The 66,408-nt window shown below is 39.5% G+C and overlaps 1 protein-coding gene across 1 annotated transcript; it reads right to left on the bottom strand.

Annotated features, from left to right (window-relative positions):
- Positions 1-12,495: 12,495 nt before the first annotated feature.
- TACR3 (tachykinin receptor 3) lies at positions 12,496-46,604 on the bottom strand. The gene is given in 6 exon segments (XM_069459179.1): positions 12,496-12,765; positions 12,768-12,948; positions 14,473-14,669; positions 24,905-25,055; positions 26,840-27,028; positions 45,439-46,604. Coding segments are annotated over 6 exon segments (2,154 nt in total).
- Positions 46,605-66,408: the final 19,804 nt, after the last annotated feature.

Here is a 66,408-nt window from a genome sequence, read left to right as displayed (position 1 = left end):
ATCTGCACGTATCTTTGTGACGCATGTGTTCTCAGATATGAGTAGTCATTAAAATCAGATATCGAAATACACCACTACCAGGAAAGGAGGTGCACACAATACTTATCCTCTAGAATTTCGTCATTGCTATGGACCTGACCCGTGCCTTCTGCATGCTTGTCCTTCTTCCCTTTGCTGATTGAGTTTGTAATTATGTTTATGAGTCTTTTCTCCACCATTATATATTAACTAGGAGGCGGGACAGATGCCTTGCCATTTTAGACTGTAGATTGCAAAACCATGAGTAGCCCCAGTAAGGTCTGATGGAGAGGACTGCAGCCACCTGGGTATCCTCAACTTTGAGCTGGGTGAAGTAACTGGATGCCCTCTGGGAATGCCAACAATGGAGTGTACCTGGGTGTGTTCTGTGTCGGGCACAAATGGTGCTTGTAGATATTTGGTGGCCACGTGGGTAATTTGTGGCAGAAAGCTAGATTTCCACCAGAGAGTTACGCTGACCTCCCATAGCGCAAAGTTGTTGCTGAGAAGTAGCTGCCTAGCCAGGGTCTTTATTTCTCTGGATGGATCCCTTGCATTTAGGTGATACCATGTGTGCAGTTCTTGTTAGTAGAACACAATTAGGAATCAGGTGTACCTTTCCTAAGCCTTTTTTTTTTTTTTTTTTTTTTATTCTCATGCCTTGATTTAAAAAAACACACTCGTCTCGGAAGCTGGGTTTTGGAGAGACTAAATCCACAAGAGGGAAAGAGCTCAGTTTGTTGACTCAGAATTTGGAGGAGAACCACATCCTCCAAAAGCAGGAATTCTATTTTTGGACCTTGTATGAAAATAGTTTAAGATGTCATGCATTTTGGCATCATACCTATAACTGATCATTATTTTAACTAATGCAAATATGTGTTTGGCATTTGAAAGTCAATTTCTTTCGAGAAATAAATGAACTTTTATTTTTTGGTGACTTTGAATTGACTATATGTTTAAGAGGACCATTTTTAGTTGCTGTCTTTAAATGGAGGGCCCATTTAATTTTTAAAACTACTTTTCATTTCTTATTGTGGAAGTTAAGCTGTCAACTTCAGTAATTTCATCACAGACTTATGTTTTTCATACTATCACTTCATCCTTTAAATTGTAGAGGGCTAAGAAATCATTTGTCCCTTTTGTTCTTCCTGAAGCTTTCCGTGGTTGCAGACAACTATGTCTTTTTTTTTTTTTTTTTGTTGAGACAGAGTCTCACTCTGTTGCCCAGGCTAGAGTGAGTGCCGTGGCGTCAGCCTAGCTCACAGCAACCTCAGACTCCTCGGCTCAAGTGATCCTCCTGCCTCAGCCTCCCGAGTAGCTGGGACTACAGGCATGCGCCACTATGGCCGGCTAATTTTTTCTATATAGATTTTTGGTTGTCCATATAATGTCTTTCTATTTTTAGTAGAGATGGGGTCTCGCTCTTGCTCAGGCTGGTCTCGAACTCCTGACCTCGAGCGATCCTCCCGCCTCAGCCTCCCAGAGTGCTAGGATGACAGGCGTGAGCCACCGCGCCCGGCCGACAGCTATGTCTTTGTATTCCCACTATTCGTTTCACAGACCCCACTCTGGCATAGTGTGAAGGCAGGGAACGGGCACCACTCACTTGATAAGGGGTGGCATGGGACGGATGGATCGGGATGGATGACATGCAGCACAAAGTGACGGTGTAGAGTGAGATGAAATTTCTATGTAGTAGCAGGGTCTACTTTGGTGAGTAGGGAACAAAATACCACAAGTGTTTGGACCACATTAGCTGAGGTGACTATTCCTAAGTAAGGAAACAATGTTAGTCTGGCTTGTACTTGCAAAGTTTGGGGATATAAGGATAAAGTGTTGGCTAGGGAATTTATGCTCTGTTTTTGCCCTTGCCTTTATTGTGTAGGCAGAGAAAGTTTAATTTTAGCCAAGTCCTTTTATTCCTTAGTATTTAGCTATATTTGTCAAGATTTGCATTTTAGCATCAATTCTTTGAATATATAAAGATATTTTTAAGTATGCAAAATTTTCTTTGGGGTTCCTGTCTTCTGGTTCTAGTACCCAACATTTTTAAGTCAGTTTCTCTTGCCTGAAGTCCTCACACTGCTCTTCATTGATCTAGAGTCCCATGGGACCCCCCCTGGGCTGTTGTACTTAGTTTCTCCTTCCCAAGTTCAGATTCTCAGTCATTTTGGGTGCTCAGAATTTGTTGTCACCAGGACCGCATATTCTGGAATCAATTAATTCAATCATGCATCCTGCCAACTGTCTCCACTCACGACACTTGAATATCCAGGAAGTCATGGTGCTTTGCTAAATAAAGGGTCATGTACTTTTGGGCTTTATTGCCTTTTGGGAGCACAAAGCTAAAGCTTAATGTGTTTTAGTACTTTCCCTTAGCCTGGCGTATAAACACATGCTCAGGGGTTGAATTCATTAAAAGATTGTCCATGCAGATCCACTCTCAGGCTGTTTGGAGATTGGTGGAAGAGAGAACTCAGTAACTGATATCTCTGGCACAGGGGAGAACTGTGATTTAGAACATAGGAAATATTCTGATAGCTTTTCATTCATGCACTAGGATACTTTTCTCTAGCCTTTCCAATACATTTTTAGAATAAACTGTGGGGATCTTGTTATAAATTGAGAAGAACAAATCAATGATAACAAAATGTATAGTTAATTAAAAGAGATCTTTACCTCGTCCTCTTTAAGTATCAAGACCAGGCAGAGGTTCAAGCTGTCTAGGGGGAGACTGGACTGGTCATCATTGCCTGTGTGACTTGTCAGACTCCTAGGAGTTCCGTCATGCTATATGCAGTGCCTTCGTGAATGTAACATTGTATCTAGGCGGCAGTTATGTTAAATTCCCTAACTGTGATGTCATCTGCCTGTCACTAGGCAGCTATTCTAACGTGTAAAACCCATAGCAATTGTTTTGCACGCTTACAACTCAGGGATAACAATAATCTTGGGGGAAAAAAATGAAGGTATTTCCAGTGAGTTCAGTTAAAACAGAATACTCACTCTTTTCCTCAGAATAATGCCTTTACAATTTTTATTACTTATGCAGAACGTGCTTATGAGGGGAAATATGGTTAACACGGAAAAATAAATGGAAAATTGTAACCTGTAATTCTAATAACCAAAGACATCTATATAACATTAAGTATTTTTTTTTTCTCAAGGCATCTATAACAGACATTTGTCATTCTTACTGAACAGCTAGCATCTGTCTGTGTCTGAGGTATTTCCACCTTATGAGGCAGATCCTTCCTCTTATTTTATAAGCAGAAAACCCAAAGCTCTTTTTCAGCTGGCCTTAGAGCTACGAGTGAGTGCATTAGCTTAGGCTACACCAGTTTGCTACAGCCACCCTGGGCTTTGGATTGGAATCTCCTGAAGCAAAGCAGCCCAGACACAGGAGAATCTATTCTAGCACCCACAGCCAATCTCCGGAAGCAGAAGAAACAGCAGCAATTCTAGCAGCGACATCAGGTTGCTGAAAGTCTTGCAGGTAACAGCGAGTGTGCCCATCGGTTCTGGTGGCAATGTAGCTCCGTTAATGGTTGTGGAGTGTCGTTTGTGTACTGGCAATGACTGTGTGGCCCTAGGCCTGTCCTAGCTCTCAGAAGCTAGTTACCTATTTTATAAAATTAATTTTGACTAAGAGTACCTGAATTAGTTTATATTGCTTGCAACTAAAAACACTGAATTATTGTTTATTATCTAGTTAGAATCCTATTTCAACTTGCTTCTGAGTCTGGGGTAAATTCTACCAATGGACTAGGATTTTCTGAAGGAAATACTCATGTCAAATTTCAAGATCGTGTCCATAAGAGAAAACATTAATAAGAAAAATTTCAGTTGCATTTGTAAAGAAAGGAACTGATTATTCCCCTTTTTGTAAGTTCCTCGTTAAGGTCTGTCCAACCAACTGTCGTGCTTGCTGGTTTGATGATTTTTTTTTCCCCTTAGGGCTACTTTAACAATATAGGTTGTTGATACACTAATGAGACTTTTGCTCCATAAAAATCCCCATTTTTAAAAATTGAGTTTATTGGTATGTAATTTATACACGTTTAAAGTGTTGGATCAGTGGTTTTTAGTAGATTTACAGAGTTGTGCAGCCAACACAATAATCTAATTTTATTTTTTTTTATTTTATTTTATTTTTTTTCTTGTGAAAAATTCTTTTTTTTTTTTTTTTTTTGGACAACAAAACTTATTATTTTATTTATTTATTTTTTTCTAACAGTATATCTTGTTAGATACAGTATGTCCTCATAATGTATACATTATTTCTTGTACAATGATATGAAATAATATGGGAAATATTCATGATAAATTATTAAGTGAACAGTGCAAGTTAAAAACAATAGTTTCATATTTTTTTCCCCACCCCCCAATAATCTAATTTTAGATCATTATCATCATCCGAAAAAGAAGCCGAGGACCTGTTAACAGTCCCTACCCTTTCACTCCTTCCCCTCCCCTCCAGCACAGACAGCCAGGCAGCCACAAATCTATTTTCTTTCTCTGTCGATTTACCTATTCTGTTCATTTCTTGTCATTGGAATTATACAATATGTGGTCTTTCATGGCCGGCTTCTTTGACTTAGCCTAAGGGTTTTGAGATTCATCTATGTTGTGGCACAAATCAGTATTTAATTTCTTATTATAGATTGCCAGATAATATTTGACTTTATTGAAATTCTATGAATTGTATGTTTTCTATGCCTATCAACAACCCAGTTGATAGGCATCTGGGTTGTTTCCACTTTTTTGTCTATTATGAATAACGCGGCTGTGAACATCTGTGTACAAGTTGTGTGTATACGTATGTGTTTATTTCTCTTGGGTAGACACCTAGGAGTAGAAAATCTGGGGTCCTGTGGTAACATATTGTGTTTAACACACTGAGGAATTGCTGAACTGTTTGCCACTGTGGGTGACTGTACCATTTTATGCTCAATTGAATTCCAATTTATCCACATTCAATTAATTCAGTGTATCCACGTTCTTGCCAAACTGTGTTATTGTCTTTCCTTTGGATTGTAGCTGTCCTAGGGGAGGTGAAGTGGTATCTCCTTGTGGTTTTGATTTGCATTTCCCTAATTGCTCCAATGATTATGGAGGCTGGAAAGTTCCATGACCTGCTGTTTGCAGGCTGGAGACGCAGGAGAGAAAGTTGTGTACAGCAGTCCCCACTTTATTCATGGTTTTGATTTCCATGGTTTCTATATATGTATGTTAGGTCCAGTTGGTTCATAGTGCTGTTTATGTTCTCTATTTCCTTATTGATTACCTCTGTAGATGTTCTGTGCATTATTGAAGGGAGGGGGTATTGAAGTCTTCAACTATTACTGTAGAAAGCTATTTCTCTCTTCATTTCTGTCAATTTTGGTTTTATATATTTTGGGGTTCTGTTGTTAAGTGCTTATATAGTTACAATTTTATATCTTCCTGAGGAATTGGGTCTTTAATAGATATATTAAAATATGATGTCCTTTGTCTCTTATAATAGTTTTTTACTTAAAGTCAATTTTGTCTGTCAGAATAGCTTCCTCAGTTCTCTTTGTGTTACTGTATTAAATGAACTATATTCTATCCTATTTGTTTCTCTGGATCTAAAGTGAGTCTTTTGTAGAAAGCATATAATTGGATCACTGTTTTTCCTATTCGTTATGCCAGTCTCTGTGTTTTTGGTTGGAGAGTTTAAATGTAAATAAGTAAGAAAGGGTTTACTTCTGCCATTTTGCAATTGTTTGCTATATATTTTATACCATTTTGGGTCAACAGATGTTAAAAGCGTGAAAGAAAAAAGAAGGGTATTTAGACAACCCAGAGATGGATACCTCCAGGAAGCGGCAGCATTATGTCGTTCTGAGATAATAAAAAGGAAGAGGAGATACTGCTAGACTCTGGGGACTGAAAGGAGGGCCCCCAGTGGGCTGGTGTTTGGGCATCTGAGAGGGCACCACAGGCCTTCAGGCGAGGACATGTGGTGTGGTTGGTAATTTTGTTGCCAAAGGGCACAGCGAAGTTGGCACTGTTACGTGGGAGGGCACGTAAAGCTAGTACTTGGGGTGTAGAGAGAAGACGGTGGTGGGCGCCGATGTTTGATGCTGCTGGAACGTTACTGACCAGAGCTGCTCTCCCCCTTTTTGATTTCCCTTTAGTGCCTCCCTCTGGTTACTTTATTGAGAATCAACTCTAGAGAGGGCATGGGGTTGAGACCATTGTAACAATCCAGGCAGCAGATGACTGTAACTTGGACCAGGTTTGTAGCAGTTGGTACAATGTGAAGCAGTAGAACATTGGATGTATTTTAAGAACTTGGAGGATTTCATGATGCTTGGATGTGTGGTGGGCTAGTTCTCTTTTCTTACTTTTCTTTCTTTCTTTCCCTTCTTTCTTTCCTTTCTTCTTTTTCCTTTTATGGTGAGTTGGTAGGGGATGCTTGGCTTGCATCTGAGTGGCGTTGAGACATTGGATCAGGGAACATGTCCTTGCAACTGGTACAAGTGTATGGGCAGTGGCCGGGCGCGGTGGCTCACGCCTGTAATCCTAGCACTCTAGGAAGCCAAGGCGGGCGGATGGTTTGAGCTCAGGAGTTCGAGACCAGCCTGAGCAAGAGTGAGACCCCGTCTCTACTAAAAATAGAAAGAAATTATCTGGATAACTAAAAATATATAGAAAAAATTAGCCGGGCATGGTGGCACATGTCTGTAGTCCCAGCTACTCGGGAGGCTGAGGCAGGAGGATCGCTTCAGCCCAGGAGTTTGAGGTTGCTGTGAGCTAGGCTGACGCCACAGCACTCTAGCCCGGGCAACAGAGTGAGACTCTGTCTCCAAAAAAATAAAAATAAAATAAAGAAGTATATGGGCACTGTGGGTCATTGCTCCCACCTGACATTGAAATGTCCCTGGTGACCCTTCCTCAGAGCAACTAGGGAGGAGGTACCAGAATAGTAAGTGGAACTGCCAAGGAAACCTCAAAAAATTTCCTCCTTTCCTTCCCTCATCTATTATCCTCTGAAATTTGACATTCTTATTCCTCAACCTAAAAATGACTGCATTTAACTACATCTTCTGGCCGGGCATGGTGGCTCACGCCTGTCATCCTAACACTCTGGGAGGCCGAGGTGGGCGGATTGTTTGAGCTCAGGAGTTCGAGACCAGCCTGAGCAAGAGCAAGACCCCGTCTCTACTAAAAATTAGAAGGAAATTATATGGACAGCTAAAATATATATAGAAAAATTAGCCGGGCATGGTGGCACATGCCTGTAGTCCCAGCTACTCTGGAGGCTGAGGCAGGAGGATCGCTTGAGCTCAGGAGTTGGAGGTTGCTGTGAGTGAGGCTGACGCCACGGCACTCTAGCCCGGGCAACAGAGCAAGACTCTGTCTCAAAAAACAAACAAGAACAAAAAAAAAAAAAACACCAAAGAACAAAAAAAAAAACAAAAAAAACCTACATCTTTCCCAAGAAGTGAGTTTAGTTTCACATGACCAAAGCCACTCCTTCTGCTGACTGGCCATTTCTAACCCTTCACTTATACTGTTTCCCCCCCACTCAGGGCTCAGAGCCAGACAGCAAATTCCCGGCATACTCACACACAATACAGGAGATTTCATGGGAACTCCAGAAACAGCCCAGGGCTAAGCACTAGGAAGCTATAAACTTGTGCCCCCCACAGAGGGCTTTGGATGGGGGCAGAATGGCAGGCAAGAAAGAGTTTCTCTGATATTCTTCCTTATGCACACAATAACATTAATGATGACGGTTTTGAACATTTATTCTTTGTTTGGCTCTGCCCCTTCTCATGCATTAGCTCATTTCATGCTCACATCCGCACTCTGAAACAATTATTACTTTCCCTTTTTTACTGATGAGTTAAATGAAGCTCGGAGCAAGCAACGCTGGCCTGAAGTTCCCAACAAGGTCGGTGGAGCTCGGATTTCAACTCCAGTTTGTCAGTCGGAATAGCCCAGACACCGCAGCTCCGAAGGGCTGTGCTCTGCCTCAGCTCCACGCCCTGCCCTGCACCCCAGTTCTCACGCTCTCCACGCACAAGAGTTTTCTACCGTGGTTTGATGACTTTGCTCCCCACACATGCTTTTTCTGAATCAAGGTGACTTAGGGGCCAGGCGCGGTGGCTCACGCCTGTAATCCTAGCACTCTGGGAGGCCGAGGCGGGTGGATCGCTCGAGGTCAGGAGTTCGAGACCAGCCTGAGCAAGAGTGAGACCCCGTCTCTATTAAAAATAGAAAGAAATTATATGGACAGCTAAAAATATATATATACAAAAAATTAGCCGGGCATGGTGGCGCATGCCTGTAGTCCCAGCTACTCGGGAGGCTGAGGCAGGAGGATCGCTTGAGCTCAGGAGTTTGAGGTTGCTGTGAGCTAGGCTGACGCCACGGCACTCACTCTAGCCTGGGCAACAGAGTGAGACTCTGTCTCAAAAAAAAAAAAAAAAAAAAAGGTGACTTAGGAAAACTAGACATTTTTATGAGGAAAACTAAGAAAGGCAGCACAACATAGTTTTTGAGGAATGGTCGGGTGAGTGTGTTTAGAAAAGATAGCCAGTAGGAAAGTGCTAAGACTTCTTTTATTTTTAATATTATTTTTAATGTTTTTAAAGAGAAAAATAGAAATTACATCTGCCACGTGTTGCCACATATGCATATTCAGTATAATTACCACAACTTGAAAATATTTTATTCACTAGCTACAAACTTTATATATATACACTTACTTCTTATGTATACAGATTTTCCACAAATATATGTTACACCACACAATTAATGACCTTTTATGACCCTACTGGATTTTTTTTTTTTTTTTTTTGAGACAGAGTCTCACTCTGTTGCCCAGGCTAGAGTGAGTGCCGTGGCGTCAGCCTAGCTCACAGCAACCTCAAACTCCTGGGCTCAAGCGATCCTCCTGCCTCAGCCTCCCGAGTAGCTGGGACTACAGGCATGCACCACCATGCCCGGCTAATTTTTTCTATATATATTTTAGCTGTCCATATAATTTCTTTCTATTTTTAGTAGAGATGGGGTCTCGCTCTTGCTCAGGCTGGTCTCGAACTCCTGAGCTCAAAGGATCCACCCACCTCGGCCTCCCAGAGTGCTAGGATTACAGGCGTGAGCCACCGCGCCCGGCCCCTACTGGATTTTATTCTCCATTCTTGCTTGGCCTTAAGGGCAATTATTTAAACCTTATTTTCCTACATGGTCAGTGTCATGCTTGATTTTCTTAACTTTTGGCACAATATCAATGACAATTGGGAACTCAAATTATTACTGTTAGGAGTGTAAGAATTGTAATTCTCCTGACTTTGCATTTGATGGAATAGTTTACCAGGTGCTAACCAAAAATTTTCAGAGGAAATTTTGCATCAACAAAAATCAAATTAAAAATTTGAGCTGACCACCATTCTTTCTTACGTTTATTTCATGTTTCATAGGTTTGTAGTAAGCTTCCTGGTGCTTTGTAACGGTGGGGGTCACTTTGAAGTTTGTTTGGATCTCTGTTTCTAAGAGATTGGCAGGATCTGGAAAAGAATATGAATTCAGCTGCTGGGTCAGAAATGTCAACCTCACGAAGGTGGAGGATGACACAACACAGCAGTGTACTGAACTTGCCAAAAAATAAAATACATTAGGTTGGATTCTGTAAGAGTCACGTTTGCTTTAATTTTTTCCCACATAGGTAATTTCAATATCTTGCACTTTGCCCAGATGCAAAATAATGTAAATACGATGTTTATTTTTATTTACTTTTTTCTTTTCAAAAAGAGTATGCTTAAAAAGATGTAAGACTTTTTGATTCTTTCAGATTTCTCTCAAAATATTTTGGATTTTTCTGGTCCTAATCTAAATTCACAATAAGTAGGATGCCTTAACCATGTGTCTAGTATTCTGAGTCAGTGTTTGCACTCAACGGAAAGATCCACATTGAACTTTAACACCAGAGGGTAGAGTGAATTTTGAAGGCAAATTCTTCCAAACCGTAGCAAATATGAAAACACTGGCATAACTTTATTTACAATGAGTCCCACTGAAGCTGATTTCCATGTGCAGTATTCTATAATTCTCACTGTCAAAAGGGCTAAAATCCTTCCTCTTTCATATTTTACTCTTATTTCGTTATTAAATTTTCAGACTTAAAAAATCTGCCGATAAGTCTTGGTTTAAGAGCTATGATTATTGAGTGAATGATGTCAGTGTTTCTTAAACAGCATTAAAAATATACTGTCTGGATCTCAGGTATTTCTTTCATACTAGAAGGGATGATGTTCAGTAAGCAAATCAACAATAAATAAACAAAAAATAAATGAACGACAAGTAAAAAAATCCCTAAACTAAATGAACAAAACAACTGATTAGCGTGGTATTTTTCCTTTAAATGTCTTAGCAAATTCTACAGAATTTCCTTAACATGTATGAAGGCCAGGAGCTTTGTTTTTCAAATGGGCTTTAGGTGTGGCTGAGGCCCAACTTCACATTCATATTCTGCGGCTAAATAAGGTCCCATAATGTCTAGGACGTTAATTAATGCTAGTATCACATCATTCATAAATTTAAGAGGAAAATAATACCAGTTTTTACATATTAGGATTTTTCTTGATACTTTTACATTATGTGATAAGCATTTACATTTTTAAGAATGAACATTCAAAAACATTATATTCAAACAATGAGATATTACATAATAATGAATTTGCTCAACTAAAACATGCACACAGGCTTCATAACTGCATTAAACTATGGCAACCTTGTAACAATCACTTACTATTTCAATATTTAATTTTGAATTCAGTTCTTTGAAGTCGTCACATTCATTTTGTATGTGTCTTCACTCTTGTATGTGTTTGGGGCTATTTATTGGTGTCATCAGAAGAAATTCAGTTCAAACACATCTGGTTAGGTTGTTTGGACTTTTAACACTTTGTAACAACTGTATAATTCTGGTTTTGGCTCCAAAAAAGGAAGGCGGATTAGGAAATTAATGTAGTAATAGAACGTAATTTGCCATTAAATAATTGCGTTTAGACTGCTTTTCAAAAAAATATTTGATTCTAAGATTGATGGAGGCATAACAATCCAGTAATGTGTTAGAGGAAATCATTTTAGACAGATGGCTTTAAAATTCCAACTGAATAGTTTAAAGAAGTTTGTACTACACATCAGCATTCTCAGAAGGTTTCTGCTTTCTTGAGCAGGATGATAGTATCTCTAATTCAAGGAAAGATGATTTATAAGCACTGAGGTCTGGAAAATAAATTTTACACTTAAAGTGTTCTTTGTTCTGTTACGGATCTCAGAAATGTGCCAGGACCTATTTTCTTCTAGTAAAATGAGTGCTTTTTATGACTGTTACCACATTTCTTCCTGGTGACACTTCTGCATTATCTAAGCGGACAAAAGAAAAGGTCTCTCTGTATAAGGCTGTGTGTCAGACGCAGCCTCTTGTTCACCTGCTTTTAGTTCACATGTATCCAAACTACTGCGCGAGTTTCTTTTCTAACAGTTGACACGCGTTCCTATACCTTGCCTGATTTACGGTATGCAAATATATGGTATATGTGTAAATACCGTATGTAAATATACAGTATACATGTACCATATATTGGCATTTTTCGACCACATTTTTTTGGTCACATTTACAACTTTGGTCTCTATGGATTTGCATGTGAATATATTTTCCGATACTGTCTCTTAGTGCTTATTCCTTTTTCAATGTAAGAAGAGGAGGCTATACAGCTGATGAGGTGGATGTGTACCTTAAACTTTTTGCTTGCGTTACAAGAAAAAAAAAAAAAATCTTCCTTTGGAGCTGGGAGCTTCCCCTGTCTGCCTGAAAATTATGAATTACTATCTTTACTTCTTGCCTAAAGACTGGTAGCCAGTTTCAGAGACAAATGGGATTCTTCCCTTCTTTATTGGAATGCATCTTCAGTGTTTTATAATCTACCTATTTTTTTAAAAAATCTGTGATAAATAAGATAAAGAGGATCATAGGAATTTTCTTTGTCTTTTTAAGGTTCTGACTTTGACTATTTTTTAGCTTGGCATTTAAAAATAAGTAACGGTCAAAAAGTATATGAATTTTTTTTTCCTTTGAAATCACTTTCTCAGAAAAAATCATCAAGAGAATGACATTGCCCATCTGTGTAATGATTTAACTAGATTTCCTTTTCAGTTAAATTCTGCCTTGGAAGAATTCTTTAAATCCTACAATGTTTTCATTTTACAAAATGAGTTTTCTCGAGAAAAAGTTTGTATGAATTCCTATCTTTTGGGGTCACTGTTCATCACTGGTAGGGAAATGGGTCTTTTAACTTTTTTCTGTTTGATAGCTGGCGATGAAACAGTCCCTCGCCTGTAGATTTTATTTCTCTTCACTGACAGTATTAGATTTCACAGCTTTTGGACCTTTTGGAAAATACGCAATTTGCAATATGCAATTTTAAGTACAGCTGCCTAAAAATTGCCCGCCGTTCCCCGAGAGCGCGGACGGGGCTCCCACACGGGGACCCTGGGCTGGCATCGTGGCGGCCTCGCGCTCATTTTCCACCTCAGGAAATGGACTGAAGAGTAAGAATGTCGGGCCACGGAGGAAGAGGGGGAGTTTACGAAGCTCGAAGCGGCCGAGGCTGGTTCCGAGTTCCCGCGGGCGCAGCCGGGCAAGCCTCGGTCTCCCGGCTCCGCTCTCCGCCGGCGGCCGGACGGGCGTCGCGTGCGTCGCGTGCGTCGCGTGCGTCGCGTGCGCCGCCGGGGCCGCGCGCCGCCGTCACGGACTCCATCCGGGTCACCGCGTACAGGCTGCTCTGCCGCGCGGGGTGAAAGCGGGTGGTCCTGAGCTCCAGCTCGTCGCAGCTGGAAACTCTGACGAAGGGACACCAGCGAAACGCCCTCTTGAAGCCGGCTCGGAATCTGCGGGGAAGAGGCCACGGGAGGACGCGTCACGTTTCCGAGCGGCCGTTTCCCTCAGCCGCCGCCGGAAGCCGCGCTGAGGGCAGAGGCGCCGGCTCAGCTATGAGTTTGATTTATTTATATATATATATATTTTTTTGAGACAGAGTCTCACTCTGTTGCCCGGGCTAGAGTGCCGTGGCGTCAGCCTCGCTCACAGCAACCTCAGACTCCTGGGCTCAAGCGATCCTCCTGCCTCAGCCTCCCGAGTAGCTGGGACTACAGGCATGTGCCACCATGCCCGGCTAATTTTTTCTATATATTTTTAGTTGTCCAGATAATTTCTATTTTTAGTAGAGACGGGGTCTCGCTCTTGCTCAGGCTGGTCTCGAACTCCTGACCTTGAGCGATCCTCCCGCCTCGGCCTCCCAGAGTGCTGGGATGACAGGCGTGAGCCACCGCGCCCGGCCTTAATTGCCAATCTTGATTATTTTTATGTAATCTATATAAAAGTACAAAATCTTTATCTTTGGGAACCATCAAATGAAGTTGATGAACAGCAGACGTGCTGCTCGCGGCCTGGCTCGGATTGAGACGTGGTTTAGGCCATGAGTGAAAACGGTGGGAGTCAGTTATTTAGCAGACGGAAGGCCCAGGGTGACAAAGTGAGAGCTTAGGACCTGGCTCCTGCAGTGACTTGCAAGTCCCGGTTCTGCTCATGCACGAAATCCCTTGGCCTATTAAGGGATCGATCAGCCCTGTGAAATGGAACTGTTCCCCTCGATGTGCTGACCCAACAACAAAAGTGCTTTCAACTGGAAGCCACATTTTATCTTTTTTCTAGTTTTAAATTAGACTGTAAATACTCCTAGTTTTACTTTTTAAACTTCATAAACATCTTTCCCTTTGATGACTCCCATTTCTTCCCAAGCCATCCCCACGGAGGCTGCCCTCTCTCTCTCACCCTACCTCATAATGCATTAAGGACTGGAATTCTCCTTGTCCTTATTTATCTTTATAAAATCTCCTACTTTGAAGTCTGTTTCCAATATATCCGTTTTAATAGAGTCCACTCATATTTTCCATCGTCTCTCCATCCCGTAGAAATTATCTGTGACTTTCTGGGAAGTGCCTTCATTACTTGGAGGATTTGGGCACATTTTCAACTCACCTCCTTCAATCACTAGGGCATTTCTTTTTCTTTGTTAGGTAAAACTCTGAAGGATTTGGAGGAAGACGCTGGCACATACTAAAATTGCCCAGTTAGAACCTCTAAAAACGTTGTTTTGGGCATGTAATGGTTAAGATGGGACATTTTATTTTATTTTATTTTTTTTTTTTTTTTCTTTTTTCTTTAAATCCCGCCCCCCCAAGATGGGACATTTTAGAAAGTAGGGGAGTATTAAAAATATCAAGCTTTGTGTTCCTTTCAGTGAGTTTTTATATCTTCCCTTCATTCTATATTTTAAACGCTGGGACAACACTGTGTGTTTCTAGATAAGGCAGGAAGGACAAGCGATTTGCATTTGGTGGTTTTGTGTTTACCTCTTGTTCAGACAGCAGTAGATGATGGGGTTGTACATGGTCGAGCTCATGGCCAGCCAAAAGCTGGCCAGGTAGACCTGCTGGATGTATTTCCACCTGTTTAGCTGTTGGTAGATCGCGGTGAGGATAAAGTAAATGTGATAGGGCAGCCAGCAGATGGCAAATGTCATCACAACAATAATCATCATTTTTACAACCTAGAAAGAAAAAAAAGAAGACATTTTTGGCAAATATACACAAGTCATTAAACATAATAGTTCCAATAGCTTATTGCAAATCATGCTTTTCTGCCAATACAGTTAAATACGTATTGGCAGTTAAATGCTTAAGAAACAGTCAGCATATTAACGGTGAAGCAGTGTAGGGACAGTTGCCTAAGGTAGGTCTCAAGAAGGTAGGTTTGTGTCACCATTTATCTCTCCCTACCTGAGAGAATGGGTAGCACTGACGAGAACACAGACAACTATATTTTAATTGGCCTGAAGCAAATATGCTTACACAGACTCGGAAAGCCTGGGGGAGAAAGAGGCAGGAGCTAGGAAGTGGCCGTGCTAGGCTGCGCTGTGCAGTAATGGAGACATTATGCCCAGGAATCTGCCTGCTAAGTCGCCCTGGAGGGACACTGGGCTCAGCGGCAGGGCTGCTTCCTAAGCATTTGTTATAGCCTAACTACAGCTGAAGACTGCTCAGATTCTTTTAATACTAGGCAACCTTACACAATGAGTGCATTGCGCGCCGTTTGGGGAGTGGTAACACTTGAAGGTGCTGACTCGGGAAAGGGGGGGTGGGGAAGGGAGGGATATCTACCTCATGATGGGTGCAATGCGCACGACCTGGGGAACAGACACGCCTGGAGCTCTGACTTGGGGGGAAAGGCGGTACAGGAGCAACATATGTAACCTGCAATTCTGTATCCCCCATAACAAGATGAAATAAAAAAAAAGAAAAAAGAAAAAAAAAATACTAGGCAACCTTATGGGTATTAATTTGGTCTCCCTTGTAATCTGATATGAGGGAAGGTTTTCCCAAAGGGTGATTATAAATATTCACATTAATCTGAGAAAAATTACCAAGTTTAAATTTGCAAATAGGCAACTGGCTTATGCAACTGTTTCATATATCAGATCTTATGAGCTTGGTAAGCTTAGGTCATTTCCTTTGATTCTACTTTGGAACCATAATAACCTAGCCCAAGTAGAATGTCAACTTCTGTTTCTCCTCCACTGGGCCTTAAATTCCTGAAAGACAGAAAGAATGTCTTAATTATCTTAATATTCCTAGGATCTAGCACAGTCCCTGGTATATAGCTGGAGATAAGGAAATACAGAATGAATGAATAATTGAATGGGGGATGTTTTTTGTGTCTCAGAATAAAACAAAATCTACCATTGTCTGTGTCTATAAGAAAGGTAAAATCGAAGGAAATGAACGCTGAGCAGCTTGGTTTTGTGTATAATGGAAATTAACGTAATATTCTCTGATGACCTCATTGAATATATCTCATTATTCTGTCTGCTAAATTTGTTTACGCTTCTTTTGGGAATCTGGAAACAGTAAAAATTGTTTAGAATAAGATATAGTAAATAAAGTAATTTTAAGGCTTACCTACAGCCAGATTAATTAACACAAATCAGAGAAAGTCCTGATGTAAATGGCCTATGAGGGATCTTAGAATTAGGAAAATACAATATTTATGAAATACTTATCATTTGACTGCAAGTTTGGGATTCAGATGAAAGTTGACAAGGTTAGGAGTCATGATACTAGAAACAGACAAAGCATGAACTGGATCAATGTGGAAGGCAAAGCTCCCCCCAGGGCCTAATCACTGCACCATCCAGGTGACCAGCATTGAGCCGTTAGAAAATAGGCCATCAGAGTTGAAAATCCAGGTCAACAGTTCACAGAATGTCATCATTGGCTACACTATGGAAAGTATTTTGATTTTCTCAGTGTTTTTCAAATTGTATTGTTTTCTTCTGAAGAGCTGCATTCATATTTGTGCATTTTGATTCTGATGTCTTACTGATATATTTGTGAAATACACCTAAAAGCCATTTTTCATTTACATTTATGCATATTTGACATATTTAACAACTTGTTGTCTGTCAGCTGCAAATTAGAAAACTGAGGCAAAGACCAAAAGATTTGACCATTGTGATTCATTTAGAACTAAGGAAGGTCTTTAACCTCAGACTTTTAAGTCCTTTTTATTTCCTCAATACAGTTAAAAAAACATTTATTGCATTTATTCCCTTCTTTCCTAAGTCCCTGCTCTACTCTTTTTTTTTTTTTTTCAGTACTATATAATTCTTTGTCTGGATTAATATACATGTCTACTAAAAAGCCTCCTCCTTCCATTATATCCCAGTCAAATGAAGTCCATTCTAAACTGCCTTCAAAGTGCTCTCTCAGAAGGAAATATACTTGAGTGCTTTTAGAGTTAATTTGAGGGACCTTGTCATTGATTGGATGTTGATTAAGGAAAGGAAGAAGTTAAAGATTATTTCCAGATGTTTTGTCCGGACCACTCTATGGATATTAGTAACATTCTATAAATGGGAAGAAGAATTTCAGAGACCAAGATTATTATTTAGTTTTGATTAGCTTAATTTGAAGTGTGTACTGCATATAGGTTTGGCGTGAGAGATGATTAGCAGAATTGTGATCTAAATCTCAGGGCCTAGACCTCAGAAGAGAAATCTAGATATGGGCATGATACAAATATAGATTTGGAAATAATTTTCCAGGGAGTGGATGAGATGATACAAATAGGACTCTACATGAAAGCTACATACACATAAAGAATGGGACTCTGGGGTGAAGGGTAGCATTTAAATGGTAGTTAGAGGGAAAAAAGTCAGAAAAGGCTACTGAAAAGGAAAGGCCTGAGGAGAGAAAAAAGCAAATACCAAGGAGGGGACACCTTACAAGTGGGGAGTGATCTAACGGGGTGTCTGTTGATTCAATCTAGCCAAGGACTGAAAGTGTCCAACCAATTTAGCCACAAACACGTCAAACATAACTTTGGTATAAGGGTAGTTTCAGTGCAATGGAGTGTTGGAAGCCACAGAGAATTGACCAGAGGAGTAAAAGATTAGTAAGTCATAGGAGAAGGCAAATGTAAACAGTACGAGATGGAAGAGCCGTGAGCATGCTCCGTTATGAACAAGAACACGGGTCAGTGGAACAGGTCGTGGCTCTGAAGATAGATGGTTTAATTGATGAGGGAAAACTCCAGAGAAGGAAATGGTAAGGACCGACGCAGAACACAGGTGATGTGTGGGTGAAGAATATGAAGAGCCAGAGACCAGAGGAAGATGGCAGAAGCTTACTGAGATGTTCAAACAGTGAGACTCGTCAACAATTTGTGGCCAATTGAACCCCCAGGTTCCACGTCAGAGAATTCAAACACAATTCTAGGAATTATTCAGATGCTGCAGAAAAGCTGCATTGCCATGGATTGTGGAGCTCAGTAGCAAGGAGCTACCAAACCCGGAAGAGACAATGTCAAGGTGGTTAGAGAAAGACATTCACCAGTTTTAGGGAACCACACTTGCAAAAATAAATGCATGTTAAAGTCCTAATCAAAATGGATTGGAAGGCAAAATTAGAGAATGAAACGTCATGAGGACATTTGCCAGATGTGTCTGTCCTCAAATGCAAGTATACCTGCCACTCCCTTGGGAAAAGGATTCCAAATAAATACAATAGTCCCTTCTCCTTACACTTAAAATTTATTTACACAAATAAAATCATTTTCCACTCAACTAGTATAATCTGGGACTGTAGTTGGATGCAAAAATATGTGCAGAACTACACATTTCTGAGAGATGAGAATCTTATCTGTGCTGCTAAATCATGCAAAGACAGAGACCCTGTGACTTTCCTCTAAAATTAAAAAAAAAAAAAAAAGCTAACTACTTCATGTGCTAGAAAATAGTTTGCTTATTTTACAGCAAAATTTCTTTTGGTTTGTAATCACAGATTAAAACAAAACAACAACTTTTGTGCCTTATGTATATGAAAAATTTGATAACGTTACTGTAGCAAAATGTTTCTGGACTATGCTGTACATCTTAGGCTATGGCACTTAAGGAAGATGTGTTAAATCCTTCTTTTTTAAATCATTTGCTCAAAGTTGCTTACATCCTAAGAAGTTTTATAGGAAGACCAGAGAGCAATTAAAACTGAATTATAAGATATAGGGTCTTCCATTCAATGTATTACAGGTGATCCCTAAATAAATGTAAGTTTATTTATTTATTGTCTCACAGCACTGGATTTAGAGGTTTCTCTGCAGAGTCCTTCTTAGTAAAAATCCTAGTTTGGCAATGAAATGTTCCAGGAGATGCCCCGTGAAATCTTACGGCCAGAAGGTCGACTGGTATTAGGATAATGGGGACTTGGCTTATATTCTCAGTGAAGTAAATAAAACTGTGACTTTGAATTCTCCAGGAAATCTTGTTTAAAAATAAAACACACTGTCTGTTCAATTTGAATTAACTGTGGCATATAAACTACCCATCAATTTTCAGTTTCTGGTGAGATACTGTTCATATGAAGGGAATTATTCCATACTTGATCTTCTGCCTTTTAAACCGCATGGACAGCATTTGAAGGATCTGTTATTTATTCTAATTAATATTCAAGTTCCTATTCCTTTTAGATATGCAACGAGTATTCTGTGTGTTGATTTCAATTCTTTTAGGATGCTCTCTTCCTTTGCAGATTTAATATGTGAAGCATGTATGTTCCTTTAGGGTGTCTGTGAAAATCATTTTCCTCATCTGGGCTTAGATGGCTGTAGCAAAAGGCTTTAGAAATTCCTATTTCAGAGATTTATATAAGCTGCCACATCTTGTTGGAGACTAAAGAAATAATGAGGCAGAAAATAATCTGAGGATAATACCCGAGAATCAAATGGTACAAAGTAATTACAATGTATTATTTCCACTAGTTCTAAATATTTCCAAATCAAAACAGATTAAAGACAATTTTGAGAGGCATACAAAGGATTTGACAAAGTCAAAAATTTGGAAATATACTGAATACAGCATACTGATACACAGAGAATCAAAACACTTCCAGGATCTACTACCTGGGGCAAAGTAGAAGAGGAATGTCTCCTTGAAATCTTGGTTAAAGTGAAATGAGAATGAATAATTTTAGAAAGATATCTGGAAAGACTTAGAGCACATAATTGGAATAATATAAATAAAGCATTTGTGCAACACGGTTTGAAAGAAAAAAAACCCCACTATTTTTCTGTTTATAATCCCCTTCTGACTTGAAAAAGAATGTTTGCCGTGTAGGGTACTGAAGTATGTAGGGATTGGAAAGTTTAGAATAATTTGAATTATAGGAACAGTGCTGCAGTTTGAATTGCAAGAACAGATTCAAATTTGTATTTAAAAACTGGATGAGGCCAGGCGCAGTGGCTCATGCCTATAATCCTTGGACTTTGGGAGGCCAAGGTGTAAGGATTGCTTGAGGCCAGGAGTTTGAGACCAGCCTGAGCAACATAGCAAGAACGCAAGACCCGATCTCTACAAAAAATTAGAAAAGGTAGCTTAGTGTGATGGCTTGCACCTGTTTCAGCTACTTGGGAGGCTGAGGCAGGAGGATCACTTGAGTCCAGGAGATTGGCATTGCAGTGAGCCATGATGATGCCACTGTACTCTAGCCCGGGATACAGAGTGAGACCCTGTCTCAAAAAAAAAAAAAAAAAAAAAAGTCTTTCTGAAGCAAAGAAATGGATCAAGGAAGGGCAGTAAGAAGAAAGGGTAGTGAGGGAAAAGAAAAGAGTGAAAGAGAGAAAAAAAAAGAGAGAGAGAGAGAAGCAGACACAAATTTCCCTGTGCCTGGGAGCTGACTTAAGAGGAAATGTTGAAAGGAATTTTATGCCATGAGAGGCAAATTCTCCTTTTGGACTAATCTACAAAATCCTCAGTAAAATTTAAATGTTTCATTAAGGATACATGAAAAATTTTAAAAACCGATATACAAAGAGTCAGTCAAAACCTGGGATACCTAGATAATGGTGAATGAAAACAGTAGATTACTGGAAACTGGATAGTATAAAAAGAGGAAGGGGTCAGAGTCATTTACAGAGAGATCTCTTACGGGGAGGCAGGTGTCATGCTAGTCACATTAGAAGATTGTGATTTGTCCCTTGCTACAAATATTACGTAGAGATGGAAAGGTGAAATAATTTGGAAAGGAACCGTTTCCTCCGAGGCAGGGATGGAGAGAGAAGAGCAGAAGTACAAGGGGAAGTTGAAAGCAAACTGTGCCAACCAGGGGCGAGAAAAAGGGGTGGAATGTTCAAGTCCAATAAACAGGAAAATCGTTACCTCAATTTTCCTGCCGCTAACGGATTCACCTGTTAGAGCGAGATGGGAGGAATTCTATCCACACCATGTGCTCCTGTTAGTAGCACCCTCGCCTGCCCAGGAACTTACGTCTTCATCATAGAGCAGAATTCTGGCAAGGTAATTGATACGTGATGTTGACGAAAACATAGTATTGATAAAAACACTGAAGTGGTTTTCTCCACTAGAAAAGGGAACAGGCATGTGCTTTCTCATTGCTGTTTTCAACATAGTTCAATATTTAGAGAATTTGTAATTTTATATGTGCGTGGTGTAATTCCTTTTTTACTGAGTTGGAGGTTACAGTGAAGTAGGATGGTGTCACCGCACTCCAGCCCAGGTGACAGAGTCAGACCCTGTCTCGAAAAACAGACAAAAAATACGATAATATAATTATATAATTCAATGGTACTGGTCATTAAACAAACATAAAAATAAGTAAGGAATTACTTCATCTTATTTATTTTTTGCTCCTTGAGCAAAGTGCCTAAATGGTCAGTACAACACAGAGATGGACACATTCTCTAGGATAAGACTTTCTGGGTTCATATTCCGACTTTATTATTACATAAAATAAGCAAGTTACTTAACCTTACCAATTAGTATTTCTTAATCTGTGAAAAGAAAATAGCAATAGAGTCTTCCTCTTGTGGTTCTCAGGATTAAATTGACTAATCTGTCTAAACACCTGAATCAAGTGTCTGGCACATAATGGCACCAGTCAATGCCGGTTGCATTCATAGAATTATCACAGCATTATTCTTTTTATTAATGATCATAATTAGGTTTATTTTTGTTTCACGAATAGGCTAAGTGCAGGTTGGATTTGCATATTTATTGGCATTAGGTACCAGACACTTTGACACATCCATTATCTTGATTAACTCTCATCAAAAATGCAATGAAAGAAATGCTATTTTAGTATTTTATAAATAAGAAAATGGAGGGTGAGAGATTAAGAGGCAGGAAACCAGTAACTGACAATGCAGAAATCAAGTCACCGGTCCGACTCCACAGTTATGTTTTTCCCCTTTTATAATATAACATTGCACAGATATGTGCGTATGTGTTTGTATTAGGCATGATGTCAGAAAGAACTTAATTAAACTAAATAGCTTCTGCACAGCAAAGGAAATAATAAACAGAGTGAACAGACAACCTACAGAACGAGAGAAAATATTTGCAAAATATGCATCCAACAAAAAACTAATGTCCAGAATCTACAGAAATTCAAACAACTCAACAACATCAGAAAACAAATAACCCCATTAAGAAGTGGCAAAGGACATGAACAGGACAGACATTTTCCAAAAGAAGACATACAAATGGCCAAGAAGCATATAAAAATGCACTCAACATCACTAATTGTCAAAGAAAGGCAAATTAAAATCACAATGAGATGCCATCTTACACTATGCTATTATTAAAAAGTCAAAAAATAACAAATGTCGGCGAGGATGTAGAGAAAAGGGAGTGCTTATACACTCTCAGTGGGAATGAAGTATAAAGTGTTTCTGCAGGCTATTCTTCAAAGAATTTCATCTATTCTACAAGGCTTGAAATTGAGCACAATTCCTAAATGTGGGAGAAAGAGAAATGGAAGCAATGTTTCTCAGTAGTTACAAAGATCTACCGTTAGTGCTTGACTAAAATTTCTTCAGCTTTTATTTATTTTTGCACATGTGTATTTGGGAGTTCAATCAACATCTGCTACTCTCATTTGTTAAGAGGCTAACTTAGAGTTGTGTATAGAATTGTTTTTTCCCAGTAGTCATGATTAATTTGAACTATTATAGCCAACATTTTTGTATTTTATCTGTCAAGTCCAATCTGTAATATCAAAAATGTATTTTCTTGGCAATAAAATATAATTAAATGGCCCATCCAGGGTAGGACTTCCATCTGTGTCCTAAATATTCATATGAAAAATATGAAAATAGCATGATTACTAGTAATAACTATATTACAAACCATGCCAGAATAATATTTTAATTTCAGATAAAAATAAAAGAGCTAGTTGTATTCTGAAATTTTAAAATTCAGAACAAAATGAGTATTACTGCCTAGCTACTGGTGGTCATACCCATAAGTAACTGTGACAGAAATCCAAGGACCAGGTGAATCATTATGAAAGTCCAAGACATGAATGTCATTTTGCATTATTTCAACCCAGAACGCAATCCAGGAGAAAGACATATGGACTGGAACTTTTAAATGTCTTCCTTTTTTGAAATATTCTAGAATAGTCACACTCCCAGTTTGAGTTGATATTTCCACTTTGAAATTGTACAGTCATGATATCAAAAGGGAATATTGATGCCTTATTCTCACCGGTCATACAGCAGCAAAGTAAAAAAAAAAAAAATTCCCTCTTGCTTTTTTCCCTCTGAAACTCTATATTAAAAAATAAAAGGAGCACTCAGATTAAATTTTTATTTCTTCCCAGAAAAATATCACATGTATATGAAGTATAAAGAATTATAATCTACAATATCTACAATTACTGGGCTTATTTTAATTTGTCTAGCAGTGAACAGGGAAAATGTAAAAAAAAAAAAAAGATAACTAAGCCAATAAGAAAGAAAAAAAAAAAAGACAGGGAAATAGGTAATAAAAAGACAGAAATTATTCTGAAATATGTTGAACATCACATCAGTTATTTAGTGTGATGATATCCAAAACACAGGTATAAGAAATTATCTCAGGAAGAGAGTGTGTTGCAATAGGAGAAAGATGTTGAAATTACACAGGGGAGATAGAAACTGTTCATAAAAGACGACCATATTATTTAAGTTCTCCTCATTTTAGGATCCTGTTTCAGGTGCTAAAGGCATAGTTTGGCTGTTTATACACATCGTTTTTAATGTGTCTTAGGTTTTTTGAAAGAGAAATAAAGTGAAATTATGTATACAATTCAGACATATTTGTTTATAGCCCAAAATTATAAACTGATGTGGAAAAGATCATGCTTTTTGTTTTCAAATAGTAGAGATCATGATAAATATAACCAGACATAAGTTTTGTCTACTGTTATTTGTCAATATCAGAGAAAAAACACAGTTAAAATGGAATCCATTTTCTACGTTTTTTTTTAAAACCTGATTAATCATGGTTAAGTGAATGCTTGTAGTTAAGTGGTTTTAAGACTGAATTATTTTTAAAGGAACTGTCCATTTGGTTGGTAGTAGTTCCACATATAAATAAAATGATCATAAATGAATAGTAATGATTAACATAATCAGTAAGACTCACTTTTTCTTGGAAAACCCACTCCAAGATGCATTAGGCACACACCAACCGGAGGGAATAGGATAAAATAAGATTCCTTTTAACTCCACAAATTTATGAAACATCTCACTCATTGAGTCACATAATGGTAATTAGAAAAAAAATCATAATAGAAATCATTCTAGCAAAATGTCAGGATAATATTTTTAGAGTTTTTTATTTAACATAAATTAGTCGGAAATAGTCTTTTTCATGTCACCCAATAAGTTGTTAGAAGAGCATTGATATAATTCTTGTTTTTTCATCAGATATATGTGATGGTTTATCAGAGGGAAGAACAGAAGGAGAGAGGAGGAGGAGAGGGAAGGGGGAGAGAGAGCAGGAGGGGATGGAAGAAGGATCTCTGCAGATTGAGGAAAAATAGCACTTTCTAGGAGCGATGTCATTCCTAGGATACAAGACGCTTTGGGCAGATTATGGAGTATATTAGAGTCATTCTGTTTAGTAAAGGACAAAGAAAGATAGCTGAAGTTGCAAAAGTACAGTCAACTGGATTTCCAGTTCCAGTGAAATTTCAGCAGTTTCAGGCAGAGTAATTAAGAATGCTCTGTGGAAGGCGATAAAACACGAGGCCTGCTGTAAGGAAGTAAGTTTTTCATCACAGACTGATATCGATATGGTGTATGGACAGTGGCTATAGAAAAAAGTAAAAGGAAAGAATCTGAAAAACAAAGAAGACATTTAAACGTAGGAGTAGAAGATTCAATCATTGTATTAAAACGTCGTTTCCCTCTCTGACACCAGCGCTAGGAGCATCACACGGACAGTACCTTTCTTTTGGCTTTGAGCTGCTCGTGGTACTTGTCACAGGTGTCTCCTGGGATCTCTCCTCCCCAGAGAGTGACTCCAACGACGGTGTAGGTGACTCCCATGACGAGCAGCGGGAAGCAGTACACCAGCACGATGACCACCATGTGGTACCTGGAAGAAACGAGAAGAGCACTCGCTGAAGAGTCCCACTGATCCACGTGGGACTTCGAATTTCAGCTGTAAACCATGATTAAAACTGCCGAAGATTATTGACATGTTATCTCTATGCCCTTAATTCACAAATCCATCAGCTTTTCCTGCTATCATCACCTCTAGTCATGTTTCAAATGCTGCCGGTTGATCCTTGCTCATCTTCACTTTGTGTGTGAACACAACAGTTAGCTGTGGTGCTCCCTGAAACAAAACGTGTGCTCCTTGCCTGGAGGTTGGGGACACCACCCAACGGGAAGAGGCAGAACAAACTAATGAACTGGCACACATTTTCTCCCATGCCACACTGGATCCTCAAGTTACTTGGTTGTGATTTTACAAAATCACGTAAAGACAATTACATGTATCTTTCCAAAGTCACAGTGCATTACATAGCATCATTAACTCAGTAAAAAAAAACCTGTAGAACTATTAGTCACACCAAAGGCGTGTTACTTTAAATTATCAAATTAAATTCCAGGATTTCATAGCTTTCAATCAAAATTATAAGAATGCAACTAGAAAGGGACAGGACGGTAGATCATAATATAATAGCCAGATAGAATTTTACAAACTTGTGTGTGGATTCCGCTTTAAAATAAATGTTAGTTTGTTACACTGGTCTTCCCAATAGTGGTGTTTTTTTTGTAAAGTGAATCTTAAACCTCTTTGCCTTCCTGTTTCCTGGTAGCTTACCAAGTATGGATTGAAAGTCAATGAGAAGTAATTTGGCCAACAAACAATTTGAGGATGACAACACTATCATACAACTAAGATTTACTGCTAACAATGGATAGAATACAGTGCTCGATTTAATAACGACTGCTTAATTTTCCTAAAGTAAGTGCTTCCTCACATTTTTCTTAAAAAATATGGACTCTGGGTAGTTAGATAAAATGACTGCTTTAAAATATAACCATTATTTGCACCATTTTATATTTTTAAAATTTTATTTTAATAAATTTAGGGGGTATAAGTTTTTTTTTACATGGATGAATTTTATAGTGAGAGATCTAGGCTTTCAGTGCACCCGTCACCTGAATAGTGTACATTGTGCATCAAATCCAACAAGTAATTTGTTAGTTTTAGAGGGAAAAAATTTGTTGCTAAAATAGGAAAATAAGCATTTTATTGAAATAAAACTTAAATGGTCAGAATTTTAAGAAATGCAATCAATTACACAATTATGCTTTTTATCCTCCTTTGCTCTTTTTAAGGTGGGTCCAAAATATGAAACAGGAAATTTTATCTCATAGCACTCCTATTTCCTTTTCAGCCTAGTGTTCCGGGTTTTCCATGATGAAACAAAGGAACACAAACCACATCAAACCAAAATAAGATTAAAGAACGGATCAGGATGCTCCTTCTCTGCATCCAGGCTTCTTAAACGAGCAATCAACACTTTTGGGCTTTGGTTTCTTCCTTCTCACTCGTTTCTCAGTCAATAGAAACCCTGTTTGCTTGGCACATTGCTTTCATCTTTTATCACTTCCTTCAGGAAATTCTCTCAGACCACCTCACATAGAAGTCCTTGTATTTCCAATTAAAAACTTCAGTAACTTATACAAACGTATTGACCCTCTCCTGCCGAATTATGGTATTTTTATGTGTTTCTTTTGCCAGCTAATGCGTGAGCACTGAAGGAAATGTCTACGTCTTATTTGCTTGATCAGTGTGCCCCTAACCTGTAGTTTCCTAATTGCTTAATAAATTGAATTGAAAACCATTACAGAAAAATAACTTACGTAAAATGTTGTTTGGGACCTTCTGGCCATTGCACATAGCAAAGAGTACGGCCTGGCATGACTTTGGTTTTGGAGTAAAGACACTGAGGGAAGGCGAGTAGAAACGCCAGGATCCAGATACTTCCAATGACAATCTTGGTAGCCGTGGCAGACAGTCTGGGTTTCAAAGGATCAATAATGGCCATATACCTATTTAAAAACAAACAAAATCATCTTGCTGGTTTTCTTATTAACAGAGTTTAACATGGAATTTCAAAGGCATTTCCATGGCCATAGTTATCGCTCTTTTGGTAAACAAGTTGATAAGGATTTTGCTTTATAGAGGCATCACAGAATGATAATTATAGCACAGTCTTAGGAATCAGGCAGATGTAGGTTCAAATCTTATTATGACATTTGTTTAACCTTTTTGAACCTCAGCCTCATTATTTTTAAAATTGGAATAAGAATGCACACCTCTCGGGGTAAAGTAAGGATCAATACAAATAATGTAAGTGAAAGGTATTGATTATTTAGTGCTGTGCCTAACACACCAGAATTCATAAACGCCTGCTGAGTTGAATTGGAAAGACACTTAATAAGTGCTTAAAAATACTGGTTCCATGACTCAAAACCTTCATTTCTCTTCTGTATGCTTAACTTTTTAAAAGAAAATTCTGGAGAAATAATGTGGATAATACCGATATAATTGACAAAGATGAGAAACCCCCTATGAAAGATATGGTCAACATGTCCATTTAAAAGCAGCAAGAGACAAGTTCAAGATTTAGATAAGAATGAATAAATTAGTCTGACTGAGGCTGTGAGTTCCTGTTATCCTCCATACTGAATTCATACTACATCATGAAAATCTTCCAGGTGTTTTCTAGGTAACTATGCATAATATAGCTGGAATGGGAAAATATATTTTAATCTTTAAAAAGCGTACTTACATATGACTTTTAGAGTGCAACTTTTTGGGAAGTTGGGAACTCTATAAATATGGTAAAGGTGGCAAAAATATATCTGGAAGAAGTAATTTTCAGTTTTAGTAGGATATAATATGGCTAATTGTCAAATTCTGGCTAATGTTCAGAGCTAAAAATAATATATACCAATAGAACAAAACATTTACATTGTTTCAATTTTACTTTTGGTCATTTAATGTTCGCAGAATGTATTTTGATTTATGCAAAATTTTCAAAGGCAATACTTTCATCAAGAATAAATATTGCTTAAGCCAAAAACATTTTAACCTTAAGGATAAATATTTCAAAATAAGACTATTTTATCAATTTATCACTCTTTGCTTTTGTAACTCTTAGGCAGCATGAAATCTCCAGTAGATATGTTGGAAATTATCCATATACTATTCTTAATAATAAATTTACTCATGATCTACCTAAAGGAAATATTGTTAATTCATTACATATAAGAGCTAATACGTAAACGTGAAACTTAGATATAAAAAAGAATCATATTTGTCCGTTTGTGACTGGCTTATTTCACTTAACTGCACGATTCCACATAAATGAGGTATCTAAAATAGTCAAACTCATAGAAGTAGAGAATAGAATGGTGGTTTCCAGGAGCCAATGCGTATAAAGCGTAAATCATGCAAGATGAATAAGTTCTAGAGATCTACTGTGTAACGTAGTACCTGTAGTTAACAATATGGTATCCCGAACTTTAAAATATGTTGAAAGGATAGATCTCATGTTAAGTGTTCTTAACAAAACCATACACACACACACACATATACACACACAAGAAAATTTTGGAGGTGATGGACATGTTTAGAACCTTGATCGTGGTGACAGTATCACAGGTGTATACATATGTCCAAACTCATCAAGACATACACATTAAATATGTGCAATTTTTTATATATAAAGTATACCTCAATAAAGCTTACAAACAGAGAAAAGAAAAAAATTATAAAAACAGTACCTCGGTTTAGGGAAAGAAACTGAACCATACAAAGAAAATAGAACACATGTATTTGAAATGGAAGACTTTAAAATTTATCTCTTTTGCTTGTTGATGAAGATAATAATAGAAACATTTATTGATAACCATACCCAGGCATTTTATTATATACATTATATGTATTTAATATCCATAATAATCTAACCGATCAAATAATATATATATATATATATTTTTTTTTTGAGACAGAGTCTCACTCTGTTGCCCGGGCTAGAGTGAGTGCCGTGGCATCAGTCTAGCTCACAGCAACCTCAAACTCCTGGGCTCAAGCGATCCTCCTGCCTCAGCCTCCCGAGTAGCTGGGACTACAGGCATGCGCCAACATGCCCGGCTAATTTTTTGTATATGTATATTTTAGTTGTCCATATAATTTCTTTCTATTTTTAGTAGAGACGGGGTCTCACTCTTGCTCAGGCTGGTCTCGAACTCCTGACCTTGAGCGATCCACCCGCCTCGGCCTCCCAGAGTGCTAGGATTACAGGCGTGAGCCACCGCGCCTGGCCCGATCAAATAATATTATTCTCAATTTTATAGAAAAGGAAATGGAGGCTTAAAAAGATTACGTAGGTTGTTCACAATGACCCAGAGAGTAAGGGAAAGAGCTGGAATTCTAAACTAGTTCTGCCAGTTCGAGACAATACATTAACAGATACAGATTACGGCTTTAGAATATAACCATTCATGTTAGAAATTCGCCTGGAGCCCTAACTTGGGGGGAAAGGCGGTACATGGGCAACGTATGTAACCTGCAATTCTGTATCCCCCATAACAATAAGATGAAATAAAAAAAAAAAAAAGAAAGAAATTGTGAAAGAGAAAAAAATTATAAGGTAAAGATGTCTTCCCAAGAATCAAAAGTAACATTTGCCTTTTGAATCCCAAAGCATTGATGTGTAACATTGAAAACAAAAGTCAAACATACAAAGGCAGGAATTGTAGGTGGGCATTTCTGTTCCCAGTTTTGTTGATTGTAACTCATGTAGCATTTGTCATAATATAGGAATTATTTCTTTATCAGTATTTCCAGAGCCAAGCACAGCACTTGTAATAAGTTTTGTTGTACTGAACTGAATATTCCTCGACTCTATCATAATCTTTTGCTTTTTTGCTTGACCTGATATTTTATTAATGTAATTTGGATATTCAGACAGGTGATTTTTTTTAAACTGAAAACAGAAGTTGAGGGACATGAGCAGGGTTAGATAGCCCTGCCCAGCCACTATAACACAGATAATTCAAAATAAACCACAAATTTCTTATTGGTTCTTTTAGTCAATTAGTCTAATTTAGAGAAATTATTTTCTGGCAAATAGAGTATTATTATATTTGTATTATATGAAAATAATAAATTCATGTTCTCACTAACATTGCAGTGAGAGTAGAGATATTGAAACTTCTAGCTGTGGTCGTTATTTCTGCTCTGATCCATTATTCATTTACTCAATAAAACCCTGATCGAATGCCTATCATAGTGTTCCAAACACTGTAAGGATACAACAGTGAACAAAAATGGCCTTAACAGAGCTCACAGTTGAGTGAAGTAGATAGATTCTAATCAAATAATCTCACCAACAAAGAGTAAATTACAGATGTGCCAAGTGTTACAACAGCCAAGTGAATGCATTAAATGGGAAAAACTTATTTATTTTTTCAGCTCATGATGGGGGTACAAAAGTTTAGGTTATATATATTGCCCGCGCCTCCCCATCCCCCCAAGTCTGAGCTTCAAGCGTGTCCATTCCCCAGGCAGTGCACATCGCACTCATCAAGTAGGTACACACCCATCCCTTCCCCCCAGCCCCCACCTCTGTCCGATACCCAATTGGTGTTATTCCCAAATGTGCACTCAGGGAAACCAGTTTGCTGGTGAGTACATGTGGTGCTTATTTTTCCATTCTTGGGATACTTCACTTAATAGAATGGGTTCCAGCTCTATCCAGGAGAACCAAAGAGATGCCATATCGCCATTATTTCTAATAGCTGAGTAATATTCCATGGTATACATATACCACATTTTGCTAATCCGTTCATGAATTGATGGGCATTTGGGTTGTTTCCACATCTTTGCAACTGTGAATTGTGCTGCTATAAACATTCGGGTGCAGGTGTCTTTTTTATAGAATGACTTTTGTTCTTTTGGGTAGATGCCCAATAATGGGATTGCTGGATCGAATGGTAGGTCGACTTGAATCTGTTTAAGGTATCTCCACATTGCTTTCCACAGGGGTTGCACTAGTTTGCAGTCCCACCAGCAGTGTATGAGTGTACCTGTCTCTCCGCATCCACGCCAACATGTATTGTTTTGGGACTTTTTGATAAAGGCCATTCTCACTGGAGTTAAGTGATAGCTCATTGTGGTTTTGATTTGCATTTCCCTGATGATTAGAAATGTTGAACACTTTTTCATATGTTTGTTAGCCATTTTTATATCTTCTTTTGAAAAATTTCTATTCATGTCTTTTGCCCACTTTTTGAAAGGGGAAAAACATATTTAGATTGTACATCAATCTTCCCTAAGAAAAGTCATTTTCAGTCAAAACTTGGAATGGTGGCTAGGCAAGGTTGCAGAAGCAAGCAGGTTGCAAAGATTTCTGGGATAACAAATAGCATGTGAAAAACTTCTGTGTTGACAGCGGGTTTTTATGGGTTGAATTTTGTCCTTCCAAAAAAGACATATTGAGGTCCCAATCCCAGTAACACAGACTGTGACCTTATTTGGAAATGCAGTCCTTACATGGGTAATCAAGCCAACATGAGGGCGCCGGGGTGGGTGGGTCCTAATCCAATATGACTGGAGTCCCTGTGTAACGGGGAAATTGGGAAACAGAAAGAGACACAGAGAAAGATGCCATGTGAAGATGGAGCATTGGAGTGATACAGCCGCAAGGGAAGGAAAACCCCAGAAGGTGGTCCCAGAAAGCCACCAGAAGGAAGATGCAAGGAAGGGTTTCCCACAGGGTTTTTTGAGGGAGCATGGCCTGGCCCACACCTTGATTTCAAACTTCCAGGCTCCAGAACTGTTACACGATACATTTCTATTGTTTTAAGTCAGCCAGTCTGCGGTACGGTATTACGGCAGTCCCCAAAAAACTAATACCATGGGTAGGGATGGGAGAAGCTTTATGTTCCTGAGTAATGAAAGGCTACTGCAGTTTTAACATAGAAGGGAAAGAGGGAAAGTGGTTTGAGATGAAGTGATAGTATAGGTATTTTCCCCCTATGGAAAGTAACCGAGGTGATCTAATCGGGAGAGTAAAATAATCAGATTTTCTTTAGAAAAGAGCATCTGGCTCAGTCTGGAGAGTGGACTGGAGGAGGGAAAGAATGTAAGCAGGGAATTAAATAAATAACCTGGTTAAAGTTTTGATTTGAACAAGAGATGATTTGTTGCTTGGAATAGGGCGTTACCGCTGGAGGTTGAATTAGGTGAATGGTTTGAGGAAAGTAAACAACAACAAAATGCTAGAATATTGTTGTAATGAAGGAGACCCCTTTGGCAAAAGATGTAGGTAGAATTGCCAGGCTTTCCTGAAGATGGATTTGAAATTGGTGATTAGGAATTCATTTTGCACCAATATTTCCTCTTCTGCAACTTTCTCTAACCACACTAATTTGCTCAGCAGTAGGCATGGAAAGAATGGATACTGAGGCTCATCTGGACCAATAGTCTCTGGACTTTGAGAAGAAATGGTCCGATATAATGCTCAAATATATCTGAAATATAACTTCACCCAAATAATTGTCAGTATTTTATTCCTTTAAAGAAATATGTCTTTTCTGTGATTACGTTAGCTTTTCCTAGGTTTTTGAGTGAGCTGCTCACTGCCATTCTTGCCTCACCAGACTCCCAAATACGTTAGAGTCTCCTTAGAGTGATTATTTCATACGTAACAGCTAAGATTGGATTCTTCACTCTGCACATTAGCAGATCGCCCAAACACATTTTAAAGTCACTTTTTATTACCTCTCAGCTAAAATTCTCAGAAGCATCCATTGAAAGCTCATGTTTTAGTGCCATCTCTCATCAGGTTTCCTTTCCACTCTAATACTAGACTCCTTTCCTTTACCACTTGCTTTTTTTCTGATGCAATTGAGGGGGTCTTTTATGTTTACTTTGATGTCTTAGCATCGAAAAATAGCATTTGTTGACATGACTTTGGTTTGCCTACTCTCAATAAGTACGCCTTTTCAATTTTGTAATTTTCACCGGTATCTGGTGTAATTCTTCCTTTTGTTGGCATTTTTATTAAGCTGTCTCAGGAATTTTATGTACTTTTACACATTTTCAAGTTTTGCGATGAAGACCGAGTGCAGCCTTCAGATGCTTACGTGACTGTCCTAACCAGGCTAAGGAGATTTGTCTGAAATGATATGGATTTCACTATCTTCCAATTTGCTTTTGGATACAGGAGAAGATCTCCTAGTGTGTGAGTCCCAGATATAAAAAGTGATCTGGACACTGTGAAAAATGAAGATTAGTTGCAACAGCTGCTCATGATCCATAAACTCTCAACTCTGGCTTTTGCTGCTAGAACATTTTCTGCTTTGACAAACCCTTTGAGAGAGACATAACCTTTTACAAAATGGCATTTTTTAAATAAATTTTATCTTGTGTTTTCCGTAAATATCTTAAGCAAATGTAAGAAAAATTAATAGATCAGTTAATTATAAATATTATCTTAACGAATTTCAAAGTGAACAAGCTTTTATTAAAATAAACCTTTATATACATACACGCATATGAATGTACACATATAGTAGGACATTATTTGGCAAGAAACAAATCATTTGTTCACTTACTTACCTTTAAAAGTTCAGACAAAAAAAATTTTGTTAGCAGCGCATATACATAAAACATTTCAAAACAAATGGAGAGAATTGCTGGCATTATCTAATGTGATAAACTCTCTTCTTAATTATGGCATGTTGGTTAATCATGTTGTTCAAATCTTCTTTGTCTTTACTAAGTTATGTTATTATTGTTTTGTCTTCTTGTTTTATTGGCTACTGAGAGAGGTATAGTCCAACTAGGATTGAGGATTATTTCTCATTTTAGTTATGTCAGGTTTGCTTTGTACATTTTGAAGCAATGTTAATACAAATCTAGGATTGTTTCGTCTTCTTGTTGAATTGATCCCTTTTATCATTATTAAATGTTCCTCTTTATATGTACTAACACATGTATTAAAGTCTAATATTTGTGATATTTATATTGACAATCTTTTTTTTTTTTTTTTTGGCAAAGCCTTTCACATAAACATTTTAATACCAAGAATGTCTAATAAAAGAAATCAAGAAATTTGATTTATGATAATGGGGCATATAAATTCCAACTGCACATTTTTTTTTTTCATTTTTACATTAATATACAGTAAAGTTTATTTTAATTGATGTGCAGATCTAGGCTTTTTAGCACATGAATAAGTTCCTATCACAGTTAGGGCACAGGACAGTTTCATCACCACAGAGGAAGTCCTTCACGCTACCCCTTTGTATTCACACCCTCTTCCTGACCTAAAACCTGGGAACCATCGATCTATTCTCTACCACTATTGTTTGCTCTTTTGGGGAAAATGTCCTGTTAATATAATCAGGGCTCTGAGACTGGCTATTTTCACTCACCACAACATCTCCGGGATTATCCAGTTGTGAGTGTGTCGAGTGTGTTTGCTTTCACTGCCGAGGTTACTCCAGTGTATGGAGCTCCACCGTCTGTTTTTTCACCCTTTGCAGGACATTTCGGTTGTTTCTGATTTTAAACAATTATGAATAGAGCTGCTATAAGCGTCTGTGTACAGGCTTTTGTGTGAACACAAGTTTTCATTTCTCTAGGGTAAGTAAATAGGAGCAGGAATGCTGGATCATATGGTAAACGTGTATTTAACTTTATACGAAAATTCAAAACTGTTTTTATAGTGGATGTACCATTTTGTAGTCATCCCAGCAGTACACAAGAGTTCCACTTGTTCCAAATTGTTTAATTTAAGCCATTCTAATGTGTGTGTGGTCGTATCTCAGAATGGTTTTAATTCACATTTTCCTAATGAAAAATTATGTTGAATATCTTTCATGTACTTATTTGCCATTGATATATCTTCCTTATTGGAGTTCCTGTTTAAGACTTTTGTCCATTTTAAAACTGGGTTATTTTCTCAAGGGTAAGTGGTTTTTTGGGTTTTTTTTTTTTGGACAGACTTCCTGAGTTATAATTTATATACCATAATGTACACTAATTTTAAATATATAATTCACTTATTTTTAGTAAATTTTTAGAGTTATGTAACCATCAACACAATCTAATTTTAGAGCATCCTCATTACCCTCTCCCCTCTGCCCCCCAAAACCTCCCTTCAATTGCAGTTACTCCCTGCTGTGTTCTCAGCTCTAGGACATCACCGAGCTATTTTCTCCTGATACAGCCTTGACTTTCCTGGAATTTGATATAAATGGAATTATATAATAAGTAGTCTTTTGTGTAGACTTCAACTTGTGTCCTCTATTTTAAAATTGGATTGTATGACTTATTAAGTCATAAGAGTTGTTTGTGCGTTCTGAACACAAGTCTTTTACTAGGCATAGGATTTACAATATTTTCTCCAAGTCTCTGGCTCGTCTTTTCACTTTCTTCATCATGTATTTGAAAAGCAAAAATTTTTAATTTTGAGGAAGTACAGTACATCGATTTTTCCCATTATCGTTTGTGCTTTTGTGGGCATATCTAAGAAATCAGTGCCCAACTAGAGGTTGTGAAACGTCCATGTTTTGTGGATTTCCGACTACCTGGGAGTCAGTGCTGCTAACTCCCGAATTATTTAAGGGTCAACTGTATACAGGGGTGTGTGTGCGTGTGTGTGTGTGTGTGTGTGTGTGCGTGCGCACGCAAAGTTTACTTCACATAGGTCTCACATAATGTGTTTAGAAATAGATATTGTTTATGGTATTAAGAAAGTATTGAGTATTATAGTTGGCCAAGGATTCTCACTCAGGAATAGGTATTGAGTTATCTCGGATGCACTTCAGAATGTGCTTGGATGATCATATGGTTACTTTTGAGATCACGTATAGCAGTTTTCAGTATTCAGCCATCCGTACTTCTCTGGGTTGTCTTTTCTAGTAGTTGTTTCCTTCCCTCCTCTTTTCTTTTCCATCCTACTTATAAAGCCATGTAATTTATATCTCTGAAAAAGATATTTTCAATAAGTTATAATGTTGGGTGAATAGAACGGCCTATATTAGTCAATTAGCTAAACAGTTTGCAAGTGTCTGAGAGAAAAGTATCTACTGATGACCAGACTTCAGCAACTAAGTTGTGACATTTGACAGACAGGCACTTCTCACTTTGCAAAAGGGGGTGAGAACATCAAAATGACCAGGAGCGCTGAAACCATACAAAAGTGACCTTGGCAGTCAGTGGGAAAAGTTACAATTTTCCTGTGATCTTGAAAATTTTTGTCAAAATCTTTAAAACTCTTACTTTTCGTTATGAATGCATAGAGAAATGAAAAATAGAAAAACTGATCTAAATTTAGTAAAGTGTGATTTTAAAACATTAGAAACACTACTAAACAAAATTTTATTGCGAAAAAAATACATCATGGACAGTGTGAGCCGCATTTGCATTCTTCCCGTCATTTGAGATGGTGCGGAGCAAGCATATATTCTGGGCCTTGGCAGAAAGGACTCCTGTCTAAATTTGAATTAACTTCCAATATTTTATCCTTTGCACTTTCAAAGTAGTGAAATATCTGTATGAGTCTTTTTATGTGAAGATTTTTGCGATGCCATTTACTCTGAGACATCTTCCTTTTGTCACTACCAGTTTCCTCATTTACCTTGATAAGTTCACCTGGGCTAATTCCCTCAGGCTGCGTGTCTGGGGTTTCCACACAGTGGCGGTGTCAGCATTCCCTCCATCAGCTATTCTTCAGTAACTCCATTTACGCTGGATCCGAGTTTCAGTCTCAGTCTTATCACATTGCATTTCTTCACTACACTTGCATCTGTGTTGCTAAGTCTCTCTTTTGATTAGCCATTTTTCACATGTCACATGAGTTTGTCTGTGGAAGACAATTAGGCAAGACAACTACATGCTTTGCTGTTTGTGCGTGAATTTAATAAGAGATGATCAGCGACAGATTTTAAAAGAAAAAATGTAATTGGTCCCTGAAGACGATGTAAATCTGTTATTTGCAGAGCAATTCATAGACTAAAGAGCTGGCAGCTAAGTTTGTACTTTATGCAAATACACTTAATAGGACATGGTAACTGAAATTTGAGCCATGTTGTTGGGAGGACCTGTGTTATTTAAATAAACCTTGGTAACTGAAATTTGTGTGTAGCAAGAAGTGCATCTTTAGACTTTGTAATCTTTTCATGCAAATTATTTTATCTTTAGCGTATGTATTCTGTTTGTGGACTCCTAAAACTTTAAAGGTAGTATTCTTTTGTTTGTTTCCAAGAAGTCCTGTTCACTGAATGTATTCATCAGCAATGGCTCTGTGACTGGTGAATGGGGATTGCCAGTAATTTCTTATATAGGAAAGATATTTCAATCTATTATTTTTCCAATACAATATTGGATTACATCCCTTTTGTTTGATTCTGAAATTCTACTGTCTTCAACGTGAAACTAGATTTTGTACATTATTATTGACGATATACTGAAAACATTTCATTTAACATTTAAAATATTTTAAGTTAATGAAAACATAATTCATACTTCAGGAGATTCGAATTTATTTTACACCACGTGGTTAACTATTGGGAAAAAAACTACTTTGATATGTACATTCAATTTGAAGGTATAGAAGTCAATACACATGGCAGTAAGACATCTTTTAAATTCAATGGGTTTATACAGCTGGGAATTCTAATTAATAGTACTTATATAACAAATGCTATATTTCATGAGTAAGTGCATAGCATCTTCTGTTTGATTTTTTCAAAATTGCTCTTTATGCTCATTTGAAAACCTTCAGATCTATTTTTCTATTGATGATTCAGCTTAACATGAACGTGAGCATCATGCTTGAGGTTGTATAGCATCTAATATCTTTTCTTATTTAAATTTTAACAACATAACTACGAGATTTAAAATTTTTTTTTTTAAATAAAGAACATTAAAAACACTTCCACAATTTCAGTTTTTCTGATCTAACACTATAAATATACTTTCCCCTGTTGTGTATTCTTTTTTTTTTTTTGAGACAGAGTCTTGCTCTGTTGCCCGGGCTAGAGTGAGTGCCGTGGCGTCAGCCTAGCTCACAGCAACTTCAAACTCCTGGGCTTAAATGATCCTCCTGCCTCAGCCTCCCGAGTAGCTGGGACTACAGGCATGCGCCAACATGCCCGGCTAATTTTTTCTATATATATATTTTAGTTGGCCAGATGATTTCTTTCTATTTTTAGTAGAGACGGGGTCTCGCTCTTGCTCAGGCTGGTCTCGAACTCCTGAGCTCAAACAATCCACCCGCCTTGGCCTCCCAGAGTGCTAGGATGACAGGCATGAGCCACCGCGCCCAGCCTCCTGTTGTGTATTCTCATGGTTACAATACATTTCCCTTTATTATTCATTCATTCAATTGAAATATGTCTAGCCTCATTCTCATGGAACTTGCAACTTTAGGGGAGACAAAGAAAACAATAAACATTACAGATGAGCCAATTATATAGTATTTTAGAAGGTAATAGATGCAATAAAGAAAAAATAAAGCAATTTTATACAGTAGTTAGTGTCCAGAAGGAGTCTAGGGAATGAGTAATGTGGGTATTTGTAGGTAGAGCATTTCGTACAGAAATGCAAGGTCCTGAAGTGAAAACCCACCTAGTATATTGAAACGGAGGAGAACAGTGATGGTGGAGCAGAGTGGTGGAGTGGTGAGTACAGAAGGTAAGATCGGAGAATAACAAAGGGCCAGTTAGTATAAATCCTTGTAAGCCATGATAAGAACTTTGGTTTCTACCCTGACACAGTTGGGGAGCCGCTGAATGATTTGTAGAGGGGACATATATATCTGACTCTTACTAATAGAATTTCTCTGGTGTTATGTTGAGAACAACCAAAGGGGAGTAAGAGTAGGAGTAGGGAAAGCAGTTAGGCAAGTATTGTAATTTAGGTGAAAACAAAATGATATTGGCTTGGACTAAGATGGCAGTAGTAGAGGTTTTAAGAAGTGATTAGATCCTACATCTAATTTAAAAGTAGAGGTGATTAGATTTGCTGATGGATTTGATATGGAGTATGAAAGAAGAGATGAGTCAAGAATTCTTCCAGGAGTTTTGACCTGAAACTCATATTTTTGACCTCAGAAGACTACAGGAGGCCGGGCGCGGTGGCTCACGCCTGTAATCCTAGCACTCTGGGATGCCGAGGTGGGCGGATCGTTTGAGCTCAGGAGTTCGAGACCAGCCTGAGCAAGAACGAGACCCCATCTCTACTAAAAATAGAAAGAAATTATATGGACAGCTAAAAATATATAGAGAAAAAATTAGCCGGGCATGGTGGCGCATGCCTGTAGTCCCAGCTACTCGGGAGGCTGAGACAGGAGGATCGCTTGAGCTCAGGAGTCTGAGGTTGCTGTGAGTGAGGCTGACGCCACGGCACTCACTCTAGCCTGGGCAACAGAGTGAGACTCTGTCTCAAAAAAAAAAAAGAAGACTACAGGAGTAAGTTTTGGAGGGAATGACAGTTTGGAATGTGTAAATCTGAGATGTCTATTAGACACTCAAACAGAGATATTGAGTAGGTTGTTGGATTCAGAACTCTTGAATACAGCTGAGGAGTTTGAACTAGAGATATTAATCGGTTTCATAGGCTTATGGGTCATACCTACTTTATTTCATTGTGTCCCATACCTACACAACATCTACCATGTAAATGGTAATCAGGAAATACTTGTTGAGTTATGGTGATAAATGTGTAACCATAGGTGCTTCTGGGGAAATTTCCAGGCAGTAGCCACCTGTGAGGAACACTGCTCAAAGGTCAAAGAAGTTGAAGGCTGAAATATCCACCAGATTTCACAATATGGCTCTTTGGATAGAGTTTTGGGAAAAGAACTCAGATTCAAGTGGCCTGAAGAGCAAATAGCAGATAGGAAATGGAAACATAGAATATAAGCAACTGATAGTCTTATGCTTATTAGACCTTTTTGTATTTATTTTTATTAGAAATTTATGGGGTAGCAGTGTAATTTTGTTACATGGATATAGTGCATAATGGTAAAGTCAGGGCTTCTAGTGTGTCCATCACCAGAATAATATCCATTGTGCCCATTAAGTGATTTCTTGCCATCCACCTCCTCCAGCCCCTCACCTTTCCAAGTTTCCATTGTCAGTCATTCCACACTCTATGTCCATATGTACACGTTATTTACCTTGCACTTACAATTAAGAATATGCAGTATTTGTCTTTCTGTGACTGAGTTGTTTCACTTAAGGTCATGATGTCCAGCTCTATTCATGTTGCTGCTAAGGACATGATTTCATTCTTCTTTATGGCTGAATAGTATTTCATTATGTATGTATACCATATTTTCTTTAACCAATCATCCATCAGATATTTTCATTTCTTCTTTTGTGAACTTTCTATTTATGTCTTTTCCTCTTTTTACACTGAGATTATATCTTTTCTTTAGTGTATAAGAATATGTTACATATTTAGGGTTTTTTTTTAAAAAAACACTGCCTGTTAAATACACTGCAACCTCTCTTAACATATTCTTTTCTAGTGTGATTAATATAAGCTTGAGTTCTGCTACTTAAGAGCCACCTCTGATTCCATCTTACTCAGTGATGATCTTGTGCTCATCCACTCAATTAATATATATTTTTTGCTTTCACTGTGTGCTCATGATTAATTTTGTAAGAATTAACACTATAATTTTAACAAACTTTTCATAGCTCACTGGAGAAGTAATTTTAGTGCATGAAAATGGGATAATTTTAAATCCTTAAAAATAACTTCGAATTGTAGAAAGAGCCAAAAGTGTATTATAAATTTCCTGAAAGCAATATTTCCCAAAACATAGTTTTAGTTATTATTTTGTAAACAATTAAAAAATACAAAGCAATTGATCTCAGGCTATCAAGTTTATCATCTGGGCTAAATAGTCAAGTATGACTGTAAAACTAATAAAGAATATTAACTACATGGTCAGTGACTTTTCCTTAGAGTGAAGAGGAATGAGATTGGCTCAAATTAAAGACTGATAAAGGATTTTTAAAGATGTTACCACAGCATTTATATCTACAATATTTATAGCAATGATGTAAGATTTACCATAATACATTTAGACAGTTTATCAGATTGAAGCCTCACTATTTTTCATGACTGTGTATTTTTATCTGTCCATAATAAATTTCAAAAGCCCTCCATAGAGGTTCTATGAATACTTTGCATAAAATAGCTTTATGGAAAAGAGTGAAATAGAAGCTTGCTAAAGAAATTGAAAAAAATAGAATTGCATATGGTATCAATTTTTATTTACTTAGCTGTTATTACTATTATTTAGTTTGGTTAAATGTTCGTTTTCATAATTATTCATGTCAGGTATATCCATAGGTTTAAAAAATGTAAAATATATTTTCTGTCATTGTTAATGCTTTTGTATTATTAGATAAAACACAGTTAACTATTCCCTTAAGGTTTACAAGTAAGAAAAAGTGAATGTAATTTTTAAAATTCTTTAATTCAATATTCAGATCAGTACTGAAGCGCGTGACCTGAACTTTTTCTTTACTGTATGTTAATAAAACTTCCTACAATTTTTAACTTAAGCTCAAAACATGTGCTTAGAAAATGGAAGAAGATATTTAACTATTTTCTAATACGACCATATGTTAAGTGTCATATGCCAAAAGTGAATAGAAATCACAATATTTGTATTCTATTAACTGCTCTATTAATAATTTTCTACTTTCTACATTGTCAATAAAACCATAGGTAATATATACGTAAGGTGTGTTATGTGTATACATAAGATATACAGTATAAACAAGTGCCAAATTCTAACTTGCTTGAAGGTAATGGCTTTGTCTAATCAAACGCTGCAGTTTTCAACACCTGGTAGGAGGCAGAATAGTTTAGGGGTTAAGAGGAGCACAGGCCCTGGAGTAAAGCAGTGGTTTGAATTTGGATTCCACTTGAAGATTTTTAGCTTAACATCTTTTAGATCAATGTTATATCTACATGTTACATTCCTTTTTTTTTTTTCTTTTTTATTTCAGCATACTATGGGGCACAAACATTATAGGTGATGTATATTGCCCTTGCCCCACCCGAGTCAGAGCTTCAAGCGTGTCCGTCCCCCAGACAGTGCACACCGTCAGGTGTGAATATGCCCACCCCTCCTCCCCCATGTTACATTTCAAAATGGCAAATTGGGGAAGGATGGTGGAGAGAAAAGTAAATCTTTATTGGCAAATAATTCCAATAGCGTGTGTGTGTGTGAGAGAGAGAGAGAGAGAGAGAGAGACAGTGTGTGTGTGTGTGTGTGTGTGGAGGAGAGAGAGACAGTGTGTGTGTGTGTGTGTGTGTGTGTGTGTGGAGGAAATGGGGTGGCGGTGAAGTAGTCTTCCTGGTAGGAAGAAAATGTGTAGAACCGAAGGATGGATTCTTAGTCGATAGGAAAGTAGTTTGGCAGGAATTTGTAACAAAGCAGAAGGCAACATGCTTCAGAATAAGACCAGAACCTTATTCACATCTTTAATCGAGTTGTTAGTATTTAATATCATTTAGAAATTGAACACAGAAACCGAGCAATTTTCCCAGTGCAGAATGAGTACTGAACGTTTCAAGGCAAACTCGTATATTAAATGTGTAACCATCTGGCTTAAAGTTCTCCGTTTTTAGGTGTTCATTAAGGAAATATCTGTAATCCTTTCAGATCTAAAATCTTTAAGAGTCGTGAGAGGCTGCAAGCGTTTCACTGTAGCTGAAGGAAAGCCACATGTGCGCGAGTCACGGCTGAAATTGTCTTCAAGCTCAGGGGATCTTTTGGTTTTAGGCAGATGGACAGAGTGAATTGAATATATTTTTCCATTTAGGCTGAGATAATACAATTCAATTTATATTAAATGGGCATAGAAACCACTCAAAATTAAATAACTGAAGTGTTCATCCTTCAGCTTAAATGATTTGTTCCCTTATCAATGAGAACCAATTATAGATTATTTAACCTTTATAATTTCAATAAAGCATTCATTGCATAGGAAAAAATAATTTCTGTGAGCATTTACTGTTAACTATATTCTCAGCTAACGAAGGCAGTAAGTCTATGCAAACAATCAAAGGCACGTGACTCAGGTATCAATCTCACAAGGTTTAACTTTGCAAACTTTAACCTATAAAATGACTGCAAACACCACAGGGACAGTGTTTCCAGTTCATATTTGATAAGGCACCAATGCAGAAACATTCTATGGATTGGTAAACTATTGAGAGTTTACTGTTATATTTATATAATCTTTGATTCTAAAAAATACCTTAAACAGGTTTTTCTCTATCTCTTTTTACCAACTGTCTGCTCAAGTAAGAGTATTCTTTTAAATAAATACTAAAAGAGACTTACAGTATTTGATCTGAGTGTCCTTAGGATTTTATAGCAAATTATATGCTCCAAAATTTTGTATACTTTTTAATAATGAAATGTTTTCTAATAAAGAAATAGAAAATATTAAATAATAAATTATTAATTCAAACCAGTGAGCATAATAAAATAGTACTTAAAATAGCTTCAAGAGACCATTTCAGAAATGTTAGTGGGAAGAAATTGGAAAAATAAAAACAAAAAGTTTTTTTCTTCAGAAGTGAAATGCCAGATTCCCAGGCACTAAAGTTTTCATTATATTTCATATAGTATTATCAATATTTCAAGAAGATCATAAGCATTTTATAACATTATATGGTAATACCTCTCCCCTGATCACAACATTAAAAACCACATACTTAGAAGAAATAAAAAAGAAAGAAACCAAAACAGAAAAGGAAGATGCTAAAACCAAAGGAACATTCATTTCTATCTTTGTGGAGTAAAATTAATGGCAATTTCACTTGTTCCCCTACTTGGGTCTGATTTTGTTCATTTCTTTGCACCTACTTCTATCCCTAGCAGAAATGAAGGGGTGAGTACGTGTGGAAAACCAGAGACAAAGGAGAAAGGGAAAACTGACAATTTCAGAGGCTTTTACAAAGTGTGATTTTGTGTTTATTTATCCTAGTTAGTGGCTACGACTCACTTGACTGGTCCTTCAATCTAATCCTCTGGGCCTGGCATATGAAAATAGTTCTATATATTTATGTTATTAATATTTACGTGCTATCTCAAAATAGTAAACATTGAGGATGGACTTATGGAGAGAACTTATATTTTTTCTTATTTTTTTTTCTCATAATGGCAGCTTAAATGTAAGAATATTTAAACATTTTATTTTGAAATAGGGTTGTTAATGTAAAAAAAAAAAAAGTGCCGTTTTCTTTTCACAAATGAGAACATGGAGACTTGAAGTGACATGACCTCCATGGATCCCCCACGCAGCTGCCCATCACAAAGCTGAGACTGGACCCTACTGTCCCCGGTCATTTTTACCACTGTTGAACTACAGTGTAACCAGCTTTCAATCACGGGTAGGAATTCATTATTGCCATTCCACAGGTATCTATCTGTATTTCATAATGTTCAATATGAGAAAGCAAATGCACACGGAATTTTTAAAAACTTAAACATGGGAACAAATATTTGGGGCTCATTTAGCTCCTATTAATTGTTGGAGCATCTCAGAATCCCAACTGTAGATGGAAGAACATTCTAAAAAAATTATCTTAAGCAGTGTGTCTCATTTTTAAATCCTTCATTCCTTAGGCTTAATGCTGCCCATTATCTGAAAGATGTGGTCACACACGTCCAGGCACAGGTTTTACACAGGTCATCGCCTTCACAGGTTACTGGAAGTTAACCCTAACCCTAGACTTGGTGGAAACTGCTAGCTGAGCGCAGTCTTCTGGAAGGAGCTTGCTGCCTCTCATGGATCCTCTGAGGCTGGGGGGGTGGGGGTGGGGGGAAGGAGTGTTGGCCTTGGGGCAAATTTAAGGAATGGGGGACAGGTAGGGATGAGGACCAGCTGGAGGGTGACTCGTTGTCCATTTCTCTGCCAGTGACCGACAGGACACAAAAGTACATTTTGCAGAGAATATACATTTTGCATAATGGTCTGAAGTCATTTGAGAAAGTTCGCTAGCATTAAATGTTTCTAGCTAAGTTTGCCCTAACTTGGAATGGCAGAGTTTCACAGTCGCCCTCATTCGCGACCTCCAGTCCCTCCAGGTGCCCCGATTAGGGCTCGGGGACTTGGGACCCGGGGGCAGAGAGGCCCTGAATGCAGAAAGTGGCTCAGCCACCGGCGGGGGGCGGGCTGGGGGGGCTACAAAAGGGTCTGCGAGCTCCTTTCTGCAAGCACTTGCTTAGCACCTTTGCTTCTGCGGGTCCCCTCTTGCCACCGTTCGCTGCGTAACCGCGTCGCGCTGGCACCTTTGCTTCTGCGGGTCCCCTCTTGCCACCGTTCGCTGCGTAACCGCGTCGCGCTGCCCAGCTCCCCCTCCCCCACCCCCTGCCCTGTCGTCCCCGTCGCCTCACCTGTCCACCGCGATGGCCGTCATGGAGTAGATGCTGGCGAACACGGCGGTGACGGGGAAGAAGTTCTGGAAGCGACAGTAGCCGGCGCCGAAGTACCACTCGCCGTGCAGCGCGTAGACGAAGTTGACGAGCGCGTTGAAGGCGGCCGCGGAGGCGTCGGAGAAAGCCAGGTTCACGAGGAAGTAGTTGGTGACGGTCCTCATGCGCTTGTGCGCCAGGACGATCCAGATGACCGCGAGGTTCCCGCACACCGCGGCGGCCACCACCGCGCCGTACGCCAGCGCCCAGAGCGCCACGCGCCAGGACGGCTGCGCGAACTGGTTGGCGAGGTCGGGCCGCGGCGGCGGCGACGGCGACGCGGGGGACCCGCCGGGCGGCCCGGGCGCCGGGGACGAGGAGGAGGAGGAGGGGGACGACAGGTTGCCGAGCGCGGCCAGCAGCTGCAGCCACTCGGCCCCCACGGCCCCGGCCGCGAGCGCCGCGCTCAGGTTCTGCGCGCCCGCGCCGCCGGGGGTCGCGTGTCCCGCCGCGGCCATGCCCGGGGGTCTGCGGCGCCGGAGCCCGTCCGCCCGCAGCCCGCGCCGGCCACGGGCTCCCGGGTCCGCAGGCGGCGGGAGCAGGAGCCGCACCGGCGCCCGGGAGGAAGCGGGAGGAACCGGACGGTCCGGGAGGGGCAGAGCCTGGCCGGAGAGGGGGTCGCACGTCGGCGCCGGCGGGAGGACGCAGCAGCCTGCGCCGCGGGCGCGCTCGGTCGTCCCCGGGAGCCCCCGCCGGGCTGACGTCGCGGGGACGGCGGAGCTGGCGACCCCTCGCGGGCCGGGGTGGGCGCGTCCCGCCCTCCGGGTTTCATGCATTCGCGGCGCGTCGCCACGCAGCCACGCGAGGGCCGCACCTGCCCAGCTGGGCTTCACACCGGTCCGAGACGGTTTTCCCTCTTGTAAGGGCAGGACCTCTTGCCGCGGTGCCTGCTCGCGTTGATCGTGGGCTGTTCTTTGCCGATGACATCGTTCGCCCGAGAGGCGAAGGCAGGGTCCTTCGGTCCCAGGGCATGGATTGTCCCCGGAGCGCGCGTGCATGGAGCCTGCTGCGGGTGGTGGGCACACTGAGCTGTCACTGGATTTTGGAATTTCATTCGACTTCCTGCTCCTGTGCTTGCATTTTCCCATCTCGGATCTCTTTTCCTCTTGCTCCCACTTTTTTTTTTTTTTTGAGACAGAGTCTCACTCTGTTGCCCTTGCTCCCACTTTTGATGGCCACTCATTTCTCCTCTTTCTCTAATCCCTATCCCTGGTCAGTCCTCCCAGCCCCCATCCCCCGCAGGCATGTAGAGACCACAGTTGATTTCTCCTGGAGAATTCTGCTCGGGATGGAGCGTCATAACACACTAGGTAAATCAGAAATTCTGAGATGCAAGTTTTCTTGAAACAGGATGATGACAAGACTTAGATCTCTACGTTTTCCTGGGTTGAATGTATCCTCTGAGCACTGTCAATGCACATACTTGGTGATAGGATTCCAGACATTTGGTGCTTTGGTTTTCAGGGCCTGACATAAAGACACAGTGATGAGGATGTGCTAACTAAAGAAATTTCTTTGGTTTCCTGGGCACATGGTTGGACCCGGCTCCTGAGCTTTGCTTGGGAGCAGGTGAGCTAGAGAACTGGGCGAAGTGCAAGCTGGAAGGACATAGTTGGCGCTGAGATCAAAATTAATCAGGAGGTTCTAGAGCCAGAACTCTCCTTTATTAGTGCTTTGGAGGCAGATCTGTAAATTTAAGGTCAAACATATTTATAGCAACCTCTTGAATATACTTGAACTATTTGAACCTCTGTGTATTCATTTGAAAATGAAGATTTGAAAAAATCTAAGTTACGGCATAAGTATGGAATAGGTAGTTTCAACAGACTTCCTTCAACAACCAGGCCGGAGAACGGTCTCAAAAAATGTTAGCACTCTTCCCTCTAGTTATCATGGTGCATTACATCTAAACGTTTTCAGGTGAAATGAATTCGAGTAGCAAGTTTTATCAAGAGAAGGTAGCTTGTGATTTGTAGACATTCTGCATTCTTTAGTCTTCCAGTTCAGAACACATTCTTCAAAAACCCTGCTGTGATTACTGCACAAATGAATTTAAGGAGACCATTAATGAATAGTGTTTCCTTCTAACAGTTTTTATGTCTAAATAGATAGTGTATAGTAATAATTTTAAGGAACCTGATAGTAATTATCACAGCCTTGACAAAAACCTGCTTCAAAATAAATGCGTGCTATACGTCATGTTATCAAATGTTATTTTTCCTATTTCTTCCCAGAGAGGCCTGTGAAAATATGGGATACTCAGCAAGGAAAAATGTATTAGATTTTAGGGCCTGAAAATTATCATCTATGGCTTGATGCTCTGTCTTCTGGGTCTGTGGAGGCCCCACCCTAGTCTCAATTGCATAACAAATAAATTACTCACATTTCACAGAGACAAGAAAGAATTTAAAGAGAGTTACCTCATTGATATCAGTGATTACTGTTGGGTTTAGGATTGTTCATGATTTTAATTTTTTATTTGTACACATCTCTGTATTTCTACATTTATATAGTCTATATAGCTTTAAAACATGTAATACTAAAAATGTAAATTATAAATAAAAAGAAGATCTGGATTAGAAACTCTTTGATGTTGCAAAAAAAGGGACAAAAGAAAAATGATATTTGAATCTGAATGACTAGTTAGAAGAAATATCTTCTTTATTCTGATTATCTTACCAAACAAAAATCCCAGATGAACATTTATTTACTGTCATTAAGGCTCTGATATTCTTGACTAAATAACTTACTAGCTAATTGAATCTGATGACATATCAATGGTATTACTATAGTATCTTCAAAAAATATCAAAACATTTTAACAAAAATCAGACACAGTAATTATCAAATCAATGTTCTACACTTCAGTAAATTGTGGCTTTGAGATAACCAATCAACCAATAGACATCTCATCTTTTATTATTTATTTATTATTTTATGTGTTAAAACATTATAATTTTTATATTTGTAAACATTTTAAATTGATGCATGATAAATGTACATAATTTGGGGGTACATGTGGTAATTTAATATATTCATATGATTTGTAAACATCAAATCAGTGTACCTTAAATATCACCTTAAATATTTGTCTTTTTTTTTTTTTTTTTTTTTTGAGACAGAGTCTCACTCTGTTGCCCGGCCTAGAGTGCTGTGGCGTCAGCCTAGCTCACAGCAACCTCAGACTCCTGGGCTCAAGAATATTTGTCTTTTCTTTATGCTAGAAACATTTGAATTATTCTCAGCTAACTATTGTGGAATGTATGATGGATCACTGTAAAACTATTGTTACTCTATTGATCTATCTATCTATCTATTCTATTGACCTATCACTAGGTCTCATGTCTTCTATGAAGTCGTATCTTTGTACCCATTAATCAGCTTCTTTTCATCCTCCCCACACCTCTACCCTTCCCAGCCTCTGATAACCAGCAATCTGCTGTCTATCTTCATTAGATCCTCTTTTATTTATTTTTTTACCGCTCCTGGGAAACAATGCACAAGCTTTGGAAACTGAGAGGTTAGGGGTTCACTGGAGACCGGGACGCTTTCAGTTAACTGGCCTTTCCTTCTTTCAGGCTCCATTTCATCCTCTGTAAAATTGTGATAATTATGTTTAACTGTACATATTTTGTATAAAATGTCTACTATATATGGGTACTCAATATATAATGCCTATATTAATTGAATTCAGCTCCTAAGTATGGAAAATTATTTTGATAAAAACAAATAGTTAACATTTATTGAGTACTTTGTATATTCCAGGCAGTGTTCCAAGCATGTTCTTTACATTAATTGACTTATTTATATATCCTAAGGATCCTGTATGATGATATTGTTGTTATTGCCATTTTCGGATTAAAACCTGAGGTACAAGGTGACTAAATAACTTATCTGAAGTCACATACAATATCTAGGAAATAGTGGAAGGTAGAATTGTACCCAGATTCTGGCATCGAGTCTGGGATCTTAGTCACACTATCATCTTTCCAGAAAAACAAACCAGCCAACCATGTAAAGGTTGGCAAGGAAATCACTTAAAAAGTTGAAACTACAGCTGAGTGCAGTTTAATACATTATTCTTTCCCCCATTGCTCTCCTGCTAATCGGCTCATCTTCAAGAGAAAAACAAAAGGAGCAAACAAAAACTATTTTAAAAAATAAGCATGAACACTGTCTAATTAAAGTTGATGGCCCAAAGATATCATTACTCTGCTCTGTGTCTGAAACAAATAAACATAAAACAATAAAAATAAATAAAAACAGACAAGAACACTTCTTCAATAGAACCTGTGGATTATCTCAATTTCAGACAATCATAAATGGAGAAGGATGGGCCCATCCAACCAAATATTGTATTAAGGATAAGAGGAGTAGTTGCCAAGTGGCAATAAATTGGTACCATTCAGAGTTTTTCTAATAAGTGGAATACTCAGACTGTCTTAGTCCATTTTGTGTTGCCCTAACAGAACACTTGAAACTGGGTAATTTATGAGAAAACAAAAGAGAGATTTTAGATCACAGACCTATAGGCTGGGAAGTTCAAGGACATGGCCCTGGCTTCTGGCAAGTTTATGCTGCATCATGACATAGGAGGTCAAGAGGGAAGTGGATACATGTCAAGAGAGAAAACCCTAGGAGCATCCTGGCTCTGTGACAACTCACTCTTGCAAGAACATTCCTTTGAGAATGTCCTCAGAGAGTGAGAACTCACTCGCTACCAACCCATTCATGATGGATCCACCCCATAATCCAAGCCCTTCCCAGAGGGCTCCATTCCCAACACTGCCAGGTCAGAGATCAGATATCAACATGATATTGGTGGGGACAATCTCAAACCATAGCACTTAGAATCTAATTACATGGTTGCTTCAAAGGACTGTGTGAACATTTTTGAGACCTGTGTAACAACAAAAGTTGGCAGGAGAGGTAACATTGAATGAAGACAGGGGAATGAATTCAAGCCATTTTGCCTGAATACCTTCTAGAATGATAACAGAGTAAAGGTAAAGGGTAATTGTCCAACGGTTTTACAAATGCTGATTTAAAAAACCAAAGAAATTTAAGGAGATATTACTCAGTAAAATTTAAAAGATGGGAGCTTCATTAAAACGCATTAAAAATTCATAATCCAGGCCGGGCGCGGTGGCTCACGCCTGTAATCCTAGCACTCTGGGAGGCCGAGGCGGGTGGATTGCTCAAGGTCAGGAGTTCGAGACCAGCCTGAGCGAGACCCTGTCTCTACTAAAAATAGAAAGACATTATATGGACAACTAAAAATATATATAGAAAAAATTAGCCGGGCATAGTGGCGCATGCCTGTAGTCCCAGCTACTCGGGAGGCTGAGGCAGTAGGATCGCTTAAGCTGAGGAGTCTGAGGTTGCTGTGAGCTAAGCTGACGCCACGGCACTCACTCTAGCCTGGGCAACAGAGTGAGACTCTGTCTCAACAAAAAAAAAAAAAAAAAAAAAAAATTCATAATCCATAGTAGATCATTCATCAGAAAGTATTCAGTGGTAACAATTACAGAACCCAACCTATCTATGACCAAGACCACCACTTAGGCTTTTACCTTACACTGTTTTGGCAAATAGCTGGCTCAGAAAGAACAACCTCTGCCCTCACCCCCTCACATATTCAAAGATAATAATTAATAAAGTATTATCAAATACTTCTCCAAAGCTTTTATGCCGAATAAAAAAATTAAAAGAAGAAAAGAAACACGATCAAAAAATGTAAGATAAAGAGTATCTTTAAAAGCCAATAAAATTTATGAATGGAAGATGGAGAAATTTAAAGCAATATTCAATTAAATCAAACCCCAAGAACAAAGAAATTTATAGAAAAAAATAACACCAATTGGGTATCAGACAGAGGTGGGGGCTGGGGGGAAGGGATGGGTGTATACCTACTTGATGAGTGCGATGTGCACTGCCTGGGGAATGGACACGCTTGAAGTTCTGACTGGGGGGGATGGGGTGGAGGAGGGGATGGGTGCATACCTACATGATGAGTGCGATGTGCACTGTCTGGGGAATGGACACAACTGAAGCTCAGACTCGGGGGGATAGGGAGGCATGGGCAATATATATAACCTGAACTTTTGTACCCCCATAATGAGCTGAAATAAAAAAAAATAGCTATTGCAAGACACAGAACATGGAGGGCAGGTTTGAAAAGAATCAAACACAATTTAGTAGGTAAAACTAAAAATAATTTAACAAGATTATAAAGAAAATTATAGTCATAGAAGAAAAGAAGTAGTCTGACATATGCATAAATAGAATTTCTGGGGCCGGGCGCGGTGGCTCACGCCTGTAATCCTAGCACTCTGGGAGGCCGAGGTGGGCGGATCGTTTGAGCTCAGGAGTTCGAGACCAGCCTGAGCAAGAGCGAGACCCCATCTCTACTAAAAATAGAAAGAAATTATATGGACAGCTAAAAATATACATAGAAAAAATTAGCCGGGCATGGTGGTGCACGCCTGTAGTCCCAACTACTCGGGAGGCTGAGACAGCAGGATCCCTTGAGCTCAGGAGTTTGAGGTTGCTGTGAGCTAGGCTGACGCCACGGCACTCACTCTAGCCTGGGCAACAAAGTGAGACTCTGTCTCAAAAAAAAAAAAAAAAAAAAAGAATTTCTGAAGAGGAGAATCAAATATATGGAATGCAAAACTATGCAAAAATACTATATATATATTAAATATGATAGGAAACTTTTCCTAAAGAAAAGCCACTAAATCTAGCCACAGAAAGATTTGTCATGTCACAATCACAATTTACAAAAAAAGAATCGAGTCAAGATATATTCAAATTAAGTTAGTAGATCTAGATCTCTGGATGAGGAAACAATATTATATGTAACAGGCAAAAAACATCAAATCACTCATAAGTTTAATAAATCAATTTGGCCTTAGAATTTTACAAAACAACATTACCCATTGGAAGACAGTTGAGAAAGTCTTCAAATTTCAAATAAAAACATGTTCCAAGAAATTTATATACATTGATTAAACTCATGTTGAAATATAAAGATAGCAGAAACGAATGTTTCCAAGAAGAAAAAGAAAGAATATTCCAACAAACAAACCAATAGAAGTCAGATAATTTCTTTGGAATTAAAATCCAGCCAACAAAAGAAAGACTGAAGAAGCTATGATTTAACACATTGACTGCCACACTAGAAATATAATATTAGAGTAAGAACTCCGAAACATTGTCTCCTCAATAAAAGCAATAATAGCAGTGGCAAAATATGTCAAAATCAAAAACTTTTTCAGAACTCTGGAATAACCAAAGGCTTGCAAAAATCCAAAGAGCATTTATGCAAGAGAAATGGCTAAATCTTAGGAAAATATCTTCATATTTTCCTTGGGAATGGCAGGAAGGGGGCAGAGTATGTCACATTTTGTTGTGCCACTAATGATTTTGGGATCACAGAATATATCACAGGGGCACTGGCAAATAAACAGAATAATAATCAAGTAAATTACATGTAATAGAAGGCATGTCTAAAACATAAGTTCATATTTTAATTTTATTTTACATTAGCCCAAATGTAAATTATTTTTAGTAATGCTAAATTATGTTTACTTAGATGTCAAAACAATTGTTTAAAATTTAAAAATTATTAATCAGACCATTGTTTTGTTTATGCAAAGCTATAGCCCATTGTATCTGTGAATGTATAATTGCTTTAAGTAGATAATGTATTTAAATATTAATTTATTAATTCATTTAATTAACCATATAAACTGATATAACTTTTTTGTCATCAAGCAAGATAAATATTTACTGGAAATGTTTATATCTTTAAGAGAACAGATGGATGTTGAACCAATATAGCACTGTTTTACCACTCTTTAAATTTTACATTTATCCTATGATTAGTCTAGCTTAACAGCTAAAAATTAAGTATAATTGACTGATACCATAAGAAATTGCATGATTTAGAGACTATGAATCTAAATACTATCATTACTTTTATTTTAAAATGCCTTACTAAGCATTTGTCATTCACATTTGAAGTTTTGAAGGAAATAAATAGAATAGAATCTTGAATTTATTTGCTCTCTGAAATTCTCATTGCTAAAATCCAAAAAGTTGAAGAAGGGTAGTCTCTTGATAATGAATTTGTAACACATTATGCTCTAGGAGATACTGACTTGGAATTAAAACTCAACTTGACATTTTAAAATATTATTAAATTTACCATCAGTCAGAACATCCTTTAGAACAGAACATTTTCATTGAGTCTATGGCAAACTATTTTAGTTTGGCATTTAGGACTCAATTGCTTTGGAAGGACATTTGCCCATGGAAGTTGATTGTTTCATTCCTATTCTCTACTGAATGATGTCATAGCTTAAAAAGTGAACTCTATCCTCACTCCCTAATGTGTTGTTAATACTCTCTATCATTAAACAGATATTTATGAAACAATAACTCTCCTTGATATTATTTTATCCTAGAAAGATAGCAAATACTAATGTACTTAATTAACAAAATAAAATTAGCAGCATCATCAGAGCTTTCTTAATACTTTGGTAATATTGAAGCATCCTTAGTAAAATAATTAGCCTGTTGGTTCCGTGTGCTCTCTCAGTAATTATATTAGTTATATTGAGATTTCCATGGCAAGGATTTGGACTGATGAAAGCAAATATTAGAGAGGCCAAAACACTGAATGCCTAGAGTATGTGATTAGGAATACTTTTTCTTCATCTCAGGTCATTAGAACAAGTCACTGGATTTTCTAAGCATTTATAATCTTTTAATTTCAATTTTTCTTGACAGAAGTCCAAGATTTGTATGATGACTTTTCTCCAAATCAAGCTTTGTGGAGAAACAGAGTTAATATCAAAACTGGGAAAAAAAATAGACATTTCCTCTTTTCTGTGTGTTCAATCCTGTTCATCACCAACCTTTGTTAGATCACTTTAATCTCCTAGTTCTATCTAACATGCCATCTATTCAGGTGATCTCTTATTTATGTCATTGTCTTACATTCAGCTCTGCATTGGTTCCTTGGGTTACTGCAAATCAGATTTGCCTCCTCTTCTTTTTCTTTTTTTGATTTTTTAAATTTCTGCATATTACGGGGGTACAAATGTACGGGGGTTGCATATATTGCCTTTGCCCCACCCAAGTCAGAGCTTCAAGAGTGTCCATCTCCAAGACGATGTGCACTGCACCCATTAAATGTGAATATACCCATCCCATCCCCCCCCACCTGCCTGACACCTGATGGATGTTACTACCATATGTGCACATAAGTGTTGATCAGTTAATACCAATTTGATGTGAGTATGTGTGGTACTTGTTTTTTCATTCTTGTGATACTTCACTTAGGAGAATGGGCTCCAGCTCTATCCAGGATAATATAAGAGGTGCTAGATCACCATTGTTTTTGTGGCTGAATAGAACTCCATAGTATCCATATACCACATTTTATTAATCCACTCATGTATTGATGGGTACTTGGGTTGCTTCCATATCTTTGCAATTGTGAATTGTGCTGCTATAAACATTCGAGTTCAGGTGTCTTTTTTATAGAATGTCTTTTGTTCTTTTGGGTAGATGCCCAGTAATGGGATTGCTGGATCAAAGGGTAGTTCTACTTGTATCTCTTTGAGGTATCTCCATTATTATTTTCCACAGAGGTTGTACTAGTTTGCAGTCCCACCAGCACTGTACGAGTGTTCCTGTCTCTCTACATCTATGCCAACATTTATTGTCTTTGGACTTTTTGATAAAGGCTCTATCTCTGTGACTGACTTATTTAATTGAAAGGTGTTATCTTCAATCCCTGAGATTCTTTCTTCTGTTTGATCTACCCTGTTCTTGAGGCTTTCCTCTGTGTTTTGTAATTTCTTGAATAAATTCTTCATTTCCAGGCCGGGCACTGTGGCTCACGCCTGTAATCCTAGCACTCTGGGAGGCCGAGGCGGGAGGATTGCTCAAGGTCAGGTGTTCAAAACCAGCTTGCACAAGAGCGAGACCCCATCTCTACTAAAAATAGAAAGAAATGATTTGGACAGCTAAAAATATATAGAAAAAAATGAGCCGGGCATGGTGGCACGTGCCTGTAGTCCCAGCTACTCAGGAGGCTAAGAAAGGAGGATTGCTTAAGCCCAGGAGTTTGAGGTTGCTGTGAGCTGGACTGGTGCCACAGCACTCTAGCCAGGGCAAAAGAGAGAGATTCTGTCTCAAAAAAAAAAAAAAAATTCTTTATTTCCAGAAGTTCAGTTTGATTTTCCTTTAATATTTCAATTTCTTTAGTGAATTTGTCTTCCAAGTCCTAGATTTTTTGTGTGTGTGTGTGTGTGTGGTTTCTTTGTGTTGGTTATATTTTTTCTTGCATATCACTGAGTCTTCTTACAATCCATGCTCGAAATTCTTCTTCTAGTGTTCTGAATTTGGTTGATGTCCATTGCTAGAGAGCTGGTGTTCCTCTTTGGGCGTGTGCTTTCTGTTTGGTTCTTCATACTTCCACAGTTCTTTCCCTGACTCCTTCCCATCTGGATCAGCTGTTGCTTCTTCCCTTTAGATTTTCGTTTGGATGATGACACACGCTGTTTAGTCTCTGAGCCCGTAGGTAGGTGGTGTTTGTGGGTGAGATTTGACCACACCCTGTGTGATGAGTCAGTAGATGTGGGAAAAGGGTGTGCAGATTGACCTCCCTGTCAGTAGATGGCGCTTGTGGGTGAGATTTGACCACACCCTATAGGATGAGTCAGTAGATGCAGTAAAAGATGTGCAGAATGACCTCCCTGTCAGTAGGTGGCGCCTGTGGGTGAGATTTGACCACATCCTGTATGATGAGTCAGTAGATGCAGCAAAAGGGTGTGCAGAGTGACCTCCCTGTCAGTAGGTGGCGCTTGTGGGTGAGCTTTGACCACTCCCTGTACCATGAGTCAGTAGATGCAGTAAAAGGGTTGCAGAGTGACCTCCCTGTCAGTAGGTGGCGCTTGTGGGTGAGCTTTGACCACTCCCTGTATGATGAGTCAGTAGATGCAGTAAAAGGGTTGCAGAGTGACCTTCCTGTCAGTAGGTGGCGCTTGTGGGTGAGATTTGACCACATCCTGTATGATGAGTCAGTAGATGCAGTAAAAGGGTTGCAGAGTGACCTCCCTGTCAGTAGGTGGCGCTTGTGGGTGAGCTTTGACCACTCCCTGTATGATGAGTCAGTAGATGCAGTAAAAGGGTTGCAGAGTGACCTCCCTGTCAGTAGGTGGCGCTTGTGGGTGAGATTTGACCACATCCTGTATGATGAGTCAGTAGATGCAGCAAAGGGTTGCAGAGTGACCTTCCTGTCAGTAGGTGGCGCTTGTGGGTGAGCTTTGACCACATCCTGTATGAGTCAGTAGATGCAGCAAAAGGGTTGCAGAGTGACCTCCCTGTCAGTATGTGGCGCTTGTGGGTGAGCTTTGACCACTCCCTTTATGATGAGTCAGCAGATGCAGTAAAAGGGTTGCAGAGTGACCTCCCTGTCAGTAGGTGGCGCTTGTGGGTGAGATTTGACCACATCCTGTATGAGTCAGTAGATGCAGCAAAAGGGTTGCAGAGTGACCTCCCTGTCAGTAGGTGGCGCTTGTGGTGTGGGTGAGCTTTGACCACTCCCTTTATGATGAGTCAATAGATGCACTAAAAGGGTTGCAGAGTGACCTCCCTGTCAGTAGGTGGCGCTTGTGGGTGAGCTTTGACCACTCCCTGTATGATGAGTCAGTAGATGCAGTAAAAGGGTTGCAGAGTGACCTCCCTGTCAGTAGGTGGCGCCTGTGGGTGAGCTTTGACCACATCCTGTATGATGAGTCAGTAGATGCAGTAAAAGGGTTGCAGAGTGACCTCCCTGTCAGTAGGTGGCGCTTGTGGGTGAGCTTTGACCACTCCCTGTACGATGAGTCAGTAGATGCAGTAAAAGGGTTGCAGAGTGACCTCCCTGTCAGTAGGTGGCGCCTGTGGGTGAGCTTTGACCACTCCCTGTATGATGAGTCAGTAGATGCAGTAAAAGGGTTGCAGAGTGACCTCCCTGTCAGTAGGTGGCGCCTGTGGGTGAGCTTTGACCACTCCCTGTACGATGAGTCAGTAGATGCACTAAAAGGGTTGCAGAGTGACCTCCCTGTCAGTAGGTGGCGCTTGTGGGTGAGCTTTGACCACTCCCTGTACGATGAGTCAGTAGATGCACTAAAAGGGTTGCAGAGTGACCTTCCTGTCAGTAGGTGGCGCTTGTGGGTGAGATTTGACCACATCCTGTATGATGAGTCAGTAGATGCAGCAAAGGGTTGCAGAGTGACCTTCCTGTCAGTAGGTGGCGCTTGTGGGTGAGCTTTGACCACATCCTGTATGAGTCAGTAGATGCAGCAAAAGGGTTGCAGAGTGACCTCCCTGTCAGTAGGTGGCGCTTGTGGGTGAGCTTTGACCACTCCCTTTATGATGAGTCAGCAGATGCAGTAAAAGGGTTGCAGAGTGACCTCCCTGTCAGTAGGTGGCGCTTGTGGGTGAGATTTGACCACATCCTGTATGAGTCAGTAGATGCAGCAAAAGGGTTGCAGAGTGACCTCCCTGTCAGTAGGTGGCGCTTGTGGTGTGGGTGAGCTTTGACCACTCCCTTTATGATGAGTCAGTAGATGCACTAAAAGGGTTGCAGAGTGACCTCCCTGTCAGTAGGTGGCGCCTGTGGGTGAGCTTTGACCACTCCCTGTACGATGAGTCAGTAGATGCAGTGAAAGGGTTGCAGAGTGACCTCCCTGTCAGTAGGTGGCGCTTGTGGGTGAGCTTTGACCACTCCCTGTACGATGAGTCAGTAGATGCACTAAAAGGGTTGCAGAGTGACCTTCCTGTCAGTAGGTGGCGCTTGTGGGTGAGATTTGACCACATCCTGTATGATGAGTCAGTAGATGCAGTAAAAGGGTTGCAGAGTGACCTCCCTGTCAGTAGGTGGCGCTTGTGGGTGAGCTTTGACCACTCCCTGTACGATGAGTCAGTAGATGCACTAAAAGGGTTGCAGAGTGACCTCCCTGTCAGTAGGTGGCGCCTGTGGGTGAGCTTTGACCACTCCCTGTACGATGAGTCAGTAGATGCAGTGAAAGGGTTGCAGAGTGACCTCCCTGTCAGTAGGTGGCGCTTGCTGGGAGGGGCAGGCTGCAGTGTTGTTTTGGGGTCCTGTAACCGGCTCTCCGTCCTCTGCAGAGACACTCTAGTGCCTCACGGGGCGGGTGGGGCCCTGGGACTTCCAGGTGTGTCCTTATCATGCACCTCAGAGGGGGCAGGTCAGGGAGTGAGTGGGCACAGCCGGGTGGGGTGAGCTGCCCTCCAGCTCCGCAGGTGCTGTTAGCCGGGGTCAAAGGTCTGCTCGCTGCCCTGGGCAGAGCTGCCAGGGAGGGGCAGGAATGGCCGCTCTCAGCAGGACAGTATGCGTGGGGGGTGGGGTGTCCCAGACCTGCAGTCTGGAGCAGCCTCGCTCCTTCCCACCCTCCCCTGTTCCGCAGTTTCTCGGGGGCCTCTGCCAGCAGGCAGGACCTCAAGCCAGTGCATGGCCCCTAGCTGTCGTGCAGGCCAGGAGGTTCCCTGTCCGGGATGGCAGCCTGAACTGGGTGCCCATTTCCCCTCAGGTGCGCTGATCTGCCCCCGAAGGCACACACACCTGGGCAGGCTCCTTCACAAATACCCCTTCTGTGCCCAGGGGCAATGGGATCGAGACCTGGGTGTATGGGATCTGGTCTGCAGTCCCGTCCCCTGGACCCTGGGGCTCAATCCCTGACCCTGCCAAGGGAGAGGAGTGCTGGTCTCGAGCCACCCACAGGGAGCCCAAGCTGGATCGGTGTCTCTCTGCCTTGGGATTTGCCCTGCTCTCCTGGAGTCACCAGGCAAGCGGCGCCTGGGAGGGTGGGCAGGTAGGGAGGTCACAGTCTGAGTACCCCTCAGTCTGCTGTAGGGCCCCAAAAGGAAGGGTGCCGTTCCCTGCAGAGGCCTCCGGGTGGTGGCTAAATTGTCTCTCTCTGCAGCCGCGGGTAGGGAAGGGGAAGGGGAGCATGGAGCAACATGGTGCCCAGAGGTGCCCCGAGGGAGCTGGGGGCCTGGTGCCCTCTCTGCAAGAGGCTCAGGGCTCCTGAGCCGTCCCTGGGCTGGTGTGGGCAGGTCTCTCCGCTCAGGAGCCCACCCGCAGTCCCAGATGCAAGGGAGGGGAAATTTAACTGCTCCACCTACCCTTGGCGCTGGTCTCCAAGCTTCTGGGTGTGTGTGGGGGCTTTCTCCCTCCAGTTCTCCTCCTCTGAAACTTGGAGTCTCCTATAGTTTCGGGCACCCTTCCTTCCGATCCTCGTCTGATCTGTGTTTGTCTGCCTGTTTATTTATTTATTTATTTTTGCTTCCTTCTAAAATCTGTCTTTCTTGCAGAGCCACCCTGGCTGGCGGCTCTTCTCGTCTGCCGTCCTGCCCCTCCTGTTCATCCGTTCTGTAGATGTATTTTTAAGTGTATCTTTCCCACTTCTCTCAGCTTTGTAAGTATCTGGTTCTTTTTTTTTTTTTTTTTTTTTTTTGAGACAGAGTCTCACTTTGTTGCCCAGGCTAGAGTGAGTGCCGTGGCGTCAGCCTAGCTCACAGTAACCTCAGACTCCTGGGCTCAAGCGATCCTCCTGCCTCAGCCTCCCCAGGCATGTGCCACCATGCCCGGCTAATTTTTTCTATATATATTTTTAGCTGTCCACATAATTTCTTTCTATTTTTTAGTAGAGATGGGGTCTCGCTCTTGCTCAGGCTGGTCTCGAACTCCTGAGCTCCAACGATCCGCCCACCTCGGCCTCCCAGAGTGCTAGGATGACAGGCGTGAGCCACCGCGCCCGGCCATTATCTGGTTCTTTTAGTCCTCTTTTCCCATAGTGAAATATCATTATGAGAATGATTTATTTTTCCTATATAATAATAGAGATATTCTACTAAATGTGTTCTCATTAGTTTTTTTTATTGCATTAAGTGATAAATAAAAGTAATAAAGTCAGGATTTTTAATAAAATCCTAAGATATTTTTATTAGATCTTTAAATTAGATCTTTAAAATGACCTAAAAGTCACTTTCTATTTTCAGAGGTCAAGACCAGGAATTGGAATCCTTGGTACAAACCCTACCACAATTGCTAACTACCTGTGTGAACTTGAGTAGGTCATTTAACTTCTAGCAGCCTACATCTTCATTTGTACAACGGGATCATTATTACGTACTTGATAGAATTTTTTGTGAAAATTTAGCATCACATGTAAAGACAACTAAAATGGTACGTAACCAGGTAATAAATAAGGATGATTTATAGTTGGAAAAATATGTCTACCACTCATTAGACACATGACCCTGAACAAAATAGATAGTACATTTGTGTTACAGCGTTACAATTTCCACTTTGCAGAAAAAGGCAATTACATTATGAGTCTTGGAGGGTTGTTTTATGGATTAAAATAACATTAAAGCGTTTAACAATGTTTCTGGCACAGTGTAGGTACTTGATAAACAACATTGTGCTAGACAACTTCTGTTTGTTTTTCAAGGTCTATTCTCTGTTCTGCTGTCAACTCTGGGGCCCTAATGTCTATTAAAAAAAAAAAGAAGAAGAAGGAAAATCGATGCTTGAGTTAGGCTAATGTTGAGAAACTTAAAGTGCGGCAGAATCTTTATTCTGTTTCCTTGTTTCCCTTCCTGAAACTATCGTGTTCCCTCAAGGTAGCTTCTTACAAAGACTATCTCCTCTGTTCCCGTCACTGCCCACAGATCTCTGGGTGCCCAGGGCTCCTTCACTATCCCTGTTGTTTCCATTCTTATCATCCACTCATTTTAAATCAGATCCTTTGTAAGCAAACCCCTTTGAATTATTCTGATTTGAGAGTCCCATCTGTTTCTTGTTGGGTGCTTAACTGTCATATTTTTCTTTTGTTTCTATTTTCATCATATTATATTTCTATCACTTTTCAAAGTTTTGGGTAACTTTAAGTCACAGCAATTAACTTAATGCTCAGATTACACATGCATATGTGCACATTTATATTTGTACATATATATTTTTATATATGCATATATCTACACCTATCTATATCATTTCTATCTCTATCTACCTGTACTGATATCAAGAAAGGAGAGAGAGAGAGAGAGAGAGAGAGGAGAGAATTCCTTGGAGAATGTCCTAGAAACTTTCTTCAAACTATTTATTGTGATAGTTAATTTGGAAAACTAGTTATAGCTTTTCTTTTGTTTCTAATAAGATAAGAAAAACAAATACAAGAAAATTATATTATTTTTGTATCCTTGTTTCAATATGAAATCGTGGAAGATGATATTAATTAAAATTTTAAATCAGCTATATGTCTTGAGCTACCACTAAAATAATGCAAAAGTAATTGTACATATTTTATTTTTTATTCAGTATTATAAAATGTTATAAGTTCATTTATCATTAAAATATGCTGAAAACTATGAAGAATGATATAGTAGAAGTGAATCCCTCATTTTCACTTCTTTGAAGAAATATTCAATTGCTAGTTCTAGTTTGTTATTTGGAGCAGACGAGCGCCCTCTTCTGGTTCTGTAATAAAACTTGATTTTATAATGCTACCTCTAGTGGAGTCATTTTTTGTTAGGTTCTAATTAGTTTCCCTTTGCAGTCAGAGTTATTTAATAAAATTATGTCCACTTTGCTGGTTTATCCTTCGCTACAGCAACATAATGGGTAGCCATTACTTCTAAGCAATTTCCATTTCTTTTTTTTTTTTTTTCAATTTCCATTTCTTGTTCTTAATCTTGTTAGTCTTTTTCTAAGGAATAGTATGAAAGGTTGTCCCTTTAAAGTTTTTATTCCTTAGAACAGAGAAACATATTTCAAATATCAGATTCTGAACAAGAATGTAATATTTTTTAACTAGCTCAAAAGAAAAAATGGAAGGTTAGCAAAGGAGGGAGGGTTGTTAAACTTAACAATTCAAGTCAGATTTTAATTATTGGGATATCATAATAGGAGGATACTAATTACATGACTTCTCATCTCTCTCTCTCTCTCACACACACACACACACCATCAGATGCCTGAAAAAAAATCATTTTTGACTAATGATTTGCTCTATATGTTCTGTATCCATAGTTTCTACTCCTGAGTGCCCTTCCCTCAGTTGACACTTAAAACAGAAGAGAAACAAACTAACACACACACACACACACACACACACACACACAAATATAGCCAGTGAGAGAATAATTTTTTAAGGAAATAAGTATGCATTTCACTTCTCTCATCATTTTATTTATTTATTTATTTATTTATTTTTGAGACAGAGTCTCACTCTGTCACCCTGGCTAGAGTGCCGTGGCGTCAGCCTAGCTCACAGCAACCTCCAACTCCTGGGCTTAAGCGATCCTCCTGCCTCAGCCTCCCGAGTAGCTGGGACTACAGGCATGCGCCACCATGCCCGGCTAATTTTTCTATATATATATTTTTAGTTGTCCATATAATTTCTTTCTATTTTTAGTAGAGACGGGGTCTCGCTCTTGCTCAGGCTGGTCTCGAACTCCTGACCTCGAGCAATCCACCCGCCTCAGCCTCCCAGAGTGCTGGGATTACGGGCGTGAGCCACCGCGCCTGGCCTCATCATTTTAAAAATAGCCATGGATTTCTCCATTTTTTACAGCTGATCAATAGTCACAAATCACAGCCAGTTTTGATGTGATGAAAATATGCTGTCAAAACATTGCCAAGCAGGGGTCAAGAATGAGTACTTTAGCAAGATATCTTTTGAACATGTGCATTTCACGTGGGAGGCTCACTTTGTTTTAATGTTTAACTAGCACGTTAAGTCAGAATTTCCATGCTCTGCACTTAGAACCTAGAATTTAGATTCTTTAATCAGTGGTCTCTGTGTCTATGCAAGTAAAATTATCCTTACAATTCAGAATAGAAAGTATTTTCAGACTAAGGTGGGGCAGGGTTTCTTGCCCAGCAGAATTATCACCTGCAACAATCAAAGACATCAGATGGTTTTGCAATCCCACCTTTCTGTTTGCTCATATAAACAGGCAAGAAGGGAGAGAGAAAATAATTTGCAACAAAATTTTAGGTAATATGGGATAAAATTCCATTTTACTTGAAAAATTAGAAATTACCATTGCTATATTTTTTCTCACCAATTATTAGATTCTTAGGTAGACCTAATATTTATGAAATTATTAAATACTTATTGAATCTCTCAGATTAAAGAATTGAAATAATTATCCTGACAGCTCAGATCTAAAAGGAGGGCTTTTCAGAAAACAAACAAAAAAAACAAAATTAAACTAAGATTACCTTGTACCCAAAGGTATAGGGGTTAGTTTTTGCCGAGTTCCTTTTACTTTTTTAAATCTTTCCTTAGTGCACCGCTGGGTTGGGTTATCCGTTGTTTAGGATAAAAATTTGTACAGTGTGTTTGGCTTTATCTTATTGTTAGTTACCAGTGGGCATCCGATCTGGTATAAGCTTGTGCTGGGAGAATTGAAATTCTTGCTACTTATATTAACAGTAGTGCTTCTATTGAATAATAGATTGGTCCGGTTAGTTAGCAGGAGGTTAATGTAGAGTTTGGGGATTAAGAGATACCATGTGTTGAGCTTGAACACTTTCTTAATTGGTGGCTACTTTTAGGCCAACTATGGGGGTTAAATTTTTTACTCTCTACGAAAGGTTGTAACCTGGTTTAAAGAGCTGTTCCTCTTTAGAGTAACATTTAAATTTACACTGGGTTTTAGATCACTTTGGGTTAAAGTTGAACTCAAATTCTTCCCTGGACAACCAGCTGTCACCAGGCTCGGTAGGATTTTCAACTCTACTCAGAGATCTCACTATTTTGCCACATGGATGAGTGTGTTCTTATATGCCTGTTTGTGAGTAGCTCGTCTGGTTTCGGGTCCCTTGGCTGAAATTCTTTTTGTCAAATTATTCTAGTTAAGTCATTATGCAAAAGGTACAAGGGGTGAGCTTTGCTTTTATGTACTTTAAAATATTCTTTCATCTTTCCCTTGCGGTACTTTTTCTATAGCGCTGAGTGAAATGTCTCTCTCTTATGCTGTTATTGTTTTTATGGTAGATGGTTTAGTTGAAGGTTTTTGGGTTTGTTTGCGGGGGGCGGGAAAAGTCAGGCTAGTTTTAGATTCAAAGGGGTCACCTTGTCGTGAAGTCTTCCGGGCGCTTTAAGATTAAGCTACACTTTGAATACTCCAAGCACACTTTCCAGCACGCTCACCTTGCTACAACTTACCTCCTCTTGTGATTAAGAAATTGGTAATTAGAAATTTAAGGAGGGTGATGGCTGGTGTGTGCGTGCTTCATGGCCCTATTCCATTAAGCTCTCTATTCTTAATTTACTGCTAAATCCTCCTTTGGCCCTTAGTTTCCTAAAGGTTGCTGTTGAACATTGTTCTGCTATTAGAAAATGTAGCCCATTTCTTTCCACCTCCTAGACTACACCTTGACCGAACGTTTTTGTGTCAGATGCTTGTGCTTAATCCAGGGCCTTGATAGGGTTTGCTGGGGGTGGCGGCGTATAGATTGAATTAGCAAGAGGTGGTGAGGTTTATCAGCGTTTATCGATGCTAGAACAGGCTCCTCTAGAGGGATATAAAGCACCGCCAAGTCCTTTGAGTTTTAAGCTGTTGCTGGCGAGTAGTTTTGTTTGTCAACTACTTAGGTTGATGGCTAAGCATAGTGGAGTATCTAATCCCAGTTTGGGCCTTAGCTGTCGCGTTTTCAGATTTTTTTTTTTTTTGAGACAGAGTCTTGCTCTGTTGCCTGGGCTAGAGTGCCCTGGCATCATCACAGCTCACAGCAACCTCAAACTCCTGGGCTCACGCGATCCTCCTGCCTCAGCCTCCTGAGTAGCTGGGACTACAGACATGTGCCACCATGCCCAGCTAATTTTTTCTATATATATATATTTTTAGTTGTCCATCTAATTTCATTCTATTTTTAGTAGAGACGGGGTCTCGCTCTTGCTCAGGCTGGTCTCGAACTCCTGACCTCGAGTGATCCTCCTGCCTCGGCCTCCTAGAGTGTCCGGATTACAGGCGTGAGCCACCGCGCCCGGCCGTGTTTTCAGAATGTTAAAGTCACTTTCGTAGGTTATTTTTATTTTAGCTGGAGCATTTTACGGCCTAGATAAAATTTAACTTCATTTGCAGTCATCTGACACACACTTCACGCCAGATCGTATTCGTTCAGGTTAATCGTATGCGCGGTGGCTGGCATGAAGTTTACCAAGCCTAGATGTCAGTATAGTTTAGTCAAACTTCCGTGTATTGCTCAAGTTTTGTCACCGCTGTGTCCCCTGGGGTGTGGGTCGGCAAGGCGTGGCGAGCTGGTGGCCCTGTCTTTGCTCAGGATCTGGAGGCTTTCCCGCATCTATGTTGTGTCATAGCATGTATGACGTTAGTAGTGGCGTGGTGGCGATTGCTCAGCGCCAGTGGGAAGGGGAAGGAGGAGTTTAAGGAGTTTAAGGAGTTTGGGGGCTACAAACTGAGATTCCGTATGGACATTGTTTCTTTCATTTTATTTTGAAGAAAAACATTGCTGAAAGTCATGCCACTGGAAACGAGAACTCAACGGTCTCTCTGTTTAATGTTTTATTTAATCGTTTGAGATAAAAAGTCCTTTAATAAAAATTGGCCACGGGAGTCTGAAATAAAAGCAGCAGTAGATGGCACTAGAAGACCTTGAGTCTTAGAGGAAAAAATCCACGCCTCCCGTTTCCTCCTCCAATCCCTGTCAAACATTGACGGGGGGCCAGGCAGGGAGTTGGAGGGAAGTGCTGGAGAGGGAATCACAGCTACAGTGGTAGATACTAATGCCTTTGTCTATGTTTCCGGAAGGCACTGTGGAATGTGTTAGGGG

The sequence above is a fragment of the Eulemur rufifrons genome, chromosome 26 (genome assembly GCF_041146395.1).
Source record: "Eulemur rufifrons isolate Redbay chromosome 26, OSU_ERuf_1, whole genome shotgun sequence".
NCBI lineage: Eukaryota > Metazoa > Chordata > Mammalia > Primates > Lemuridae > Eulemur > Eulemur rufifrons.
The sequence above is the reverse complement of the archived record's forward strand: the minus strand, read 5'-3'. Positions and strand labels throughout refer to the sequence as shown.